This window comes from Benincasa hispida, chromosome 3, assembly GCF_027475165.1.
Source record: "Benincasa hispida cultivar pf3 chromosome 3, pf3_genome.v1.1, whole genome shotgun sequence".
NCBI lineage: Eukaryota > Viridiplantae > Streptophyta > Magnoliopsida > Cucurbitales > Cucurbitaceae > Benincasa > Benincasa hispida.
The window spans coordinates 8,111,801-8,183,889 of NC_143480.1; the positions used below are offsets into that span (position 1 = coordinate 8,111,801).

The following is a 72,089-nucleotide window of genomic DNA, read 5'->3' on the forward strand; positions in this document are numbered from 1 at the left end:
ATTATCACTTAAATATGATCCACCTGTATATTTCTACATACATGTTTAAGCTACAAGACAATCTTTGTATGTTAGGTTATTGGTTTGTGGTTAATGCAACTAATTTGGAAATAAAACATCACATATTTTATTATATAAATAAAACGTTTGTACAATACAATTAAAAACTATAGGACCCTATGAGATTTAGGACATCAATCCCAACACGATAATGATAAGTTATGTTATAATAAGATCAAAAGGGAGCTAATGATATTAACCAAGGGACCTCTTCTTATTACAGGGAAGATACAAGTGAGAGAGGCTTACAGACCCTTGGATAAGTAGCTTAAGACAATAAGCAACAAATTTTTACAATGTTTTCCAATGCAAGTTTTTATGAATGAAATTCAACACATAGGCAACTCACATGAAGTTTTATATCTTGATTTTCTCAATGAGTGCCTTAAAATGAATGTTGATTGTGTGATCCATGCTTTTAATGATGAAGATATTTATGATTCAACATGCGTTTTCTGTAAGCATATGCCCATGTTTTATAAGCATACTTGATGCTACAAGGCATTATGCGATGATATACAATTTATGAAGTATAATGAGCTCAAATGGGTATTCTTTTTTATGTTCATTAAATATTTATGAACCCTACTCCAATTTTGGTACCGAAGGTATGGTACGGTACCCAAATTTCAGTTATGTTAGAAATCTGAAAGTACGGTAAGGTGGTCAGGACCCAATCCAACTCTGCATGCACGTATGACTTACGTTATTGAAGATGATGGGATTGAGCAAATTGCTCTCTCTCAACTTAGGCTGGGAGTTGATTGAGCAAAATGGCTCTCACTCTAGTCTAGGCTAGCGTAGTAGGGATTAAGCAAATGGGCTCTCCCTCATGTTCAGACAGTGGAGTAGAGGCATATTACAGTATGATACTGATAAGCTTATGTTAGGGTTTTTACCTCATTTGATTTTATGTTTTCTAGTTATAATTTCTAAACCCTTATTATGGTCATGCAAATGTTTATGGAAGCTTGTTTATGTTATTTATGAGCGAATGTGTGTTTTCCTAAATAGTCACTCACTGAACATTTTAAGCTCCTATTTTTGAATGTTTTCCTCTCTAGGTAGCGGTCGACATCTTGAATCTGAGCAGATCTACCAGTCAGTCACTATTCAAGATTCTTCAAGAAGATAAAGCTTATGTGGTTCACCAAGTTTGTTTAACTCTGAGTTTGTCTGTATATGTCATGGGGTTCATGGTAGGATTTTGAGTTAAGGATTGTAAATATACGCATTCAATATCGTTATGGCTGTTATGTAAATGAATATTAATTTCTCTGCATGGAAGCACATAAGTTAATAATTTGGTGTGGAAGTTATACATATATTGAGTATAAGATATGAAATGTATATCAGGCTAATAGGTTATCAGAGCATAATGTTTTTGGAAAAAGAGAGTTATGCATTAGATTAGGAACATGTGAATGATGTTATGAGCCTAATAATATATATGTTATAGGAGTCAAGCCTCAGGAAGGTGACAAACTGACTTGGCAGATGGCTAAAAAGGATTGTGACCCTATCCGAGATCCCATAGCTCGAAAGGATCCATATTTAGTTAAAGAATCAGTAATACAGAAAACCACATCTGATAGAGAGTCTAGTACCCCTTAGATAAGAACATATCCTCAGATGGAGAATAGAGTCTTTGATAGGATTGCTTAAAGACTTGCAACTAGTGTAGGATCCGTACAGACCGATCCGAGAAGAAGTATGGCACTGAGAGAAAGAAGACACTAGGTTGTTGGATTTATTGGGTTGTATGTCCTAAAACTCTCAGTTTGTAGAGTTAAACATTTTCTATTATCAATAAAGATGTTATTTAACATTACTTCAATAAAGTTGTTATTGAATTTGTAAATTGTACTTGTAAAGACTAAATCAAATAAACTAAGATCTAGCCTATTACTTGAACTTTATGTGGAGACATAAAAATGGATCGGGTTCGAATAAATAGTCAAAATTATCTATAGTATACGAGTAAGGTTAGATGCCTTATTTTGATAACACTATTGGATGCGGCCCACTCTATAGTTGTTACAATTTGTTGTAAGTTGCTACAACCGAAGTGATCCTGACCGTTCATGTATTGACATGAGGAGTGGGAACGTTTTATACAATGAGTTTGCGTAAGATCAAACTAAGAAATAAGTCACTCTTACTTTATAATATTGTTTATTGTTTAAGACTGACTATTTTTTTTAGATGACCTAGGTAACTCGATCTTAATCGTGAGCTAGCTATGAACTCCTGTTTATTTGAGGTTATCCTTTGATTTTCATAGGTGAGAGTAGTCCAACATCATTGCTCAATAAACCTCCCATTTTGGAGATAAGATCGGATAGATAGCTGGGGACATAGTTCTATAAAATAGAATTCACGCTTACCCGATTTAGGAGTAGAAGGTAGGTTGTTCTTTTAAGGTATGAATCTAGGTCTTAAACGAGGGGCCCCACCCTTTCATTGATCCGAGAGGGATCTGGTTTAGTGATTGGATCATAAATCAATTGTTCATTAGAGGATCAGTTGAACTTAAGAAGCAAGACATAATTTTGGGGTAAAACAACATTTGACCCAGCTGTTATTACGAACAATCTGTGAATGGTAGACATACTGATTAGGGTTAAATCAAGTGGACACAAATATATCTACAATGAGAAGTGTGTAACTATCGAGCTATAATGGTATGGCTCGATAGTTAACGAATATTGATTAATACGATTTAAAGAATTTTAGCTAATTAATCTTAAATCGTTGGAGCTCATGATCTGTAAGTTCATAAGGTCCTTCTACTAGCTCGTAAAACATGAACACCTTTAATTAGTAAATTGAATGAATTTGGAATGATATCAGTTTGAAGTGTTCAAATTGAATTTTAATTTAAAATTTTCAAATTGAATTTTAGGGTTTGAATTTGAATAGTTCAAATTCAAATTAGGGTTTGTATAATTATATTCGATATAATTAATTAACGTTTAATTATTGAAAGTAAATAAAACTCAAGAGTTGATTGAAGGAAATTTTCTCAAAAGATCCTTTGAGCGAAAGCAAAGATCTATTCAAATTCCATTTTTGTTGTATATAAAGTTTTACAGTAAAACAACAAAAAGATATGCATTTACATGATTATAGCATGCCTTAAATCAAATACTTAGGGTTTCAGAAATCCTTATCTTTGAAGAACTCCCTCATACAAGCCACGAACAGAACTCTTTCTCCACATGGATCTTCTTCTTCAAGAATGGACACCACCACTCGAGAACCCTCTATATTCTCTTGGGATAAAGGATTCAAGCAAAAGTTGTGGGCTTTGATTGAATCCTCGAAATAGAGAAAGGAGATGGAGAGAAAGAGAGGGAAGATTCTACTAAGAACTTTTTTCTTTGAGATAACTCTTCTCTCAAAGTGAATTGAGGAAGTAGAATCATCTACAACCAACTTGAAACCCATATATATTAATTGAGAGAATGAGGGGCAGGAGTTGTAACTCCTTCCCTTTTATTAATTTCAATTAAATTAGTAATATATATATATATATATAATAATAATAATAACTACTTTATTATATATATACACTATATGTTATATCAAACATATAATCTATCATTTTATATTGCATCAAATACAACATAAACTACAGATTTTATTTTCTCTCGACAATACATGACATTTAATATAAATCACATTTATATTAAATTCACTTATATGAACCTCATAGAAATAATTGATATTTGGATCATATCAAAATATTTAATTCCTCTCAATATAAATTATATTTATATTTAATTACATGAGTCTCATTCATATAATGGGTATTTGAATCATATTGAAATTCCTCTCATATTACCTTAAATTATAATATATCAAATACATTATATTAGTTATATCACATATTTAATCAATTTAATTAATTATATTATATACATTTCAAATTAATCTTTGATTAAATCCCTGTTGAGCTACAGAGAGGACCTTATAAACCTGTCTAGATTGAAGCTCCAACGGTAGTCGAATAATTAATTAAACTCTTTAATTAAATTATCCAACATCTCCCGGTCACTTTACTAAAGATCGACAGTTGTACTCTTCGCACTACAGATAAATTATTGTGTCTATTGGATATAACCAATCAACAGTGCAATGACCCTTCACAAATTGCTCGTAAGTACAGTTGGGCCAAAATACCGTTTTGCCCCTGTAGTTACATCTAACTCCTTAAGTATCACTGATTCCTCTAATGAACAATAAGTCATAGTCCCTATGACCAAGTCCCTTTCGAGCTAGGAGAGGGTGTGGCCACTATGTTCAATACCCGGAATCAGCCCTTAAGGGAGAAATTTATCTACTTGCCTCTAAATCAGGGAAGGAGTGAATTTTATCTTGTGTAACTGTGTTCTCAACTCCCCAGTCAGATGAATCCCCAAAATAGTATGCTTGTTAAGTTGTAAATCTGGCCACTCATACAAATCAAAGGACCACCTTCATGAACAGGAGTTCACAACTCACTCAAGATTCAGGTCATGTCACCTATGGTCATCCTAGTGAAATGTAAGTCTCTATTATTAACGGTGTTATATAAGGAGAATAATCATTTCGTGGTCCGGTTTTATACAAACTCTTTGTATAGGATACCCCCGCTCATATGTCTCCACATGAATGATCAGGATCAGATCATTTGTAGCACTTTACAACACTCGTAACACCTACAAAGCGGGTTGTATCTGTAGTATCACCAAGATAAGGTGCCCAGCATTATCCATCTACTACAGACCGTTTGAGTTATTATTTAAACAAGATCCACTTGTATGTCTCTACTTACTTGTTTACATTACATGAGAACCTTTGATCTCAGTTAATTGGATTGAGTATATGCTTATAAAATAACATTTATTTTATTAACAACAATATGTTTATACAAAGTTTACAAACTATGAGACTACAAAGAGATTTAGGACATACACTATACCCCATTCTCTACAATCTCCTAGTTTTCCTAAAGCTTAAGGAGACTAATGTACAATACAAATAAAATTAAAAAAAAATACAATAAACTAGGGTATACACTATACCCCAATAACATCTCCCACTTGCCCTAGACAATGTGCCGCATGTCCTGTAGACCCAAACTTTCTAGATGACCCTCGAACACTTTAGCCTTAAGAGCCTTTGTAAATGGATCAGCAACATTGTACTCCAAAACAATGTTCGTGACAATCACATCACTTCGATTTACAATCTCCCGAATCAAATGATATTTCCATTCTATGTGCTTGCCTCTTTGGTGACTCCTAGGTTCCTTAGAATTTATCACAGCATCACCGTTATCACAATAAAGTGTGATGGGCAAAGACATATTTGGAACAACTTCCAAATCAGTAAGGAACTTTTTAAGCCAAACAGCCTTTTTAGCAGCTTCAAAAGCAACTACGTATTTGGCTTCCATAGTGGAGTCTGCGATGCATCCTTGCTTAATGCTTTGCCATACTATAGTTTTTCCATTCAGAGTAAACACTAATCCTGATGTGGATTTTCTAAAATCTCGATCAGTCTGAAAGTCAGAGTCTATGTATCTTGTAAGGATCAAATCTTTATCTCCATGCACGAGCATATAGTCCCTCGTTCTCCGAAGATACTTGAGGATCATTTTGACCATCGTCCAGTGATCTAATCGTGGATTGGACTGATATCGACTGACAATCCCTACTGCATAGCAAATGTCAGATCTAGAACATAACATTACATACATAAGGCTACCAATAGCCGATGCATAAGGAATTCGTCTCATTTTCTCAACCTCTTGAGGAGTTTTAAGACACTGTTCCTTAGACAATATAATTCTATGCCTGAAAGGTAATAAACTCTTCTTAGAATTGAGCATCGAATATCTGACAAGCATCTAGTCAATATACTATGCCTGAGACAAGGCCAACCTTTTGTTCTTACAATCCCTTATAATCTGGATCCCTAGAACAAACTGCGCCTCTCCCAAATCTTTCATTTGGAATTAGATGGATAGCCATTTCTTTACATCAGTCAGAAAACCTACGTCATTCCCAATGAGTAGCATCCACATACAGCGCGAGGAAAGCTACCGAGTTGTTGATCCTCAAGTATCTTCGAAGAACGAGGGACTACATGCTCGTGTATGGATCTAGGGATTTGATCCTTACTGAATACACGAATTCTGACTTTCAGACTAATAAGGACTCTCGCAAGTCCACGTCAGGGTCAGTCTTCACTCTTAACGGAGGAGCTATAGTGTGGCGAAGCATTAAGCAAGGGTGTATCGCTGACTTCAATATGGAGGCGGAGTACGTAGCGGCTTGCGAAGGTACTAAGGAAGTCGTCTGGCTCAGAAAGTTCTTGACAGAACTAGAAGTTGTTCCAGATATGTCTAGGCCCATTACGCTCTATTGTGATAATAGTCGGGCAGTGGCAAACTCCAAGGAGCCTAGGAGTCATAGGCTCAACAAACATATAGAGCGGAAATATCATCTGATCTGCGAGATAGTGCATCGAAGAGACGTGATCATCACGAAGATCGCTTCGGAGCACAATGTTGCTGACTCGTTTATGAAGGCTCTCATGGCTACGGTGTTTACCTTCAGAACATGGGTCTACAGGATCACCCGTGGTTGAACTAGGGCAAGTGGGAGATTTTCTTGTACTGGGCTTTTATGCCCTAGTTTATTGTTTTGTACTAGTTTTATGTACACCCCACTTCGCTTTAGGACAAGTGGGAGATTGTTGGGGTTAATGCCTAAAGTCTCGTGTCCTATAGTTTGTAAATAGTTTGTACGAACACTTGTGATGTATAATATATGATATTTACTTCACATCTTGATTTTGCTCAATTATTTGTTTTATTTACTTTACCACAAACCAATAAACATAAAATCTCTGGTTATCTGTATGTAACTTAAGCATGTATGTGGTGAAATAAAAGTGGATCATGTCTTAAGTGATAACCAAAATGGTCTATAGTATATGGATATAGGAGGGAAACCTTATCCTAGTAACGCTACGGATGCGACTCGCTTTGTGGAATGGTCACAAGTGTTGTGATTTGTCACAGATGGTCTGATCCTGATCATTCGTGTAAGGGACATACGAGCGGGGGCATCCTATACAAAGAGTTTGTATAAGACCTAACCACAAAGTGTTAACGTCTCGTTATATAACATCGTTCATGACAGAGACTTCACTTTACTAGGATGACCATAGGTAACATGACCTCAATCCTGAGTGAGTTGAGAACTCTTACCATTGAGAGCGGTTCTTTGATTTGTATGGGTGCGAGTGGCCAGATCGCCGACTCAAACCTATCATTTTGGGGATTCGTCTGATATGGGAGCTGGGAACTTAGCTACATAAGATGGAATTCACTCATTCCTCAAAGCAGGGGCAAGTAGATAGATAGCTCCCTTAAAGGCTGATTTCATGGCTTGAATGATGTGGCGCTACACACATTCTCTTGGCCCGAGAGGTGTTCACACATAGTTGGACTATGTTGTATTGTTCATTAAAGGAATCAGTGGTACTTAAGGAGTGAGATGTAACTACAGAGGTAAAATGATAAATTGGCCCAACTGTACTTATAAGCATCTGTGAAGGATCATTGTACTCATAATTGGTTATATCCAATGGACACAGAAATATATCTGTGGTAAGAAGAGTTCAGCTGTTGGTCTTTAGTGGAATGACTAGCAGTTGACGGATGGTGAATCTCGTGGCTAAAGAGTTTCGTCAGCTATTCACGTATCGTTGAAGCTTCAAGCCATAGGTCCATAAGGTCCCCTAGGTAGCTTGGATAAAGTCGAGAATCAGTTTTTGGGTTAGTTTGAAATGTTCAAATTGACAAGAGGGAGCTCGATTATATATGATATAATTGCACTAGTTAATTATATATGATATAATTGACTAAATGTATGAGATACATTATTTTGGAGGAAATTAGATATAAATATGATTTATATCAATTGGAGGAGAAATTACTATAGTAGATATATGATATCAAACTATAGGGTAAGAATATAATATGATTATATTCATTTATTAATTAATTGGTTAATTATGTGATAATTAGCCGGAATCTTCTCCTCAATCGTGCATAGTGGGAAAATCTTATTCGGCTATTGTAACTGAAGAATAAAATGAAAATTGGTTTCATTTTGCAAAAGTTTGGAAAAATCGCTCAAGGTGTGAAAACGTATCGATCGCTTAGTTGAGAGCCCCCAAATTTAAACAATGCTTGTCCTCAAGCATAAGCTAAAGATTTCCTTTAGAAAGTCAACCGCAAATCTCTTTTCCTAGATTTCTCAAGGATACTTCATTCAAATCCTATACACCAAAATTTCCTTAATTCTTATTCAAGTATCTTCTTAAAATATTTCTAATACCTAGGGACTGCAAGTTTAACCTTCAAAAGGACTTTACTAGATTTTAGAACATCGCATGATTTATTTCAAAAAAACTTTTTCACTGGGGTGTTAAATGATTTTTTTATCCTTGCATATTTTTTACATTGTTATTTTTTTTTCTGACCTTGTGCTGACCCAAGTGCCTCGCCTTCGTTTTGGCTTACCTCCACGTATGTCATTCGGACATCCAACTATAAGCAAGACGATCTTCCTCAGACTAAACTCATACCTACTTGGCAGCGGAGTTGCGACCATATATTTATACGTTGATCTTGGCGACTTACTTTCATTTTGGCTTGTCCCTACGTGTGCCATGCGGACATCCAACTACGGGTAAGTGCCTTTCACAATTTAACTCTTGTCAACATGGGTTTCCCTATTGCGTTGACAGTGGAGTTGTTATTCTAAAAAAAAAATTATAGAGCTAAAAATAGCAAGATCGAAAAATAAATACCTCACCCCCAAATTTAAAATGCGGTAATGTGCTCATTACCAAAAGAACATTGCCAAAAGATTGAAAGAAGTCATGTGATGTTCTTAGGAAACTACGTAAAGAGGGTTTGAAAGTAAGCTAGCAGACTACTAACTTCTAGATATATTTCATGAGGTGACTTTTCTAAGATTAAGTTGACTCTAGTATATATGAAAAAAATAGAAGCATGTGTTTCATCATTGAAATCATAATTGGCAAAAAGACAGCATGCGGTGACTTACTAAATTTATCAATGTCAAATGATTGCGGTGATAAGACTTTCAAAACTAAAATGCAATGCGATAGTGCAAAATTTGGAATAAAGTTAAGGAAGAATACAACCCCCAAATTTGTGATGTTGCCCGCATTGTTTGTTGATGCATCCTGCTTTGCTACAATCTATCTTCTTTAGATTGCGGTGATGGTATAAGATAAGTTGCTTCTTCGTGTACCGCCTCCGCAATCGTTCGCCTCGATCATTGCAAGAAAAACATCAAGAGGTCAAATAATTTTAAACAAAATGAAATCTTTACCACAATCATTTAGCACGATCGCTTTTTTTATATATATATAAAGAAAACTGCAGATAGATAAACAATAACAACAAATTTATTGCGATAATAGATAATAACAAGATGATGAAAGTTCATGAAGTATTGATGTAGGAAAAAGGATATTCAAAAGAGTTGCGTCCCTGATGAGGTAGAGTTATATAGTAACTCAGGGACTGCTTATTCCAAGCTGGTCTTTTCACGTCCACAGTGGCTATTCCCTTTTTTTTTTGTCCTCAGGGATCTTGACTGCCTTAATCCGGAGCTTTTCCCATAAATGTTTATTACAATCTCCCCCTTGCGCACATCAATTTGAGCGCGACCGGTCGAAAGGAATGATGGTCCCAATATGATGGGCGCATCTTCATCTGCTTTATAATCCAAAATGAGAAAGTCTGTCGGCAAGATGATTTTATCAATTGAGATTGCGGCATTTTTCAACTCTCCTTCAGGATGTATTCGGGATCTGTCAGCAAGTAGGAGAGTCTCTGTCGTGGGCGTGGGTGTCCCAATACTCAATCGTTTGAAGATTGATAACGACATTACGTTTATACTTGCCCCAAGATCGCATATTGCTTGGCCACTGTAGACCCCTCCCATGGAACATGGTATCAAGAAGATTCCTGGGTTGCACATTTTTTATGGGATCATAACATTTAGCGTTGCGACCACTGTTGCGATCTTTTCTTCATCATTTTGTTTTTCTTTCAATCCTTGCAGGGATGTTGGTGGTTGGACTTCTTCTGTCTCATGATCTAGATGCAACTTCAAGGTTTATCTTCTCGGGCTTTTTCGAGTTATAAGTCAACGGGTCCTCGGCTGTCACTGCATTCAAGTTGGTCGCGATGGGCTCCTCCCCTACTTCCGCAGTCATTTTGTCACTTAGCAAGGAGACTGCTAAGCATTGTTTCTTCCTGGTACCTCCAGCATTGTGAGGAAGCTCAGTTGAGCTCAGCAATACTCCTTGCGGTCTATTTTTCAACTCGCCCGCAATTTGTCCCAGCTGAAGTTCGAGATTTCGAATGGACGTTGCTTCATTCTGAAGCACTGATTTGTTTTTCTCAATGTACTGCTTCAACAAGCTCTCTAAGGACAAAGATTGTGGTGTTTGCAAGCTGCTAGCTTGACTATGCGTTGTACCGTTGTTTTTCGGGAAAAAATCCGAGTGGCTCTCCTTTTTGCGCCACTGGTTGAAAGCTTTGTTGTTGATTTTTCACACAAAATTTGGGTGGTTTCTCCACCCGGGGTTGTATGTATCGAAATTGGGATTATTCTTTATGAAACATACTGACTGCGGGTTTACTAGGCATTCTTCCATCGAATGAGCGTCTCCACAAATGACACAACTTGCGGTCGTTTGAGCAATTGCGTTGACCTGCCCTTTCTTCGCTCCCGTGCTGTTAATTACGATGCCTTGTATCAAACTCATCATCACAGTCATTTGATTTTGAAGGGATGTGATGGCCCCATTGTTTACGTCACTGTCTTTAATTCTTAATCTCTGATCGTTTTCCCGCCAATCCTCGTGATTTTTGGAGATTCGATCCAGTATGCTTTTTGCCTCCTCATATGTTTTGTCAAGCAGACCACCAGGGGGCTGCCGCATTTGTAGCGGTCTGCGAAGCAAGGTTCAGTCCTTGGTAAAAAATCTCCATTTGCAAGCAGTCTAGTAAGCCATAATGTGGACAGTATCTTACCAGCCTCTTGAACCTCGCCCAGGCATCGCTGAGCGATTCGTCATCTTCTTGTTCAAAATTTGTTATTAATTTCCTTCTTCTGGAATTCTCGGTTGGTGGGAAATACTTCTTCATAAACTTTTCGGTGACTTGTTCCCACGATGTTATCTCCCCCGGTTCGAAAGAATACGACCATTTTCTTGCTTGATCACATAAGGAAAATGGGAATTGAATGAATCGAACTTCCTCGGTGAAGATATTCGGGAACACAAAAGTATTGCAGATTTCTATGAAGCTTTGGAGTTGAACGTACGAGTCCTCGCCATGCCTTCCTCCAAACTGCCCAACAGCCTGGATCATTTGCAACATTACTGGCTTTATTTCAAACCTCGATCCGTCTAACGCTGGCCTCATGATTCCTGGAGAGAAATCGTAGAGATTGGGCGACGCATAGTCCCGAATGGGTTTATTGCGGTCATTCTCCAGAAGGATGGGGTTGGCCATTATATTGTTCACGTTTGCGGCCCTTTCTTCCGGTTGTTCCACCATTCTTGGGGTTCTGTCTTGTTGTTGGCGGTTGTCTCTCAGTCTTCGTCGAAATGTCCTCTCAATCTCCGAGTCGTAATTCGCCAAAGATTGAGAGCTGTAAAGAAATCAAAAAAATTACCGTTAGCACACTACTTTGCCGAAGTCCTCGACAACGGCGCTAAAAGCTTGATGACAGGGAATTAGATGTCAATTACTCGACAACTAAAATTCCATGGACGCAATATGCGATGCATGTTCTTAAAGTATGTGTTGATTGTCATGCGTTGGAATGACTATGCGTTAACAAATGTATGCGATGACCATGCATCCTGTCACAAGTTTTCTTGCGCTCACGCCAAGTATAACGCCAACGTAAGTTTCTCAGTTGATCTGAGGTCAAACTCAGGGACTTGTAGCTGGATGTATGCGGTAATGTGCATGCGACGGTTTGAATAAAAGAATGATGGGGAGGTTTCTAAGCTAACACTACTCCTACTCTTAACTAATAAACAATGCAATGAGAATATGAGTGAAAGGTAGAGACACGAAAGCTATTGACATGAAGTAAATGGATAGAAAAATAGATAAAATGTGGAGATGTCTTCATTGCAACCCTTAAGAGTGACTGCAAGGACAACCTTAGTCAACGCATGCCATGCAATCATGCCACACACACTTGAGCCTACCTCTAGGACGTATGAGGTGTATCTGCGATATTGCTGGGAAGCCTATGCCTGCCTAAACCTCCATAACCCGCTCACATGCTCTCGCTGCATACCACCGTGTTCTACTTCTTGGACGCATGCAATATCTTATTTGTAGGGTGCATATGCTGTGTGAAAGCAAACGAAGCTTATCTCTGAGTTCCCCATTCTTGCCTATGCGTTCCAATCCGCTCTCTCGAGTCTTAGATTTGGGTTTTAGACTACTCTCTCAAGTATGCCTAAATGAGGAATGATGCGCTCATAAGACAAAGTAACCGCATGAACTTTGTTGACATAAGATTATTCCTATCTCTAGTGAACAATAGCTTACATTGCTTAATGCGACCAACCACTTACCCTCTCGAGCAGTTAATTGTTGCTGACTTTACTTATAGACAAGCATTGCGTCTGCCTATAGACAGGCATTGCTACAACTTCATACTAAGCAAATAAGGTTTACTCACACACTCACATAACGCACACCTCTCGGGGGTTTGCTACATGCTTTATATCTCTAATCCACATGACTAAGTATGTGATACTCTAGCAATCTCACTAAGTGATGCAATGAAAGTTAAAGATGCTAAGTAAGAAGATGGAGATGGAGTCGAAGGAAACATAGAAATGCATTGAACACATCATGTATTAATTCCTTAATCACAAAATGTATACAATACAATATAAGAAAAGAAGAGAAAAGGAAATGACCGGTTGGGAGTAATGTTTTACTTCCAGAGGATGTGCATCAAGGTTGCCGGTGGTGTCATGGATGAGCGAAAAAGCTAACTCTCTCGAGATCTAGCTCCGATTGAAAGCTCCGGTCGTCACTTGGAATGGAGGAAGGAGGTGAAGAACTCTCAAGCTTCTTCTCACGCATTTGTCTGGATCACAGGGATAATACCCGGACAAGTTGAAATTCTGCTCATCGGCTTCTTTATATAGAGCTTGGATCGCCGACAGCATTAATGGACTGCTCTGATTCTGATATACGCGGCGCGTTTAGTCCTTTCTGAATCTCTGCTACTAGCGGCATGGTAGGTGAAATGTCAACATCAACTTTTGATTTTCCCGAGATATACGTTGATGCGCTCATTCCACCAACCTTGCATTGATCCCACTAGTATGCATTATCATGCAGTGACCGCATTCGCTTGATACCGCAACTCTACACGATGATCGCAATCGCTTGACAAGCACAACTCCCATGCGATGGACGCATGCGGCTGATTACCGCAACACCCATGCGTTGATCGAACGCATTCGCCTTTGCGATGGAGAGTTTCTCTGCATGCGGTGGTCCAACTTTCACGTTTGCGTCCACTTCTTGCGTTAGCTACAAAAAAAGAACAATGAATGCATAATAACGCATAATAATGGGTTAGCTGAGATTCATCATGGTGAACAACGCAAGCTCATTTTCTCATGAATTCCTAACATAATTGCCGCATATTCTGCTTAACAGCCCTCATAATAATAAATAAAAGGACTAAGATGACATGCATTTCCGCCTGTCATTACACCCCCAAACTTAGAATCATGCTTGTCTTCAAGCATGCGTTATACTCAAGAAATTCTAACTCACCTTCCGGCTTTCCTTTGCGATGACCAACTTCTCAGAAAATAATTTCCTTATACCTCTAACCATCGCTGCAATGTTCTCCTCCACTTTGGCTACTTCTTCAAAAAGATCTTTTCTAAGTTTAGTTCCGACAAGCCTTTGCTCAAAAACTTTTTATTCATTCACCGTAACTTTGCGTTTAGGTTTTAAGAATGTGTTCGTTCAAAATACTTCAAAAATTTTGCAATTACTTAATCAAATGCGGCGTTGAACCTAGTTATGCCCTTCGTTTTGGCTTACCCCCATGTGTGTCATGCGGGCATCCAACTTTGGTTGCGTTCCATATTCAACTCAACTCTTGTCTTGCTTGCCTTGGCTTGCGCCGGACAGAGGAGTTGCGCTTATGCGTTGATCCTGGCGACTTACCTTCGTTTTGGCTTGCCCCCACGTGTGTCATGCGGACATCCAACTACGAGTAAGTACCTTTCACAACTTAACTCTTATCAACATGGGTTTCCCCATTGCATTGACAGTGGAGTTATTATTCTCAAAATTTTCTTCACTTTTTTTTTTCAAATGATCGTAATGTAATGAACGCAATTCTTCAAGACCGCTACCACCCCCAAACTTAGAGGTTGGCAGCATTCTCACCCCAAAGCTAAAAACAAAATCAACAGGAATGTGGTAATAAATGTTTGAGCAAAGGTTTACACAAAATAAAACTTAAGACATCCAAATTTTGAAAAAGCTAATAAAAGTAAGGAGCGCCTTGCAATGATTAATTAGAAGATGCGGTGAATTATACATACCATCATAGAAACACCACAAAGCAACGCAATACGGAAAAATAGAATTTCAAAAGGATAATACATAAAAGATAACAAGAAAAGAACCTTAGACAGAACAACGTATGCGATTATGCGTTGGAATCTATGCGATCGAAGCCATGCATTGAAGGATGAAAGGAATTCTTCTGTTGTACTACGCACCGAGGAGACTTATTGTTGCACCTACAAAGAGCAAATGCACCACAACCAAGGAAGCAACCATATATCCAAAATAACAATAAAAATAAAAATAACCTGAACTAAGAAAGCAAGTTAAAGTTAGAGTAGAAGACGTCCCTAGAAAAATAGGAATGTTGTCACCGCAAGGAGTCTTCAATGCAAGAGATTACTCTTAACTACTCGGGTCAAGGACTTGCCCTGACCATTGGAACTTCCGACAATTGTTGGCCGCATGTTGGCCACCATGTGCTTAGAACTACTTTCAGCTCATGCGACTGATTGCTCTTCTACCTTGAGGTCAATACTGGCTTTCAATGAATCGCATACACTTCAATATTGTTTGCAACCTGGTCGCACAAGCTGCAATACTCCCAAGATAAAAAGGTTGCCTATAGAGACACAAACTCAACAAATAATTAGCTGCCAAGTCCCCGGCAACGGTGCCAAAAACTTGATGCATTATTTTATGCAGTGAAAATATGGAATGAAATGTGGTGATGGAATTGTGTTGAGCAACAAGTTTTCTCAATGAAATCCAAGTATAAACCCCACTGAGTTTCCTGGTAAATCCAGGGTCGAACTGAGGGACTTAGGAAAACGGTATTAAATGATAATTTTCAGGAAGACTTTGCGGTAATTGGTAACTCAAATAGTTATTTGGTTTGTTGTTTGCGGTAATAAAAATAAACAAATGCGGCGGAGTTTCGAAAAGAGTTGATAAAATAGAAGATGCAATGAGTATGTGGTGAACGGGTTGAAAAGGGTTCGACTAACACTTCCTAAGATGCGTTCATGTTATGCGACTATGCAACACACATACAATAGTAAACCATCTCTCGATGCGAATGCTATGGCTTCTAATGCTAGAACGCATGTGATATATGCGATGAGTCTATAGAACCTGCATATAAGCCTCTATTATTATCCATGTGACCACAAAATGACACAAACACAAATAAGGCGACCACATAATATCATAACCTATCTCTATGGTGCATGCAATGCAGGTTGGCAAACAGAGCTATCTCTAAGTCCCTATCTCTTGGTTATGCAGATCTAATCTTGCTCTCTTGAGTCTAGATTCTAACCTAGCTCTCTCAAGTCTTAGGTTTTTTCTTCAGACTCTCTCTCGAGTAGCTCTAAAAGGGTTGGGCATAGCATAAAACAAGATAATTGCATGTAATGAAGAACCTAGGTCATGTTAGCTTAGTTCTTCTCAACCCATTTGATAAGTTTAGCTCTCATGCGTGCTTCCCAGGCTTTTACATTGTCTTTTCTACTCTTATTCAAAAGATAATCTTGCTCTAGCGAGAGTCGGCCCGCTCTCTGCTTTCTCCACCTCCAGGTTCTCTCTTGAGTTGCCTTGAGCGATCTTCCAGCGTCTCTTCCCTTCTCTCACTCTGCCTTCTTAAGAATAAAAGAAAACTATGGACAAGGTTAAACTATGAACAAAAACTTGTTAAACTAGCTGAACTACTAAATCGGCTGAACTGAACCCCTTTTCTGAAGGATGCCTTCAGTATTTATAGAGCTTCGGGGTGAAAGGCGGCTTCTCTCTTATGATTGCACAGATGGGATGGCTTTAATTCTCTAACTGATACGCCGAATATTTGTCACCGAAAAACTGAGTGTACTTGTTATCGTTAGCGGCTTGTCAACTTAATTCGGATTCGACCGTCATCATCTTTCTGTCCCATCATGATTAATTGTGCCTTTCACCCAGATGCGCCCACTAAGTTGGGTCGACTCTATGCTACAATCCTTCTTGAGCAGATGTTTGTGAGCATAAATCACCGCAAAGCCTTGCGGTAATGCTGCACTCGTCCGTTGATTTCTTGTGATCGTGCTTTCTGCATTACATCAACGCTTATTCTGCATAAAAATACAAAAGTTAACTATTTCTATGCGATGAACACATGCGACCGCAATGTTATGAACTTAATGCTTTTTGGACGCAATCTAACATATTTTATCAACGCAAACCTTCATTGTTTAATAACTTAGCATTGTAATAACATTCATTTCTGCCTGTTATCAAGCCTATACGATAGTGTCTTATCGCCTAAACAATCACACATATTCTCTAAACGATCGCTCAGCTTTTCTAAATAATCATTTAGCATGCCAAGTTTTCTAAATGATTGCTTACTAAATACTAGACGGTCACTTAGTAAAACCTACACAATCGTGTAGCTTTCTATAAACAATAAGCATCTGCTATACGATAACCTTCTCCCACTTGCTTGTCGTTCTACACAATCATCCTTTTCCTCTTTCCTCTACCAAATCCAGCAAAGACCACTCTTGATTCTCACTCCGAAAATACCAAGGGCTCTAAATGGTGGTGTCATCCCCTATTCTGCTTGTTCTTGCACTGTCGTTGGTGTAGACGATCGTGCTACTGGTAGTCGACTATTTGCTGGGCGATAAAGAACGTAGAGGTTTGCTTCCGTTGGGTTGAGTTCAAAGTGAAAAAAGTCTTCAACTGGTGTTTATACTCAATCTCTTGTATTTTATTTATCAAAGCATGTCGTTAATTAGTGTTTAATTGCATACCTGTTAGATGGAATGTATGTGTGGTAATTTCGGTCACAATGAAATAGGAAAGATCCGAACACGTTCATGGATGCTCTTGTTTAAGAGTTCCTTCAATTGCTATCAAAGACAGGTTCTGATAATCCAATTTCATTGATGCAATGAATTGCATATACATTCTTGATGGGTGCATATCTGCTCTATTTAATTGTTAAATTGTTGTGGATGTGCAGATTAATGGAGTTTTCTGAGATGTTAGCCTCGAATTGATTTAATTATTTTTCATTTTTGGTTAATTGTAATGGCCCCTACATTTTTGGGCACATTTAATTAGTAATCGAGTATGTAATTCAAAGTCAGTTTGAGTCTTAAGTCATTTGTGAAGAAGAACAAAGCAAGGGTTTCTGTTCTTCGAGGAAGAAGACGATCAAGGGTTGATCGGGTCGTGTAGACGATAGGGTAAGCGATCACTGAGTAACAAATGCTTGGGTATTGTTTAACGCGGGTGCGCACTAGACGATCATTTAGCTCAGCAAGCTTCATCACTTAGTAACTGACTAAACAATCGTTTAGCAACGCACGGTAAATCATTTACCTTTCGTTGCGTTAAGTGATCGCTTAGGCGATCAGGCTTCGCAGCCTCGTTGTCATCTAAGCGATCGTTTAGCTTTTGCGCCTATCGTCTAATGTGCGTTGAGCAATCGTTCACCTTCGATGTTTACTAAATGATGGAGTTCTCCTGGCAGTTCAAGACTCGGTTCGCATGTGAACCGATTTTCTCGATGGAAAATGTAATAGATAGAGTTATTTCATTCTGATTTTTTGTAAAGGTTCATCCCGGTCCATTAATCCTTGGTTAATTACATGCGATGTATGGTTTTTATATGTCATGCATCATCTCTTTGTTGTAAATGTTATAATTTAGAGAAGCATGATTTAATTATGTAAGAGCATGCTCATGCATCATATAATAAAAGAGTTATATTTATGAATACATAAAAAGTATAGACATGCATCATCTTTATATTATAATTGTTATAGTATAAGGGTGTATGGAAAGTATGTTTGCTTGGTTATTACGCTTATATAAAAGTTATGTATAGTAATGACCGGACAATGCACAAAACATGACACATAGGTTACTTTATAAGCGTTATAAACACCTAGTTGTGCGTGAGATTCTTTAGTTGTTTCTTTTTAATGGTTAAAGAGAAATTGGAACTAGAAGCAATAAGAAAGACATGCATGCTCACTTAGGTTTAATTCATGGTTTTAAAATGATTAAACTTGGATAACATAGACCAAAGATCACTGTTCTAATATGATTAGCAACCCTAAGGCTTTAATCTTTTAATCAGTTTAATAGGATTAAATTGACTAATAAAAGGTTAAAATGTAGCAAATCTATCTATAAGGAACCTTTTGTCTAAGGCAGGTTCTGTCTAAGCTGGGATATTTAAGTTGACGGAAACATAACACCTATACCTGGGAACTTACCTGGAAAGGTGAATTAGATAGATTTGATGCATGCATACAAGTTAAGGACAGTCCATTAAAGTGTTTAAATGTGACTACTTGAACTTGTTCATAATTCATAGACAAAAGTTGTTTATGAGCAGACTTTTAACAAGATGACTTGGAATAAAATCAGTAGCCGGATTGTCTATGTTAATGAACCCCTAGGTAGAACATTCAGTGAGAGGTATTTAGGGCATATGATGCTTCTCTTAAACCTTTCATGTTTCTCCTAAATAGTCCACATGATGAGATCTACCCTCGGTCTCGAGGCAGCTTTGGCGTGTCCCCCTAACAGATGGTGTTTGGGTAGGTCAATATCAAGGTGGATGGAGAGAGTGTTCATAGTAATTGGGAGCGGGAAGTGCGACAGCATATCCCTCAGTCTCCCTTGTTGAATTGAATAAAGTTACTGTGCATCGCCTCGAGGCATCCTGGGAGTGTCCCCCTATAGGATGGCAGTTTTGCGCGTTTCTTTATTTGATCTCCTGTAAGAGGATAAGGTTACTTAGTCTCTTGTCCTAATCTGCTTCTTCCCTACGGTGGGCTCATTAGAGTGGGACTCTGGCCGAAAGCGAGGGGTCACACTTACGCGGAATTGTTAAAGGTTAATAGTTCTGGACCAAATAAATGGTGGCTGTTAGGTTCAGTTCCAAGAGTTGGTTCTGCCTAATGGTTGAGAAAGTCTCATCCCAGCAAAGGGGCATCTGATTACCCCACCGGAGACGTTTGTCCTACCTCACTGAGGCATCATTACAAAATAGAAGTCTTACACTTAGGGTACTTGAAACTGTTTTGCAAAACTAATTGGTTGAAATATGGTTTAGCAAAATCTAATTAAGAGTTTTGTTCGTTTTTCAGCAACAATCTTTTCAAAATGGCCACAGCCACATTAACCTTGCTTAACGTCGAAAAATTAACTGGCGATAACTTTTCGACATGGAAACACATGATCACGACGATACTTATCATTGAGGATCTCATGTTTGCCCTTACGAAGGATTGTCCTCCTATTCTAGCTCCCAATGTCGCTCAAAATATTCGGGATGCATACGAGCGATGGACACGGACGAATGAAAAGGCCCGAGCCTATATCTTGCCAAGTCTTTCTGAAGTCTTGGCCAAGAAACATGAGCCCATGGTCTCAGCGCGTGAGATCATGGAGTCCCTATGGGGGATATTTGGACAACTGTCTGAATAGCTTATGCACGAGGCTTTTAAGTATATATTCAACTCCAAAATGGAAGAAGGCACCTCTGTTCGTGAATAAAATGAAAATTGGTTTCATTTTGCAAAAGTTCGGAAAAAATCGCTCAACGTGTGAAAACGTATCGATCGCTTAGCTGAGAGCCTATACATAGTGCCTTATCGCCTAAACGATCGCACGCCTCGCGTACTAAACGAAAGCACGCATTCTCTAAACGATCGCTTAGCGTGTTGAGTTTTCTAAACGATCGCTTACTAAATACTAGATGATCGCTTAGTAAAACCTACAAGATCATGTAGCTTTCTCTAAACGTAAGCATCCGCTATACGATAGTCTTCTCCCATTTGCTTGTCGTTCTACACGACCATCCTTTTCCTCTTTCCTCTACCAAATCCATCAAAGACCAATCTTTGGATTCTCATTCCGAGAATACCAAGGGCTCTAAGTGGTGGTGTCGTCCCCACTCCTGCTTGTTCGTGCGTTGCCATTCGTGTAGACGATCTTGCTGCTGGTAGCCGAATGTTTACTAGGCGATAAAGAACGTAGAGGTTTGCTTCCGCTGGGTTGAGTTCAAAGTGAAGAGAGTCTTCAACTGGTGTGTATACTCAATCTCTTGTATTTTATTTATCAAAGTATGTCGTTAATTAGTGTTAAATTGCATACCTGTTAGATAGAATGCGTGTGTGATAATTTCGGTCACAATAAAATAGGAAAGATCCAAACGTACTCATGGATGCTCTTGTTTAAGAGTTCCTTCAATTGGTATCAAAGACAGGTTCTGATATTCCAATTTCATGGATGCAACGAATTGCATATACATTCTTGATGGGTGCATATCTGCTCTGTTTAATTGTTAAATTGCTATAGATGTGCGGATTAATGGAGTAATGATTTTTGGGCACCACCACGAGGCTTCCCCGTTATTATCAAGGATGAGAATAGATGCAGAGTTGTGGGCTCGCAATAGTTAATTTTAGGAGAAGGGAAGGGAAATCTATTTTAGAGAATTTGTAGATCAATTTTCACAAAGAAGGTTTCTATTCTAGAAAAACCTAGGAAGAAGACGATCTTCTCTCTCTCACACTTTTAAAACATGAACTTCTATCTCGTAAAATGAGAAGATGATGAGAGATAAGCAGGGGAGGAAGTTATCAACAAAAAAAAAAAAAACTTCCTCCCTTTTTTATTTAATACTTAAATTATTACATAAAAAAGAATTATATATTAATAAAACTATATGTTCTATCATATCTAATATATATTATATCACATATAATATAACTTATAGTTTATAAATCTCTCACATAACCTATATAATTAATATGAATCAAATTCACATTAATTTTAAGCTATAGTTTTTTTTATATGAATCATATTCATATAATTAATATTTAAATCATATTCAAATATTTATTTCTCTCATTAAAACTTTATAATATAATATATCATAATGTTATGTTAATTAATTCCATTTAATTAATTTGAACAATTCAAATTAATCCAAAATTAATTTGATTTTCAATAATCCTAATTAAGCTAACGAGGGGACCTTACGGACTTATAAATTGAAGCTTCAATGTTACTTGATTAATTAATTAAACTTTTTAATTAAATTAATCAACCTTCATTAACTATCGGTCACTCCACTAAAGACCAACAGTTGCACTCTTCGCACTATAGATATATTTCTGTGTCCATTGGATATAACCAATCAACAATGTGTTGACCCTTCACAAATTGTTCATAAGTACAGCTAGGCCAAAATTACCGTTTTACCTCTATAGTTATATCTAACTTCATAAGTACCATTGATCTCTCTAATGAACAATAAGTTATAGTCCAAATATAACTGAATCTCTCTTTGATCAAGAGAGGGTGAGGCGCCTCATTGTTGAAACCCTAGAATCAGCCCTTAATAAAGTAATGTCTCTACTTATCCTAACAATAATGAAAGAGTGGATTTCTTCTTGTGTAGCTGTGTTCTCAGCTCCCCAATCAAACGAAATTCCCAAAATGGTAGGTATATTGAGTCGCGAAATTGGTCACTCTCACCCATGTAAATCAAAGGATTGCCTTCATAGGCAAAAGTTCACAACTCACTCAGGATTCAGATCAAATCACCTATGATCATCCTGGTGAAATACAAGTCTCTTCTAGCAACAGTGTTAAAAAGAAAAATTATTCATTTCCTAATCGGATCTTATACAAATTCTTTGTATAGAATACCCCCACTCACATGTCTCCATATGAATGATCAGGATCAAATAATTTGTAGCACTTTACAACACTTGTAACAACTACAAAGCAGGTTGTATCCGTAGTGTCACCAAGATAAGATACTCAGCCTTATCCATCTACTACAGACCGTTCAGATTATCATTTAAAAGTGATCCACATGTATGTCTCTACATACATGTTTAAAATTCATAAAATAACCTAAGATAGTGTATGCTCATAAAATAACAATTATTTTATTGACAACAATTTGTTTATAAAGTTTACAAACTACGAGAATACAAGAGAGATTTAGGACACCAATCCCAACATATTCAACTTTTTCTCTATGTTGACTCTTTTATTGTAAAGTGCATATCTGCTTTCTGCATTTATTCATTGGCATTTTGTTATCCCAATGTCTTATTATTATTGGATCGAATGATGCGCCTGGTTCTACTCCCAAATCTTTGGTTCTCAGTTATAAGATTTTTCAGGGTTCTCGTGTCCCTGACATTGTATACATCATCCATCCTCTCAAATGTTCTAACATTCCTCTTCTTGAGGAGTTGCAGATTCCAGAAAGAGGTTTATTGATTCCAAATGAGCTAAGGTATCGCATCTTTCATCTTTTGGCCTCAGAGTCTTGAACTTTGAGCACTATTATTCGTGATTTGACTGATCGTTGTGTTGATATTGATGGCTTGGTTCATTTGTTAAGTGTGGCTCTTTCGCGGCATGATGACACATCTTCTTTTCAACCCCCACTATCCGCTTGATTTTCATTATGGAAAAAGGGGGAGAAATGTGGGTTGGTTAGTTTGGTGACAATTGGTCTGGGGTTGGTTATAGGCGTTGCTTGTTTTTTTATTCCTAGTTTGTTTTGATTTGTCAATAAAAGAAAATATTATGCCAAATGGAGAGCTTGTTACATTATTATTGGCAAATAATATTTCTTTTAATGTTGGTTATTTTGTTGTTGTCTTTGTGTGAATATTCTTTCCTTATTGGTGACGGATTTGTTGAGAATTTCTTTCCTTATGTGCGTTTTTGTCATTGGTGTTTTTCTGCCCTTTTTTGTCTTGCTCGTATTTAAGGACTGGTGCAAGGGTTTTTAGGTCTGCCAAAATCTTAATAAAAAAAGATGAGAAACAGATTAAAAAGATGAGAAACTAATTACTAAGTTGCAGTGTCTTCTGGTATATACATGGTTGTTCAAATAAAATAAGAAGCATTTTGATTCTTTGAATGTTCAAGCAGGTTCTTCAACATATTGTACTTGAATACTAGTTGAGTATTCTTTTCAAATACTAGTGGATCTCTTTTCACCTATAAAGCCTTCCAAATGTAGGTGTAATCTCACCAAACTGATTACCAAGTTTTCTTGTGCATCTCTCTTCTCTCTTCCTCTATCTCTCTAGTTTTACCGATTGTCTCTAACATTGATACTAACTTGTGGGATTATTGTGATTCACTGTTTATTTCCCCCTTCATTACTCCATACTTACTACTAAATCATCATATGTTTCGTTTAGTCCTTAATTTTCATCCATTTGGAGTTTTTGTTCCTTCACCCCTAAAATTATCCAAGTATGCCCCAAAATTAATTTAAGATCCAAATTCATGTATTTTAGGGCCAAAAACCAATAATATATCCATTTGGCCCTAAAATAACTTATGTTTCAATTGACCCAAATCAACACTTAAATGCATAAAAAATGGCAAATAGCATGAGGCTGGCATCAAGACATACTAAGGATGTTGCTGATGGTGCTTCATACACACACAAGGCAGCAGGCAGGCCCATAGACAGCAGTTCCCCCTCGACCTACAGCCCGCCAACCACCCTCTGCCTCACTCTGTTTTCTGACTGCTTTTTATCAACTAATTCAGCCCCAATTTCATCAAATTCGACCAAACTCGTCTCAATTTTCTTGTATAAAACTTTAAATTAACCTTTAAACTGACTAAACTAACTAACCTCAAGATTTGAAGCTTCAATAATTTTTTAATACTTCAAAAATCAGTACCAACAGCAGAATCCCTCTGTTTTCGATGAACTTCAGACAAGCTACTGTTTTTCTTAAATTCCTTCAACTTCCCGGACGGATTCCTCTGCAGCAGCCTTCATTCTTCTTCATCACTCGTCTCTCTTTCGATTTCTGCAGGTAATTCGGAATTTTCATCAACAATTTGTGAACGTCGATTGCCTTCTTCTGTTCTTATACTACCCGACAGCCACCTTTTCTTCAACCAATTTCCCCTTGACGGCAGCTACTTCCCCACATGAGCATGTTATAACCCACTTTTCCGTAACTTCAGAGTAAATATAAGTAATTACTTCAAAATTATTTCCATATTATTTATTTACTTATATTATTATTATTTTAATAATTTACTTGTAAATTCCCCCAAAACTATTCCCAATTCCTTTCGATACTTTTACAAATTTCCATTTCATTCAACTTAAAATTTTCATGTTTGATAAGTTTTCCCCTATTTAACACTTTACTAATTCTTTTACCAATTAATAATTTAATTTTCCCCTTAATTTGATTATTTACTTTAATTACAAGAAAATTCAAAGGTTGACTATCTTATAATTTTCTTTTATCCAAATCTTCTAATTTCCAACATTATTCCTTACTAAACTCATTTTATATCATTTTCATCTTAAATTCTCATTTATCCACCTTCTCTCTTATTAATATTATTTTAGGTCTTTTAATCCCAAATTTCCAACTTTACCTTTGGCTAAGCTTAACTTATGTCACTCATTTTCAAATGAGTCATTCACCTAAGTGTTAACTTAGGAAGATAAAAAGAGTTGGGGCCTTACACCCTTAAATTAAAGCAAATTCTATAAATTCAAATTCTCCTTATGGAATTAACCTTCAATATATAGAGAATAAACTAGAATAGAATTAGATTATAACACATAAATTTGTGTTTTAGGGTTAAAATGAATTGCTTTATTAGAGTAGTTAGAAAGAGGCCTTACATCAAATCAAACAACAGGATCACTCAATACATCAAAGAGAGGCAGGCTTATTTTGAAGAGTGTGAATTAATTGGGTGAGGGTTGAAATTAAGCAAGAAGGCCAACGTCATCAAAACCAAGCTCACGAAGAACCTCCTTGCATTCTGGAAGAGCATCCTTCTTCATAAACCCAAGTGGGTTGGGTCGACGAACAGGGTTTATAATGCCATTGTTGCCAGAGATGCTGACTCTGGCAAAATGACCATACCCATCTGTAGGAATCTCACCGCACTCCTTATCGGCACTCTCCATCAATGACACTTCACAAATCTCCTCCTCGTGGTCTCCGTCCACCTCTATTCTGTATACTCCATTCTTGTCTGTCACTGCCTCCCCTGTAAATGTCTCATTTGCAACATTGGCCTCATCACGGCATACCAATTTCACCTTAGCGCCTGATTCATCATACCACATTTACTTTAATCATTATTACATATAATATTGTAAATGAATGTTTATTTCTTTAATTAATTATGTTAATTACCTTCCAAGAACTTGCTGACGCGGGTGAAGAATTGGATGCGGCAAGTGTCACAATAAACCTTTCCCTCGATGAAGAAACGATCTTCGCTGCAGAGGGCAATGTCGAAGAAGGACAGAAAGCAAAGGGCAGAAACAAGAATGATGGCACATGATTTTGCCATTTTTTATATGTATCTTTCCCTGCTCTCTGTTTTTTCTCCCTCTTTGGGTAATTGGAAGATGGATGGAGAATATTGTACGTGAATTGCAGTGGAGGATTGAATTGAAGGATGGGAAAGGAGGTTGTTTTTATAGGAGGGATTTAAGTGCTTGTTTTTTTTGGGAGGTTTAGTTTGTTGGGTTTGTGTGGTTCAAAGTTATTTTAGGAGGTTTTGGTATTTGTTAACGGTGGAGAATACGTCTTTTGACCATCTTTTTCCTTTTGCCAATTTCCAATATTTCAACTCTAAAAATGCCTTCCTTTCTTTCTTTTTCTTTTCTATCACTTCTTAAATTTTATTTAAACGGCCATAATTACTATTTAATCCTTAATTGGCGCATTTAATTTGATATTATTTTATACACTAAAATAAGCCTAAGTATAAACTATATGGTTTAATCTCCACCCTGATAAGCATAATATACACATGGCATATGAGTTTATGAGTAGAGTCCAACTCTTCAAATTTAGTGAAGTTCCATTTTATTGGTTGTTGCATCTAATCTTATGCTCCACTTGTATTTATATAGTAAAAATATAATTGACACAAGATAGTCGTCTATTGGATGCAACTGAGACTGCACCCAAGATTTCCTTTACACAAATCACGAAGCAAGTAATTGAGTTTCGATTGCATATGCATTCTGCCACCACTCTTCATTGGGATTTATTTATTTTTTAAAAAATAATATTGTATTTTTAAAAAAATTATAAGAAATATAGGAATTTTTTTAAAATTATTGAAGATTGTAGTAATTTGTTCGTACGAGATTTCAAGAGAAATTTATTTCGTGTAACTTTGTATTTGTATTAATTTTGTGGAAAGCGAGTACAATCTCTAATACATAGTATTTTGATGCTTTCAAAATAAACTTTGGTTGATCTTCTTGAACGATCGGCCTTTGGGCTTGTTGATTTTCTTGGATGATCGACCTTTGGGCTTGTTGATCTTCTTGGAGAATTAGTGTTCGCACGAGGTTTCCGGAAAAACTTGTTTCGTGGAGTTGAACTTGAGTTTGTGTTTATGTTGAGGTTGATTTGCTTGACTTGAAGAAGAAAAACACCGAACGTTCTTAAAGTAGAAGTCTTGGAAGAGTCTTTGTATCTTCAAGTTTGTATCTTCAAGGGTCTTCTGTCTTCTAGGAGTGCAGCTTCAGGAATCTTGGGAGTCTTCTGCTTGTTGATGAATTCTTGCTTATATCTTCAAAGGACTTCAGTCTTCAGAGCTGCGGTATCTTCAAAGGACTTCAGTCTTCAGAATGCTTGCATCTAATGTTTTTATCTTCGAAGGACTTCAGTCTTCAGGCGGGGTCAGCTTCAGGAGTCAAAGAGTCTTCTGACAGAGAATTCCCTATAAGCTCTAAATTGCTGACCTCTCCAATGAGAGCTTCTATATTTATAGAGTTCACAGGTGGGCTTAGACTTGGTTGATCCAATTAGTTGGACTTGGGTTTAGTTGGTCCATGGTGGATTTAGGTCTGATTTGACATTTGGGTCAAATTCAATCTATTTTTGGGCTTCGTTGGACTTTGACCCAAATAATAATATTAAATTTAATGATTTGAAATTTCGTCAATAATTTAGTAAATGATGTGGCAACTTGTGATTGGTCCAAAATTTCCCATTCAACAAATGTCCCCTCTCAAGATTTATGCACATATATGGGTGGATAAATCTCGAAAAATATTAAGTTGGAATCAAAATCCAAATGTATTTGTTCTTGAATTTGACCTCAATTGATGTGTTAGGAATTTAGTACATAAGTTTAACTTGAATTTGAGATAAAATTTGAAATATCGCCAAATTTACGAAAAATTTTGAGCTTTGTTCCAATTTAATTTGATTTGGATATGCCCAAATTTTAATAAAAGATCAATTTAGATTTTTTTTTATCCGCAATTTATTTCAATTGAAGATAAAAACTCCATAGAATACTTGAATTTGGAATATGGCCAAATTTTAATTTGGGATGAATTTAGATCTTTCCCACCACTTGATTTGGAAATAGAAATAAGAACCTAAATTTAGATAGAATTTGGTATAAAATTTGGAAGATGCCCAAATTTTAATTTGAGATTTTATCTTTAATAATTTGGCTTGAGGATAAAAATTCTATTTAGATCTGGGATAAAATTTAGAATATGCCCAAATTTTAATTTGAGATTTTATCCTTAATAATTTGGCTCGAAGATAAAAGTCTAATAATTTAGATTTGGGATAAATTTTGAAATATGACCAAATTTTAATTTGTGATTGTATCCACAATTTAAATTTGATTTTGAATAAAATTTGAAATATGTCTAAATCTAAGTTGAAGATAAATTTGAGTACAAAATCTAATAAAATCAAATTAGATAAGGAATTTGTTTAATTTGTTTATTTTAATTTGAAATTAGGATAGAATCAAATAGGAAATCTAATAAGAATCTAATATTTTAAATCCATCTCTATTTAATTTGAATTTTCTAATTTGTTATGGAATCTAGGGAACCTCTATAAATAGGACCCTAAACCCCTCCATTATCCTCGTCCCCTCCTCTTTTTTTACACTTTTCTTTATCTCTTTGTTCTCTTCTTCTTCCAACGTTTTCTTTGTTCTTTTTTTTTTTATCTTTTTTTTATATTTTTTTTTTCAATTTTCCCTCCTTTTTTCTTTCTTTTCTTTTCCTTTTTTCTTTCTTTTGAACTTTTCTGTTTCATTTTTTTTTAACTTCCTTTTTTTTCTTCCAAGCAAAGCCGCACTTGAATTTTGGAGATGAAGCGAAGCCGCACTTGAATTTTGGAGATGAAGCGAAGCCACACTTGAATTTTGGAGATGAAACGAAGCCGCACTTGAATTTTGGAGATGAAACGAAGCCGCATTTGAATTTTGAAGACGAAGCGAAACCGCCCTTGAATTTTGGAGATGAAGCGAAGCCGCACTTGAATTTTGGAGATGAAGCGAAGCCGCACTTGAATTTTGGAGATGAAACGAAGCTGCATTTGAATTTTGAAGATGAAGCAAAACCGCATTTGATATTTGAAGATGAAGTGAAGCCGCACTTGACTTTTGGAGATAAGGGAAGTCGCACTTGACTTGTGTAGATGAAGCGAAGCCACGCCAGACTTGTGGAGATGAAGCGAAGCCACGCCAAACTTGTGGAGATGAAGCGAAGCCACGCCAGACTTGTGGAGATGAAGCGAAGCCACGCCAGACTTGTAGAGATGAAGCGAAGCCACGCCAAACTTGTGAATATGAAGCAAAGCCATGCCTTGACTTATGAATATGAAGCGAAGTCGCGCCTTGACTTGTGATGTTGAAGCGAAGTCGCACCTTGACTTGTGATGTTGAAGCGAAGTCGCGCCTTGACTTGTGATGTTGAAGCGAAGCCACGCCTTGACTTGTGAAGGTGAAGTGAAGCCGCGCTTTGACTTGTGAAGGTGTACCGAAGCCACGCCATACTATGGAGATGAAGCGAGCCACGCTAGCCTTTGGAGATGAAGCAAGCCACGCTAGCCTTTGAAGATGAAGCGAGCCACGCTAGCCTTTGAAGATGAAGCGAGCCACGCTAGCCTTTGAAGATGAAGCGAGCCACGACAGCATTTGGAGATGAAGCGAGCCACGACAGCATTTGGAGATGAAGCGAGCCACGCTAGCCTTTGGAGATGAAGCGAGCCACGCTAGCCTTTGGAGATGAAGCGAGCCACGCTAGCCTTTGGAGATGAAGCGAGCCACGCTAGCCTTTGGAGATGAAGCGAGCCACGACAGCATTTGGAGATGAAGCGAGCCACGCTAGCCTTTGGAGATGAAGCGAGCCACGACAGCATTTGGAGATGAAGCGAGCCACGCTAGCCTTTGGAGATGAAGCGAGCCACGACAGCATTTGGAGATGAAGCGAGCCATGCATACCAACCATAAACTTGAAGATGGAGCGAAGTCGTGCACCCCGACCTTGAACTTGAAGATAAAGCGGAGTCGTGCACCTCAACCTTGAACTTGAAGATAGAGCGGAGCCATGCACATCGACCTTGAACTTAAAGATGGAGCGGAGCCATGCACACCTTGAACTTGAAGATGGAAGTGGAGCCATGTACACCAATCTTAAACTTAAAGATGGAAGCAGAGCCACGCACACCGATCTTCAACCTGAAGATGGAGCAGAGCCATGCATATCGACCTTGAACTTGAAGATGGAGCAGAGTCATGCACTCCGACCTTGAACTTGAAGATGGAAGTGGAGTCATGCGCACCAATCTTAAAATTAAAGATGGAAGCAGAGCCATGCACACTGATCTTGAACTTGAAGATGGAAGTAATACACGTCGATTTTGAACTTGAAAATGGAGCAGCATTGATGGAGCCTCTGAACTTGAAGATGGGGAAGCATCAACGAGACCTCCACATTTGAGCTTAACGAAGCCTCGTTGAATCCTCTACACTTGAGTTTGATGAATCATCAATGAATCTTCGCATTGAGCTCAACTTCACGACTTTGAGCATAAAGATGGCATTGCAAAGCCTCCAGACTTGAGCATGAAGATGAAACATCGATGAAACCTCTGAACTTGAAGATGGAAGAGCATCCAAGTTTGATTTCAAAGAGGAAGCGAAGTGCATTCCAAGTGTGTGTCTTTTATTTACTGTGCTAGCTCCCTACGAGGGATGAACTTCTTCAATCTGTTGTGTTGCCTCCAATAGGGATGAACATCTTCAATCTAGAGTGTCATTCTTTTACGAGGATGATCAACATCAATCTTGTAGTATCATACTTAGGTGGTTGTGGTACCCTTTTTGATGGATTAAACTTAATTTTTTTTTAAGTTGCCTTCATACCCTTGAAGAAAGGGATCAAATTATGACGTAGTTCAAGTTTTTTTTAGTTAAACGAAACTTGAAGTTCTTTCAAGCTGTCTACGTAGTCTTCATAATGATAGGGATCAAGTCATAACGTAGTTAAAAAAGAATGTTTTTTTATGTGCGACTGAACTTAAATTACTCTAAGTTGTCTATGTAACCTTTATAATGACAGGGATCAAGTCGTAACGTAGTTCGTACAAAGTTTTTTTTTTTCGGTCATTCATATTTTAAGCTCATGCAAGCCAAGAGCATCATGCAGTTTAGGCTCTTGCGATGAGGAGCTTCTTCATTTAAACTTCAGAAGCTCTTATTTCATCATGGTTTTGATCATCCTCTTCATTTGTAGGATTCGTCAATATGATGAGTTTTGGCTTCACTATCAAGGAACCTTCTGTACTTATGTCAATAGAAATTTCCTCTTCATGCTGAAGGGACACAACTGTGAATTTTTTCGTCATTGTTTTCTTCATGGAATGACGTTGGCTTCAAGATTTTCATCCTTCCTTTACGTTGATCGCTTGTTGTCTTGAGACGATCAAAAGCAGATGCTGAAGGTTGATATTTCTTTGATGTGGATATACTTAGTCTTTTGAAGGCTGAAGTTCGAGCAGAAGTAGTCGTTGGACATTAGTCTTCTTCTCCTACCGTGGTCATACTCAATCTTTGAAAGACTGAAGATCGAGCACTTAAAGGCTTAATACGATCGAAGACAGAAGTTCTTTGCTTCATTTCTTCTGGGTCGTTGACTTCTTTAGCAGTCATATGATTATTGTCGACTTCTACTATGCCGACAGTATGACATGTAATAACTTCTGATACTTTCTCTAGATGATTATTGAGAAAGCTTATTAGGAGAAATTCTGCCGAAGTTGCCGACCGTCAGAATAGAGGTTTCCTAAGTTTCATAACAAATTAGGAAATCCAAATCAAATAAAAGATTTGATTTAAAATATTCCAAATTAGGATAAAATAAAATTTTTTTATTAGATTTCCTAATTTAATTATATCCTAATTTCAAATTAAATTAAACAAAATTCCTATTTAATTTAATCTTATTAGATTTTATTCTCAAATATATCTTCAACTAAGATTTGGATATATTCCAAATTTTATTCAAAATAAAATTTAAATTGTGGATAAAATCACAAATTAAAATCTAGCCATATTCCAAATTTTATTCAAAATCAAATGATTTAAATTGTAAATAAAATCTTAAATTAAAATTTAGGTATATTCCAAAATTTATTCCAAATCTAAATTATCATACTTTTATCCTCAAATCAAATTATTAAGGATAAAATCTCAAATTAAAATTTGGGCATATTCCAAATTTTATCCCAAATCTAAATCACCAAATCATCAGACTTTTATCCTCAAACCAAATTATTAAGGATAAAATTCCAAATTTTTTATCAAATTCATCCAAATTTGGGTTCTTATCCCTATTTTCAAATCAAGTTCTGGGAAAGATCTAAAATTCATCCCAAATTAAAGTTTGGCCATATTCCAAATTCGTTTTTATCTTCAATCAAAATAAATTGCGGATAAGAAAAAAATCCAATGGATCTTTTATTGAAATTTGGGCATATCCCAAATTTTATCTTAAATCCAAATCAAATTGGGGTAAAATCTCAAATTAAAATTTGGCCATATTCCAAATTTTATTCCAAATTCAAGTTGTGTAGTCTTATGTGTTTTTTTTTTTTTTTTTTATCTTCAATCAAAATAAATTGTGGAAAAGAAAAAAAAAATCTCAATTGATCTTTTATTAAAATCTGAACATATCCCAAATTGTATCTTAAATCCAAACTAAATTAAATTGGGACAAAGCTCAAATTTTTTTGTAAATTTGGAAATATTCCAAATTTTATCCCAAATTTAAGTTAAATTTATGTACTAAATTCATAGTTTGGCTGACACATCAATTGAGGTCAAATTCAAGAACAAATATATTTGGATTTTGATTCCAACTTTATAATTTTTGAGATTTACCCACCTATATATGTGCATAAATCTCGAAAGGGGCATTTGTTGAATGAAAAATTTTGGACCAATCACAAGCTGACACGTCATTTACTAAATTAATGACGAAATTCCAAATCATTAAATTTGGGCTCAATTAGAAGTTGACATATGTCCCGAATAGAAGTTGAAGACAAATTTTGATGCCGCCACGTGGTTTTATCATGACCGTTGAATCAGATAAAATTAATTTGACCCAATTTGATATTATTATTTGGGTCAAAGTCCAGCTAATTGGGCCCCCAAGCGCATGGATCAACCAAGCCCAAACCCACCTGTGAACTCTATAAATAGAGAAGCTCTCCTCATTTGGAGAGGTCAACAATTCTACACTCCAGAGAGCTTAAAAGGAATTCTCTACAATCAGAAGACCCGTTGACTCTTGAAGCTGACCACGCTTGAAGACTGAAGTCCTTTGAAGACACAAGCATTTTAAAGGCTGAAAAAGATACAAGCATTCTAAACACGCTTAAAGATTGAAGTCCTTTAAAGATACAAGCATTCTTCCAAGACTCGAAGCTCAAGAACATCCACACTCCCCATTTTTATACATCAAGCGCACACATTCACCCGAGAGAGAATCAGAGGATCAAGCACTAGAGATCGAACTACATCGCATCAAATTAACATCAACATCAACATCAACTTAAGTTCAACTCCACGAAACAAGTTTCTCCGGAAGCCTTGTCTGAACACTAATCCTCCAAGAAGATCAACAATCCCACAGGCCGATCATCCAAGAAGATCAACAAGCTAAAAGGCCGATTGTCCAAGAAGATCAACAAGTCCAAAGGCCGATCGTCCAAAAAGATCAACAAGCCCAAAAGTCGATCATCCAAGAAAATCAACAAGCCCAAGTTCGATTATCTAAAAAGATCATCAAACCCAAAGGCCGCTCATCCAAGAAGATTAACAAGCCCAAAGGCCGATCATCCAAGAAAATCAACAAGCCCAAATGTCGATCACCCAAAAAGATCAACAAGCCTAAAGGCCAATCGTTCAAGAAGATCAACCAACTTAAAGATTATAGTTTATTTTAAAAGCATCAAAATACTATGTATTGGAGATTGTACTCGTTTTCCACAAAATTAATACAAATAAAAAGTTCAAGTTCCACGAAATAAATTTCTCTTGAAATCTCGCGCGAAAAAATTGGCACGCCCAGTGGGACCTCTCTACCTCTCATCTCTCTCTCGTCATCCGAGTCAACAAATCTACAAATGGCACCAAAGAAAGTTTCATCCAAAGCTACCGTCGCAAGCAACACTTACATAAGCTCTGTCATCATGGAAGAAATCTGGGACCAACTGATAGAACTTCCTAAAGGTAGGATCGTCATCAGAGAAAATCCCTTGTTTGAGAACTATGCTTCTACTACTGATCTATCAGAGAAAGAATCACATTTTGATGTAGTGTCTGTTATGATGACTGACGTAACGACTGAATCATCTATGGCAGAGATGGAGGTAAAGATAAATCTCCTAATGAAGGCTGTAGAGGAGCGAGATCATGAAATCGCTGCTTTAAGAGATCAGATATAGGCTCGAGATACAGTCAAGTCAATCTCCAGCTAAAAAGTCAATGACAAAGGAAATACTGTCTTACAGGAAAGTTAGCCACCACAATTCACCTCTATTGTCTCCTTGTCAGTTCAACAGCTCCAGGATATGATCACAAACTCCATAAGAGCTCAGTACGGAGGATCATTGCAAACTTCCTTTATGTACTCCAAGCCATACACCAAGAGAATCGACAACTTGAGAATGCCAGTTGGGTATCAAACTCCAAAGTTCCAACAGTTCGATAGAAAGGGCAATCCAAAACAACATGTTGCACACTTCATTGAAACCTGCAAAAATGCAGAACCCAGAGGAGACCAGCTAGTCAACTAGTTCGTCCGTTCCTTGAAAGGAAATGCTTTATATTGGTATACTGATTTGGATCCAGAAGTGATTGACAGTTAGGAATAACTAGAAAGGGAGTTCCTGAACTACTTCTACAGTACAAGGCACACTGTTAGCATGATGGAGCTGACGAACATTAAACAGTGGAAGGGAGAGAAGCCATCGATTACATCAATCGATGGAGAGCTTTAAGTCTAGATTGCAAAGATAGACTCACTGAATTATCTACAGTGGAGATGTGCACTCAAGGCATGCACTGGGAGCTTCTCTACATCCTACAAGGGATAAAACCTCGTACGTTTGAGGAGCTGGCAACACGCACTCATGATATGGAGCTGAGCATCGCTAACAAGGGAACTAAAGATTTCCTAGTCCCTGAAGGGAGAAAATACAAGAATGAAGCTAAGGGCACTGAAAAGATCGTGGATAGTGCCATAAAAGAATATATAGTTGTTCATTTAACCCCGCTGAAATTTTCCTCCAAAGGAAAACAAGCAAAATTTGAAAGAAGGCATAATGAGGGCGAGAAGTGTCGTCCAACTCTTAAAGAAAGACAAGAGAAGGTTTATCCATTCCCTGACTCTGATGTGGTAGATATGTTGGAGCAACTACTAGAGAAGCAACTTATTCAACTGTCGGAATGCAAGCGGTCGGAACAAGAAGGAAAAATAGATGATCCTAACTACTGCAAGTATCATCAGGTCACTAGTCACCCAGTTGAAAGGTGCTTCGTGCTGAAGGAACGAATTCTGAATTTTGCTAGTGAAAAGAAGATTGAGGTAGATTTAGATGAAGTAGCTCAGACAAATCATGCTATAGTAGTGGCGACTTCAAGTGTTCCAACACTGTCTGTGTCCCATGCTCAAAGACAAAGCCTGATCCAGTTTGGAGCCTTCAAGCCTATAGTTGTTTAGTTCCAGCAAGAGATTCAAACAGCAAATTCCAAAAAGAAAGATGAGCTCGTTGAAGATGACAACGAAGGGTGAATAGTTGTGACTCGTTGAAAAAGAAGACAGCCAAACTCCACCCAAAAAGAGTTGCTATCCTATCGAAGCTATAGAAGAAGGAACAAGACTCATAAAAAGAAAGGCAAAAAGATGACATGGAAGCCTAAACCTGCTAAGAAAGAAGACAAGAACTTTCCTCAATTTCGACGGCTGGAAACTTCGGCAGAATTTCTCCCAATAAGCTTTCTCAATAATCATCTAGAGAAAGTATCAAAAGTTCATAGGCTCCATCGATGCTGCTCCATTTTCAAGTTCAAAATCAGCGTGCATGGCCCCACTTCCATCTTCAAGTTCAAGATCGGTGTGCATAGCTCTGCTTCCATCTTCAAGTTTAAGATTGGTGTGCATGGCTCCACTTCCATTTTCAAGTACAAGGTCGGTGTGCATGACTCTGCTCCATCTTCAAGTTCAAGGTCGGTGTGCATGGCTCCGCTCCATTTTCAGGTTCAAGATCGGTGTGCGTGGCTCTGCTTCCATCTTCAAGTTTAAGATTGGTATGCATGGCTCCACTTCCATTTTCAAGTACAAGGTCGGTGTGCATGACTCTACTCCATCTTCAAGTTCAAGGTCGGTGTGTATAGCTCCACTCCATCTTCAAGTTCAAGGTCGGTGTGCATGGCTCCGCTCCATTTTCAGGTTCAAGATCCGTGTGCGTGGCTCTGCTTCCATCTTCAAGTTTAAGATTGGTGTGCATGGCTCCACTTCCATCTTCAAGAAGGTGTGCATGGCTCCGCTCCATCTTCAAGTTCAAGGTCGGTGTGCATGGCTCCGCTCCAACTTCAAGTTCAAGGTCGGGGTGCACGGCTCCAGTCCATCTTCAAGTTTATGGTTGGTATGCGTGGCTCGCTTCACCTCCAAAGTCTGGCGTGGTTCGCTTCATCTCTAAATGTTGTCGTTGCTCGCTTCATCTCCAAAAGCTAGCGTGGCTCGCTTCATCTCCATAGTCTGGCGTGGCTCACTTCATCTCCATAGTCTGGCATGGCTCACTTCATCTCCATAGTCTGGTAGACTTGGCTTCGCTTCATCTCCACAAGTCAAGTGCGGCTTCACTTCATCTCCACAAGTCAAGTGCGGCTTCACTTCATCTTCAAAAGTCAAATGTGGTTTCACTTCATCTTCAAAAGTCAAATGTGGTTTCACTTCATCTTCAAAAGTCAAATGTGGTTTCACTTCATCTTCAAAAGTCAAATGTGGTTTCACTTCATCTTCAAAAGTCAAATGTGGTTTCACTTCATCTTCAAAAGTCAAATGTGGTTTCACTTCATCTCCAAAATTCAAGTGCGGCTTCGCTTCATCTTCAAAATTCAAATGTGCCTTCGCTTGAAAGAAAAAAAGGAAGTTAAAAAAAAAAAAGAAAAAAAAAAAAAGAAAAAAAAAAGGAAGGAAAATTGAAAAGAAGAAATAATAATAAAAAAAAAAGATAAAAAAAGGAAGAAGAAGAAGAAAGAAAACGTTGGAAGAAGAAGAGAAAAGAGAGAGAAAGGATAGTGTAGAAGAAGAGGAGGAGATGAGAATAATGGAGGGGTTTAGGGTCCTATTTATAGAGGTTCCCTAGATTCCATAACAAATTAGGAAATTCAAATTAAATAAAGATTTGATTTAAAATATTAGATTCTTATTAGATTTCTTAATTTGATTCTATCCTAATTTCAAATTAAAATAAAAAAATTAAACAAATTCCCTATCTAATTTGATTTTATTAGATTTTGTACTCAAATTTATCTTCAACTAAGATTTGGACATATTCCAAATTTTATTTAAAATCAAATTTAAATTGCGGATACAATCACAAATTAAAATTTTGTCATATTCTAAGTTTTATTCAAAATCAAATGGTTCAGAGATTAAATTGTAAATAAAATTTCAAATTAAAATTTAGGCATATTCCAAAATTTATCCTCAATCTAAATATTAGACTTTTATCTTCTATTAAGGGTAAAATCTCAAATTAAAATTTGGGCATATTCCAAATTTTATCCCAAATCTAAATCACCAAATCACCCAACTTTTACCCTCAAGCCAAATTATTGAGGATAAAATTTCAAATTAAAATGTGGGCATCTTCCAAATTTTATATCAAATTCATCTAAATTTAGGTTATTATCTCTATTTCCAAATCAAATTGTGGGAAAGATCTAAATTAATCTCAAATTAAAATTTGGTCATATTCCAAAATTTATTCCAAATTCAAGTTATTCAATGTTGAGTTTTTATCTTCAATCAAAATAGATTGTGGATAAGAAAAAAAAACTTCAATTGATCTTTTATTGAAGTTTAGGCATATCCCCAATTTTATTTTAAATTAAAATCAAATTAAATTGGGACAAAATTCAAAATATTTCATAAATTTGGCCGTATTCCAAATTTTATTCTAAATTTTATCCCAAATTCAAGTTAAACTTATGTACTAAATCCATAGTTTGACTGACACATCAATTGAGGTCAAATTCAATAACAAATATATTTGGATTTTGATTCAAACTTTATATTTTTCGAGATTCATCCACCCATGTTTGTGCATAAATCTCAAAAGTGGAATTTATTGAATGAGAAATCTTGGACCAATCACAAGTTGCCACGTCATTTACTAAGTTAATGACGAAATTCCAAATCATTAAATTTGGGCTCAATTAGGAGTTGACATATATCCCAAATTAAAGTTGAAGATAAATTTCGATGACGTCGTATGGTTTTATCATGACCGTTGAATAGATAAGATCAATTTGGCCTAATTTGATATTATTATTTGGGTCAAAGTCCAACTAAGCAGGTTGAATTTGACCCAAATGTCAAATCAGACCTAAATCCGACTAATTAGGCCCAAATGTCATACCCATGAACCAACCAAGCCCAAGACCAACTAATTGGATCCAAAGACAAAACTCATGGATCACCCAAGCCCACCTGTGAACTCTATAAATAGAGAAGCTCTCCTTATTTGGAGAGGTCGGCAATTCTACACTCCAGAGAGCTTAGAGAGATTTCTCTACAATCAGCAGACTCTTTGACTCTTAAAGCTTACCATGCTTGAAGACTGAAGTCCTAAGATACAAGCATTCTGAAGACCGAAGTCCTTTGAAGATATAAGCATTCTGACCACACTTGAAGACTAAATTCCTTTGAAGATACAAGCATTATGACCACGCTTGGAGACTGAAGTCCTTTGAAGATACAAGCATTCTGAAGGCTGAAAAAGATACAAGCATTCTGAACACGCTTGAAGACTGAAGTCCTTTAAAGATACAAGCATTCTTCCAAGACTCGAAACTCAAGAACATCCACACGCCCCGCTTCTATATATCAAGTGTACACATTCAACCGAGAGAGAATCAGAGGATCAAGTACTAGAGATCGAACCACATTGCATCAAATCAACCTCAACATCAACACCAACTCAAGTTCAACTCCACGAAAAAAGTTTCTCTAGAAGCCTCATGCGAACATTAATCCTCCAAGAAGATCAACAAGTCCAAAGACCGATCATCCAAGAAGTTCAACAAGCAAAGATCAACAAGCCCAAAGGTTGATTGTCCAAGAAGATCAACAAGCCCAAAGGCCGATCGTCCAAGAAGATCAATAAGCCCAAAGGTCGATCATCCAAGAAGTTCAATAAACAAAGATCAACAAGCTCAAAGGCTGATCGTCTAAGAAGATCAACAAGCCCAAAGGCCGATCGTCCAAGAAGATCAATAAGCCCAAAGGCCGATCATTCAAGGAGATCAACCAGCTTAAAGATTATAATTTATTTTGAAAGCATCAAAATACTATGTATTAGAGATTGTACTCACTTTCCACAAAATTAATACAAATACAAAGTTCAAGTTCCACGAAATAAATTTCTCTTGAAATCTCGTGCGAACAGTAATTTTATTCACTTTCGTATCTTGAAAAGATGAAATATAATTTTTCACCTATCTTTGTCTCTTCAAGAGACATGAATGATTGTCAAATTAGACATAGCTCAATTGGTATATAAATATGTTATTAACACTAGATTTTTGTCGAATTCTCATATCTTCAATTATACTCAAGAAAGGAGAATGATTGAATTTTTAAAAAAAAATAAAAATTGGAGCATCCAACAAAAGAGATGGGAGAAATCGTAATTAGATAATAATTTTCTCACTAATCTGTTTATATGATTAATTCAGACAAATTAAATTTAAGGAGAGATTTCTCACATTTTTTTAGTAAACAAAAATAATTACCTATCATTATTTTTATATATAATTTAAATTTAAATATTCAATTCAAGTAATATTAATTATATTGGTCATTCAACAATAAAACTTAAAATTCAAATATAATATTTATAGAATAATAATAATAATAAAATAAGAATAGATTACTCTAATAATTTTATTTTTTCTTTAAAAAAGAGCAAATGGAGTAAGGGTGGGAAATGCATTTTTAATTACTATAACCGTGCAGTTTATTTTTATTTTTTATTTTTCTTGAACTGTTTGTCTCTGTTAGATTCCCACCGTTTAATTTTGAATTTTTGAACTTTTTTAAGATCAATTTTATGAATATATGTTACAATAATGAATTGAATGGTTAGATTATAAATTTAGTTACAAACGTAAAATAGATAAGTTTCTTCTCTATTATCAACTGGTGACACGACATTCCAAAAAAAATATTATTTTATAATAAAACATGGTTATAAATCACTGTTTATATATTTATGATACTTTTTTATGCATGGCAAAGTTAAGGATCAATGAAGTGTTTATTGATGAGAACAAAAGGCAATTTTTTATTAAAAAAAATATTTGGATAATATCAACTTAATTGTTAGAATACCTTGAATTTGTTTGGCACTTCGAACAATCAAGTACAGAGATCTCGTTTATGTTTTGAATTTGTTTGTTGGCATTTTGAACAACTAATTACAATTATGACCCTAAAATTTAGAATAGTGTGCTACATAAACTCTCTAATCCTAGAGTCGTTGTTTGTGTATCCATAAAATATTCTCTCTAATAATATTATTCTCCCTCTAGCTTGTAGATGTAGCTAACACACACCTTAGTGAACCACGTATATCTGTGTGTCAATTCTTTTACGTTCTTTTATATTCTTTAATTGTTGTTTTTGTAACATTAATAATTGTGGGTTCAAATCCTATAACAGGCTATCCTTTGCAAAAATATCAATTTAATAAATATTAAGAGTAATTTTAATCAACTAAAATCTTGAAGTTTAATAAATATATCAATTTATACACTCTTTTATATTTTGTTAGAAAAATATTAAGAGTGATAATTATTTCAACTAAACTCTTAAATTGTCATAAGAGAATTAATTTAGATCATTTATTAAGATTATTTTTTAAAATCGTCAACGTGTCAATTCTTACACATGTGTAGATTTCTTTAGATGTCGAATTAATAAAAATGATGATTATAATTGAAATATGAAGAGTTTTCAAAGAAAATTTTAACTGAGAATCTAAATTGATTTGGTTATAAAATTTAAGGGATTAATCAATAAAACTAAGTTAGGACTTACAAATCAATCCATTATATGTAGACTATGGATTAAGGAGATAAACTTTTGATTTCCCTTTAAACTTTAAAATTATAAGAGATGATTAATTACCACAAAATTTTAAAAAGAGTAGAAAAAAGATTTGGGTTTAAAATAAAATTTTAAATTGAGAGGTTGATCAAATCATCTTAAATCAAAATAAAAAGAGATTTTATTTTACATTTAAGAGAGTATTATTATGATTTTAAAAAAGATAGTCAAATCGAATAGAACTCAATTGACATACGAATGTGTTGATAAGCAAGAGATCTATGGTTCAAATCTCCTATCTTCCGTTAAACTTAAAAAAAGGTTTAAATTAAATATAAACTTAAGAGGTAATCAAATCATCCACATAAAATTAAAGAAGAATTCTTTGCATAGATTTAAATAGTTTGAAAATAAATCCTCCTCAAATTTACTAATAGTTAAATTTCTTTAATAGTTTTGAATACTCCTAAGGATCTAATCCATTAATAGATCTTTTCGATTGAATCAATTAGCTAGAGTTTACATAAGTATAGCATTCGAAACAACACCCTATACTTTATTATCATAACTGTGATGAAATAAGAAGAATATGAACAAAATAACAATGAAAGCAACACAAAAGAGAAAAGGACAAAAGAAGAAGTAGAAAGTTAGTATTGAACACAATTGTGGTGTCATCTACAAAAGCACCTTATAACCCTATTTATAAGGCATGATAGAGTGTATGTTATAAGGTAAAAGTTAATGGGGAGGTTATGGGATTGGATAACCTATGAAAGTTATGGGTTTGTTATAACATAAATAAGTTATGGATATCTACAATATTACATTTACAATACTCCCCCTTAGATATCCATAGTATGTAAAATAAATGTCTCGTTAAAATCTTGCTAGGAAAAACTCAATAGGATAAAAACCTAGTAAAGGAAAAAGAGAACATCATTCATATACTTTAATAATTGCTTTATTAAAAATCTTTAGAAAAATCCAGTGGGATAAAACCATAGTCAAGGGAAAAAGAGTGCAACACATTTACTTCCCCTCATGAAAACAACACTTGATACTCTTGGTTGTCATGTAAAAATGTTGTGTGTTAACTTCTCAATTGTTGTTGCAGGTAACGCCAACATCAATAAGTCTCCCAAGTCACCTTTTTAAGAAATTTGTTGAATAGTGAGGTTGGCATTTTATGCTTTATCATCTTCGTGTAATAACAATATTGGCTAGCCTCGTACATCATCAAGATTTTAACATGATTAAAGTAATTGTTATGATCTGCTTCATAAACTGTCATAATGCAAAAGTTCTTCTCTATATACCAATTAACCTGTTTACGATCTAGTTCTTATGGATTAGATAAGTAACTTGCACCTTCACAACCAACTAGATCACAATTAGATTTATGAGAATAAAATAAATCCATATAAACTAATTCTCAAATAAAAACATAACATATTTTTAACTCTACTCCAATATCTTTCTTTGGAGGAATATTATATTTATGCTATGACAAGTAGTGTATAAACTAGTAAAGATATAAGTACACTTATTTTCCAAAAATTATGATTCTCTAGGACCCAAAGTTCTTTATTATCTTTCTGACATCAGATGATATAAATTTTTCATACTAAGTGAATGAACCAACTGTTGGCTTTTTTTGCCCTTAATCCTAAATCAATTAATTTTAATTAATATTTTGATGATAACAAACGTGCTTTTATTTATTAATAATCTGAGTGTTTTGAAGCGTCCATTGCGTAGAGCTCAGAACAACAGTTCCAATGCAATTTGAATTCATTAAATCGAAGTTCAAATAGAAGATATGGCCAAAACAAGCTTAACACATTCTGAGTTGATGTCATATAGAATTTTTCTCATCAAAGTGGATCGATTGGAATGTGTAGCTTGGACTAATGGAGGAGTGACATGTGGTGGGTTTTTTTATTTTTGGATTGATTTTAAAAAGAAAATGAATTTAATATAATTTTATGTTTGTGTTTAACAGGTAGTTTTGGACACATGGTGAGTATTTATTTATTTTTGTTAGTTTTTAAAAGAAATAATTTTAAAAGATATATGTTATTATATATATATATTTTTTGTATGTGTTTAACGGTTAGTGGAGTTTAAATCTTCACCATTTAATTCTCTTTTACCAACATCCAATTGCCCAAATTGAATTTGATTTTCACAACTTCCCTCTCTTTTTAAACACTTCATATTCTCCAAATTTTAAGAACAATTTTACACTTCCTCCATAACTCAAAGTCACCATTGTTATTCTCGCTCTAAGCTTCAATTTTCTTATTTTCATCTAATTCTTGAGAGAGATATCTTATGTATTGTGAAGATTAATTTGTTGTAAATTTGTAAATCTACTATTGTAGAGAGTTTGTCAAGTGTGCTCTTTATTTTTACAAACATTTTGTAAGGGTTGCTCTTAATCCCGAAAAAAGAGTCATCGTGACGGTTTGATTCTCAACCGTAGAAATGATCAGATTTGTTTTTGCACCCGAAAAAAGAACGTTGTAGCGGTTCGACTCTAAGTTGTGAAGAGAGTCAAAGACTTCTAGTGAAATACCTAAGAGGAACTTGGGAAGTGGATGTAGGCCGGTTATGTCAAACCACTATAAAATTTTCGGTGTTAATTTTTCTATCCTCCCCCTATTTAATTTTGCAATTAATTTGTACTTAAATTTTATCGTTAGAAATTATTTGCAATTTTTGTTCTTAAATTTAATTGTTCATATATGTTTATTTTGATTGATAGTTCTTAAACGTACATATCCTTTACCTAATTCTTTTATTATATCTAAAAATTGTGCTTTAAAGTGTTATAGTTAATTTATTGTTTAATTCAAAGTGAAATTATTTGTATAGATTTATTATTTAAATTACTTGTTAGCAAAAATTTTGTTAATTTGTTTAATTGTACTCACATTAGTAAAAGAATTTAATTAGTTTGATTAAACCATATTCACCCTCTCTAAGATTATCATACCGATCTTACCATTTGTATCAGAGTTGGTTGCTCTCTTGTTTGTGATAAAATTTTCATATATAATTTTAAAGTGATACCCATTGTTTCAGTTGGTCACTCCTACAATTGGTATCAGCGAAGACGGAGAGAATAAACGGACTCTTCGAGCAAGGTCGCTCTTGATTTTAATTATTTCTTTTTATCAAAAGGTATTTCATTTGATACTTATTGATTGAGTTATTTACTCCAACGATTGATATTAAAGAGGTTGCTCATTTGATAGAATTATTTTCAAATATTGTTTTGATACTAAAGTATCTTTTTAATACTTTGAAAATTTTATTTGAAAAGCTAATTAATTGTTAAAGATATGACAACTTTAAATGATGATTTTATTCATAAACTCCATATTTTGATGAAAATAGGAATTATGATGTATGAAAAAATAAAATGAAAATATTTATGCTTGCTATGGATTTCAATATTTTATATGTTTGTGAGCACGATTTGGAAAATTTGGAATAAAATAGTGAGTTGCTTATGTTTAATGTCAAAGCTATGAATATCATATTTTGTGCATTGGATAAATAAATATGTAATAAAATTTTACATTTTGAATGTGCACATGATATTTGGAATTTTCTTGATAATATGTTTAGTATTGAAAATTCTCCTTCGGGTACTAATGATTTATTTGATGTGAAGGATAATCATAATTCTAATAATCAAGAAAATTTCATGAAGTGAAAATGGAAAATGTGATAAGTCCTCCTTGTACTTGATGGCCCATTCGAAATATGACTCTAGTGATGAGACCAATGAAGATAAGGTAAGTCACAAATCTCTGTCTTATGATGAGCTATATGATGCATTTGAAAGTATGCAACATGACTTAGAAAAAGTTAGCTCTAAATATCTAAAACTTTCAAAAATGTTTAAGGCAATATCTATGGAAAATAAATCTTTAATAAATGAAAATACGTGTTTGAAAAATAGAGCAATTAATAATGTTTTACATGATAACTTTTGTGGTGATGTGAAATGTGTCTAAAATAATAGAATTAAGTTTCTTGAAACTGAAAATAGTGAGCTTAAATCTTTAGTGAAATAAATGTTGAATTAAATGATTTGAAGAATGTAAATGAGAAAATTGAATCTTGTTCTCTGGAATTGAAAGATGAAATTGCTAATTTGAAATATAAAATTCTTATTTTGAAAAATAGCAATACATCTTTAGGAAAGATAAATTCTCTTGTTGATAAAATTAATTCTTGAGCGTGATGTTTTTTTTATAAAAATGAATTTGTTAAAGCTCTAAGAGAGAAATAGTCAAATCTTGTGAATGAGCTTAATATACTAAAGAAAGTAATAAGAAATTGACTATAGGTACTCAAAAATTAGGTAAAGATAACCTTGTAGTGACAATAAGGAATTTGGTTATATTGATAAAATTTCTTCATCTAGTTCTAAACGTATTTTTGTTAAAATCACTTCTTGTATGTCTCAAAATGTTTTACCTAATTTGCCTAAGTTTGAATTTAAATATGTGTCAAAGCATGAAAAATCTAGAAGTATGCATGCAAAACCAAAATTTGTTCCTAAACAATTTCATGCTAGATCAAGATGTACTCATAATGTGAATTTAGTGAATAGGCATGAAAATGTTAGAAATGTATTTGAAAAATCAAAGTTTATGGCTAAACATTCCCATGCTAAAACTACTAGACATGAAAAGACTAGAGATATCTATGTGAATTCAAAATTTGTGCCTACATGTCATTTTTATGGATTTAAAGGTCATATTGGACTAAATTGCTTTAAGTTGAAAGATGCTCCTAGACATAATTTCTTGAATAGAAATAAGGTACAAAATCAATTAGTTAAATAGAATTTCTAGCCTAATGTTGTTTGTTATTCTTATGTCAAAATTGGTCATAAATTTTATACTTGTTATTTGCCGAAAATGAATACTAGTAATGGTGGTAATAATTTGAACTGGGTTCCAAAATCCATGGTTACTAACAATAAAAGGTCCAAGAAATGGGTACCGAAATCTTTTGGTTGAACTTTCTTTGTAGGTGTGATTTCAATAAGAAATTGGTCGCTTTGACTTCAAATTGGAGCAACTAAAAAGTTTGCTTGAATCCAACAAAGGAAAATAGCTTATTTGGTAACCTTTATTTTTTTTTCTTAAGATAATTATTCTTCTGGTTTATTTATAAAAATTATATTTTTCGAATAGTTTTGAATAGTTAAAATTTGAGGTCTTGTGAAATATTTTGATTATTGGTTCAATGTCATGTGAAATTATTGTATATCTATCTATTTGACATTTGTCTTTTTTGCTTATATTTTGGCATTTTGGTCAATTAGTTACTTGATCTATCCTTGTGTTATTCTTGGAAAGTATTTAAAAAAAAGGATATTGAGTCGTGCAAGAGATTTTCATTGTTTTGATGATTAAGATATGGTTTTTTTTTTTTTTATTGAAATTGATTAGAGTTTTATTGAATTTCTCTTAAGCATGAAGTTATGCATGTTTCATGGCTTACTTTGTTGAAATATAATCATTGTGAGCATGTTATATGTCCTATGTTGAGAATAATTGATCTTTGAGCATGTTGTTATCGAAGAGTTGTTAAATTCTTTTCCATAGGGAGAGTATTTATGGAATTGTACTGCATTATGAAAATTATTTGAAATTTTGTTTAAAATTGATTTAAATTTATTTGTTATGCCATCATGCTTATATTTGATTGATAATATCTTCTCTCTTTAGGTGGCATTGGATTTGCTAATGTGACTTTGATATTATTTGATACCATTATCTATTTTTCAACAATTGGTATTTACTTTCTAATATTTGATATTTTAGTATCTCAATTGTCTTCAATTTTTACTTGAATGATTTTATCTCCTTAGTGTTGATTGATTTTTTTCATTAGAAGGAGATTCTTGATTTTAAGGGGAGTTAAGTATTTTATATATGAATTTCATGTTTGAATGAAATTGATTCTCATGTTTATTTACTGTTGTGTATCCCTCTTATGTATATTGTTTATTCTTTTAAAGGGTGTTATTGTATTTGAAATAAATGTCTTTGAAAATATGTTCGATATTTCTCTCCTCAAGTTCAATTATGTGCTAATGTCATTTTATCCCTTATTAAGGGGAGTATTCAATTGATTTTAAAAGAGGGAGAATTTTGTAAAATTGATCTTAAATAAAATTAACTTGAGCTTCGTTGATTCTTTATGATATCTTTTGAATCTACAATATTGTTGCTTATTATTATTATTTTTTTTAAGGCATATTGATAGGAGAAGAAATATGCAAAATAGTATGTGTTCATGATTTTAGGAGAACCTTTTATGTCTTTATGTTAATTTCCTTAATTGTTCTTTTTTTATTGATTCCAAAAGAGGAAAGGTAATAAGAAAAATGAAAGCATGTTGATATTAAATGTATTCCTTGGTTCAAGTGAATTGAAATTATGTGTGTTAATTATGCATCAAAAAAATATTTTCTATCACACTTTACTTTGAATTTCATTTTTCTTAAGTTGTTTTTCATCCTAAAAAAGGAGGAGATTGTTAACTTTTTGGCCCTTAATCTCAATTTAATTAATTAATTAAGTAATATTGATGATAACAATCCTCCTTTTATTTGTAAATAATCTGAATGTTTTGAAGTGTCCATTGCATAAAACTCAGAACAATGATTCCAACACAATTTAGATCCCTCAAATCGGAGTTCAAATGAAGAAGATACGGTCGAAACAAGCTTAAAAATCTCGAGCGGATGACTTGGTAGAATTTTTCTCATCAAAGTGGACCGATTGGAATGTGCCACTTGAACCAATGGAGGAGTGACACATGGTGTATTTTTTTTATTTTTGGATTGATTTTAAAAAGAAATTGAATTTAATATTATTTTATGTTTGTGTCAGCTATTTTTGGACACATGGTGAGCATTTGCTTTTTGTTGGTTTTTAAAAGAAATGATTTTAAAAGATATATGTTATTATTATTGTTTTTTTTTTTATGTGTCTAACCGCTAGTTGAATTTAAATCTCCATCATTCAGTTTTCTTTTACCAACATTCAATTGCCCAAATTGGATTTGATTTTCATCAACTTCCCTCACTTTTTAAACACTTCATCTTCTCCAAATTTTAACAACAATTTTAGACTTCCTCCATAACTCAAAGCCACAATTGTTATTCTCTCTCTAAGCTTCAATTTTCTTATTTTCATCTAATTCTTGGAAGAGATATTTATGTATTGTGAAGATTAATTTGTTTTGAGCTAAAATTTGTAAATCCACTATTATAGAGAGTTTGTCAAGTGTGCTCTTTATTTTTACAAACATTTTGTAAAGGTTGCTCATGATCCTAGAAAAAGAGTTATTGTAACGGTTTGATCCTCAACTGTAGAAAGGATCAGGTTTGTTCTTACAACCAGAAAAAGATCGTTATAGTGGTTCGACTCTAAGTCGTGGAAAGAGTAAAGACTTCTAGTGAAGTACTCAAGAGGAGCTTGAGAAGTACATGTAAGTCGGTTGTGTCGAACCACTATGAAATTTTCGGTGTCAGTATCTCTATCCTTCACTTATTTAATTTTGCAATTAATTTGCTCTTAAATTTTATTGCTAGAAATTATTTGCAATTTTTGTTCGTAAATTTAATTGCTCATATATGTTTATTTTGATTTATAGTTCTTAAATTTATATACCCTTTATCAATCATTTTATTAGATTTAAAAATTGTGTTTTAAAGCGTGATGCTTAATTTCTTGTTTAATTTAAAGTGAAGTTATTTGTATAAATTTATTGTTTAAATTACTTGTTAGCAAAAAGTTTGTTAGTTTGTTTAATTTGGCTCACATTAGTAAAAAGATTTTAATTAGTTTGATTAAACTCCATTCACCCTTCTAGGGTGGTTATATCAATCCTACACCATCATGGGAATGTTCAATAGTGGAACTAGTCCATATAAGATCTCAGATGTATATATTGATGCAATTTCATCTGTTTTATGTGATTTGTCTTTGAAATCTCTTTAGGAGTTTATGCTTAAATTATCAACATATATATAATAAATCTTAGGTTGTGATTTCTTTATAAAAGCATATGGACAAATAGAGGTTATTTTTATACCCATATCAACAAATATTTAATAAAATGATTATATCACATTCTTCATGAATGATTTATATATAATTATGTTTGAATTATATGAATTTGATACCTCTAATCTTTCAGGGATATAGTTATTAAGAGATTTAAATGTATAATGACTATATCCATAAGATGTATGTTAAGTTTTTCATACACAACCAGATAAATTTGATATGTAATGGTATTGTATCCTCCACAGGAGAATCTGTCATATTATAATCAATACCATTGATAGGTCCTGTAAAGAGTTATCTTATTAGTACTAATTCCCTCAATTATACTTCAATTATTTGCTTAAAATGTCTATTTTGTAGGTAAATTCCAATTTTGACATTGAGTTATTTCAAAGAATTTAGAGCTAAATCGAGCCAAACAACACCAAAGAATCACTTTAGAAGAAGAACCATGACAACTTACCACATTGCCCATCAAAAGGATCAATTCAACACATTTCAACAATGTTCAGACCGTTGCAACACTACCCACAACACTAGCTCAATGCTAAAGGACATAATGCACCATTTTGCTACAAAATAGGGTAACGTCGCAATACCCTACACAGCGTTGCAATACTCCGAAAATTGACGGAAAAATAAAAATGCATGGCTAAGTAATTGGTTCATGGATTTCTTCATTTCTTCAAGGATTTCTTTCAAGAGTTCTCAATCTCATGGCTAGGTAATTCTATTTCTTGGGAAATCTTAATTCTAGGTTTAAATTCTTGAGTTTTTTTTTTTTTTTTTGTATATTTTCTTGAATTTTCTGCATTCTTGAATGTTCTTGGGCTGAATTTGAATATAAATTAATGGAGGATAATCCATTGAATTCTTGTATGTAAATCTTGCTTGACACTACTGCATAATGGTGAGATAGGTTACAAAATTAAGTTTTCTTGTGTTAAATAGGACTTTTTCCGAATTTAACTCTTGAATTTCTTAATTTAAAACATTCATTCAACCATTCTTGAAATTTATTCTAATATGTTTCTTGAATATCATAATTGTGATAACCCATGTCTTTAAAGTAATCTAAGAAAAGAACATGATAAATGTTATATGGAAGTGTTTTTAACTTAGATTAGGGCTAATGGATATGATTCGTGTTAATTAGCTACACGAGTCTTTAAGGGTCTTCCCTTATTGGATCATGGGATGTTGAGTTTTTAAGTAATTATTCAAGAACAATGATAGGATTAACCCTAGTAACAAGATTTTCCAAGAATCTTTTTCTATCAATTCTCTTATATATATATAAGTTTGAGTTACAAATTGTTTTCATCTTCATACCCCCACCAACTCCCCCCCCCCCCCCCCCCCCCCCAAAAAAAAAAAAAAAAAAAAAAATTGCTATCTTTTTTAATTCAAAAGTTCTCTTTGGCCACTTAACAGAGGTTTTCTTAGGATCGACCTCCTACTTTCACTTTAACTACATATTAGTTTTAGCAGTTGCTTGAGCACTATAAATTTCATTTTCTTAGGTAAGATAGAATTAACGACACCTATTTTGCACCGATCAACCATTTCTTTTCGAGAATTATTGTTAAACTTGTCTCATGTTAAATAATGTAACCTCATTCTATTTGTTTTTCTTATAAATATTCGCTTGTATCCGACATGTTTTCCATTCTCTAATGTTTGAGCTACTAGTTCTCACGATTTGAAAAATAAGTTTATTTCTATTAGACTGGTTTTTTTCCACGTAAGTCAATCATTTCTATGTCACGACATTTTTTTTTCAATATATCTGAGTATATAATACTCCTTTTCATAAATAATATCGTGAGCAACGTTGTATGAAAAAAATGTTGTTCACTTATTTAAGTATAGTTCCATCTTTTTCTTGTCATGACATAGAATCTATCAATATCTCTTTATTATCCTTTTTACTTCAAGATTATTATGAATACTCATATTTAGGATTTCTTTGGAATATCTATATTTTTAGCTGAGTCATTTTGATTATTGACTACTTTTTTTCGAGGATATTTATCTTTGGAACCCATTTGTCTGTCACGCTTCAGCCGTGTTGCAGACTCATTAATATTGGTAACTTGTTACATTGGGATATAGCTTGGTCACTTTCTTGCAATTGTAAATGTTTTGTAAATGCATCTAGCATCGATTTGCAATATTTTACAAATGAATTATCTTTTTAACTTCTGGTTCAAAGTAGTCTGTATGATATCAAAGTGAGACAACACTTATGTATTTTATTCAATTTATTTTTCCAACTTTTCCTTAATTCCTTCCCCTAACGTTGAAAATTTTGTCTCATTAATAAAAATTAAATTGTGTAGTAAATAATTCACCCATCAAGGGTTCAAAGTAATTAATTAATGTAAAATCAATTTTAACATAGATTTTAATTGCTCAATCATCTTAATTATTGTTGTGGAACAATTCAAACATTTACTACATATCTTGATGAAATATATCTGGCTTCTAGCCGTGAGCTCATTAGTTATTAGCCCAGCATACACAATAACATGATCTTATACAGATCTAGAAATTTTGCTTGAACATAAGCTACAGGATGTTCGACACTTATCCCAATCAATTATCAAATGTTTGGGATGCAAACTCACTAGCAGTATAAAAACAAAATAATAAGTATGTATGTGATCATCAACTGGATGCGCCAACAAAAATCATAAAATATTGAAATAGTTCACTTGGTGGATTCATAAATCCAGATATACAACCATGAAATAGTTCCTCTGTTCCCTATGTCCTCAATGTGCACATAGCTCTCTGCTCATGGGCTCAGAAGTTAGGCCCGCCAACCCTCTGACCATTTCGTACGAGGATCCTCCTATAGGCTCAGGAACTAGACCTCTCGGTCCCCTGACCATCCCGTGAGGTTTTGCTTACGGGCTTAGGAACTAGGTCTATTAACCCCCTGACCATCCCGATCACATAATCTCATTCTCATGCTAGATATTCATTCATAACATAAGCATATACAATTTACTCTAAAAGATATGCTGAAGACTTAAAGGAAATTACCACTGACCTCGGTGAGGATAGGAATCTTTTCTTAGAAGTTCCTTGATCTTCTCAGCTCCTCTTTCGAATCCTAAATTCCATATTCAAATTAAAGCTCAGATTACTCATATTTCTAAGCTTTATCTCAAGATACTTCCTTCTACAAAAATTCTCTAACATATCTCAGGAATCTTACCTTAAAATCTTAGCTTATAACGTCTTGTGGTTTGGCCGGAATCCTCAAAACATCAAGACTAGACCAGCTTACTAACAGCTCGACCCTTCTGTCTTTTCCTCATTTTCCAGCCCGATTCCTTGAAGTTTCTTCTCTGGAAGCCCTACCTTGAAAACTAGACTCTCAGAGCTTTCAGGTGGATTTAAAATCACTCTAAATACACGAGTATTCTAGGAGATATCCTCGTCTTAATTTGATACTACTTCCAGACTTCACTATCTGACAGCATCTCCTCCTCTTGGAACTTCATGACCGACGCATAGCTATCTCCGAAACTACTCTTAAACACTCTTCCTACTGTATTTCAAGGGGATTTCAGATTATGTACTCAAAAGAAGGCTTGCGGTGGTATTTATAGGCATAAGGAAATGATCCTTCTCATCTTTACCAAACCTCCAATGCAAGATACCTCCTACTCTTGAAGTATTTGCATCATGTTCTGCCACCACCTACCCTTGACATTCACCTACTTCCATGCCACATCTATTTGAGTTGTCCTCCTTATGTATGAGACTTCCTTTGAATGAAACTTAATTCGTCCAACTCCTACTAACTCAAGTCTACCCATCTTCCGGTATAGATATTTGTTCGGATGAGTTCATCAATCTTGCATAACGCAAGCCTCAGCACCGCTCCATTGTTTAGTTCCTACATCTATCGTTTAGCTCCAGTGGCCCACGTGTAGCTCAATCGTTTAGTAAATGATCTCGCTCTCAACGATCATGCTCTTAACGATCTCGCGCATAGTCTATCGTTTAGCTACCGCATCTATCATTTTCCTCCATCGTTTAGCGCTGACGCCTTATTGTCCAACACATATACTCATCGATTAGAGTCATCATCCAGCGCCTGCATCTATCACACAATGCCATCACTTAGTATTCCGCCTATCGTGTAGCACTGACGCCCATCTTTAACGTAGCACAGCTATCGTCTAGCACCCATACCTATCGGGTAGCGCCATCGTGTAGTCCATCGCTTAGCACTCGTGCATCGCTTAACGCTTAATGCTATCATATAATGCTATCGTCTAGTGCTATCGTCCAGCTTCTATGCTTTATCATCTAGCACTTATACTGATCGTGTAGTACTTTGCCTATCGTATAGGTCAATCGTCTAGCGCGTCACTTCTCATCATTTAATATCGCACATATCTACAGATCGTCTAGTGCATCGCTTAGCTCCGTGCATCTGCTATACGATTGCCTTAGCTCCCCGTATTTCTACACAATCGTCTAAAGCCCACCTACACGATCGCCTACCTCATCGTGTAGTGTTGTTCACTTATTATACGATCGTCTACCTCATCGTGTAGCACTGCTCATTTGCTACACAATCGTCTGCCCAGTACCTTGCGCTCAACATTTCGCTCTCTCCGCTCTTGTTCATGCATTCTCAATGCATGAGCAACTTTTGGCAACGCCTCTTGCCAACACTTCGGCCAACATGCGTCCAACCTTACAAATGCATGGTTCCTTTTTAACTTACACTTAGCCAAATTTTACCAATTAATGCTTAACTCAAAACTACTCAAGGAAAATCTATTCAACACTTAGAAATTTCTTTCTCTTCAACATAGGACTTAACTTTCACTTAGTTAATTCCCTTAATCACCTGTTTAAGTAGGGAAAATGGAAATCTAGATTTCAAACACTGTAACTTAAACATGTATGCGGAGACATACAGATAAATCATTTTTAAATGATGACCTAAATGGTATGTTGTATATGGATAAGGTTAGGTACCTTATCCTAGTGACACTACGAGTATGACCCACTTTGTAGGTGTTACAAATGTTGTAAAGTGCTACAAATGATCTGATCCTAATCATTCATGTATTAGACATGCGAGTAGGGATATTCCATATAAAGAAGTTTGTATAAGACCGAACCACGAAATGTTTAGTCTCGTTATATAACATCGTTCATAATAGAGACTTTCATTTCACTAGGATGACTATAGATAACATGACCTTAATCCTGAGTGAGTTGTGAACTCCTGCCTATGAGCGCGGTCCTTTGATTTGTATGGGTGAGAGTGGTCAGATCGTCGACTCAACAAGCCTACTATTTTGGGGATTTGTCTGATTAAGGAGTTGGGAACTCAGCTACACAAAATAGAATTCACTCTTTTCTCGAAGCAGGAGTAAGTAGATAAATTGCTCCCTTAAAGGCTGATTCTGGGTCTTGAACAATGTAGTCTCACACCCTCTCTTGGCCCGAGAGGGGTTTAGTCATAGTGGGACTATGATCTATTGTTCATTAGAGGGATCAGTGGTATTTAAGGAGTTAGATGTAACTATAGGGGCAATGGTAATTTGGCCCAACTGTACTTACGAGCAATTTGTAAAGGGTCATCATACTATTGATTAGTTATATCCAATGGACACAGAAATACATCTGTAGTGCGAAGAGTGCAAATGTCGATCTTTAGTGGAGTGCCCGACAGTTAACGGATGGTGGATAATGTGACTAAAGAGTTTAATCAGTTATTCACGTACCGTTGGAGTAGCTATAGGTTCATAAGGTCCCCTTGGTAACTCAAAGGATTTAAGTTAAGAATCAGTTTTTGGGTTAATTTGAAATATTCAAATTAATAAGAGAGAATTTAATTATATATGATGTAATTAAATTAATTAAATTATATATGATATAATTGACATACATTATTGTTTAATTGGAGGAATAAATATTTGAATATGATTCAAATATATTTTCTATGAATAAGATTCATAGTTGTTAAATTTAATATAAATATGATTTATATTAAATGCCATAAAATAGAGAAAAAGAACTATGGTTTATATATTGTATATGATGCAATAATAAAACTATAGATTATAAATATAATATGATAAGTTGGTTATCATATTTATTTATATTATTAATTATTTGATAATTAAACTCTTTCTCTCTAACCACCCTTAGTGGGAAGTTATTTAGTTTTATGGAAAAAATTGGGATGAATGAAATTTGATTTTATAATACCAAAACAACTCAGTGATAGACGATTAAGCCTTCCACACAAATAGTGAAGAGCCTATTCGATAGACTCAATTTTACTACACGATTAAGAGACACATCTATGCGATAGAGTTTGTGTTCTAAACTATTGTCTTCCTCCTCAAACTCCAAACTTCCCTCTAACCAAAATTAGCCAGAGCCCAGCACTCCTGGATTCTCATACCGAGAATACCAAGGTCACCAAGTGGTAGTGTCTTTGGTTCGAGTTGTGTTGTTTTTTGTTGTTGTTCGTTTGAAGTGTTCATGCTTGTTCGACGTGTTCGTGAACAAGTTAGATCGAGGGATTAACGCAAAGAAGGGTTCTTCGAAGGTATAGTCTCTTGAACCTTTGTTTATTATGAGAAAACATGCTGTAATTTATGTTTTATACATAATTTGTCTGTTTTACTATAAATTTGTGTGATCAATCGAAATGAGATTTGGACGATTCGTTTTCGCCCAAAGGTTCTCTATAAAATGTGTTCCTTCAATTTCAACTATACAAATATGTGTGAATACAATTTAGAAGGAAAAACATAACTTTTCTATATGCATTTCCCATAGAAGATAATAGATATAGTATATAAATACCGTATATTATTATTATTATCTATATTTCTATATGATATCTATTACAACATATACCTTCCAAATTTACTAAACTTCTCTTTGATTAATAAGAGAATAAAGTATATCAATTTTTAATTTTGCTCCTGTGGCAAAATATTATTTTCTTCTCCAAAATCTTTAACCAAGTATATAGGACTTAATATCATATTTGATTTTTCACTTCAAGCATTTTAATTTTTGAAAACATATTGTCTACTTTTAATAATAATATGCATCGATGTACTATATGAAAAACATAAATATAATTTGTTTTTATTCTCTTCAAGAGATTTAAAAGAAATCCAAATATCTCATATACAAGTTTTCAAAAACAATAATAATAATCTCTTTAGGAGATTCTAAGAAATTTGTAACATAATATTATATTTAGGGTTTAAAAAGATAAGTCATGATCTCTTCAAGAGATTCAAATAAATTCTCAAAGTTTGCTTCCACACATCGTTTTTTTTTTTCCATTAATAAGGATTTTAATTTTTCAAATAGACCCTTACAATAGGTACAAGATTGTTGTTTCTTTTGCATCTCATTTGGAAAGTAAAATTTTCCTTCAAAACATTATATATGTGTTGGTTTTAATACAATAATTACTTCTTCTTTTATTAACACGATTCTGACCTTAATGATTAAATATTCGAACATTCACTTCAGGGATGATATTATATTATTTGGTCAAAATTCATTATTTTTCATAAAAACATTTGCTTGTATATTTTATTCAACCTCAAAAGATATTAGATAAATATTCATCACAATGTTTCAAACTTTCTTTCTCAAACCGCTAATACAAGAGCATAGCATGTTTGATATATGCTTATGATTTTATGAGTATTTATTAATTTAAAATATATGCAACTACAGGTGGAAGATAAAAACAATGAGCACTAATTGATTTAAGCAACTTTAGGTATATTACATCAAAATTAGCTTTAGAAAGAGTAATTAGCTATTATGCATAACTTTCAAACATTGCCATAAAAGAATTCAATCATATATATATCAAAAGCACATGATTGATTCATATGAGAATACCTTAGATATTCAATAATCAAATAAATTTTCATTCTAGCATAGCAAACAAAAATTGATCAATTCAACACCCAAGTTAGTTCTCATGTAAAGATGTTCTCTTACGATCAGCTTAAATACGTCAGTCTAGCCAAAACAATCCTTAGACAGAGTTCCCTTAATCAATTTTTATTTCTAATTCATTTATCTTTTAGTTAGGAGTTAATTTCTAAATGAATTATTAATCTTATTAAAACAAATTCACTTTAAGAAATAATCTTTAATATCTTAAACCTTAAAACTTTTTAAATTAAAATTAAAGATAATCATGCCTATTTATTCTCATATTTGACAAATAAAAGACAATATTATCATAAAATAATTTTAACATATAAAAGTTAATATTAATATGAGAGAGTCTTATCTTTATTTAAAAGAAACTCAATTTTATTAAAAAAAATATATATACAATTCAATTAATGAAAAAAATATCCTAATTTAATTTTTCATAAATACAAATTATATTCCAAGATATAAAAAATATAAATTAATTAAAAAAATATCTCAAACAAATCTTTCAAATATAAGAAAATTAAGATGCATGATTTGAAATCTATGATAGATTTTACATACATTACACAAAAAAATTGTTGCATGCATGATTTATAACATTAGTTACGACATCTATGATAACATAAACATGATAAGAATAAATAAAAGAATCTACCTTCTAGCAAAAGAATAAAGCTATAACAAATTACTCGTCATCGTCAAAACTATGATATCAAATGCCTAACAAAAGCACTGCAAATGCCTCTTGGAATATTTATTAAAAATCAACTTGAATTTGAAAAGACGGAGATTGAAAATGCGATGAGAATATCTACAATTATATGTAACAAACAGATGACAAAGTAACAAATTGAATTGAGGATAGAATTCAATGTACTTCGAAATGCATTGTGTGCATGTGATATAAATTAAAGAGAGGTTTGCACGACAACTCATAAGTTTTGTTTAAATCTCTTACCTACAAAATCACATCTCCTTTAATTTTCTAACTCAAATTCATAACAAGCAACTAAAGATTAATTATAATCTCAAAGTGGGAAAAGAGGCTGAAAATCTCACAAGTACTTTAAGACACAAGTTTGGACTCATGCCTAAGGATTTTAATTTCAATGCTCACGTGATACTTATATCAAGTTTAGAATTTGATCTAATCAAATGTAAAATCTAATATCAAATATATTTTAACAATCAATTCACAGACACATAAATCACATATATGGTTTAAATAAAGTACTCATCTTTTTTTAACTTTAGTTTTAAATACCTGAACAATATGTAGAGCCTTTATCGTTCTTGGTATTCTAATGAATCAACTCTAGTCTCAACAAAATCTCCCAAATAGTAGAGGCTCGTGCTGATAAAGTGTGATGAAATAAGAAGAATATAGACAACAAAATAAAAATAAAAGCAAGACAAGAGAGAAAAGTAGAAGAGAAGAGTAGAGAGCTAATATTGAACTCAATTATGGTGTCATCTATAAAGGCACCTTACAACCTATTTATAGGGCATTTGGACTATGCAATAAGCATGAAAGTCCACGCGATCGTGCAGCGCGCTTCGAGTAACGCATACGTGATCGTGTAGCTAACGACTATGTAATGAGCATGATAGTCTACACGATCGAGTAGCGTGCGCTGAGTATAGTATACTATGCGATCGTGTAGCTACTGACTATACGATGAGCATGATAGTCTACACGATCGTTTAGAAGGCATGCCTTGTGTTGAGTATCAAATATCGCACGATCTTTTACTTCTCGAGCGCCTATGCGATCACACAGCTAACGCAACACGATTGAGTAGACAACTCTACACGATTGTGTAGCATTAGCTATGCGATCGTTTAACAGATGCTACACGATCGTGCAAAAACTTCTACACTAGTGCATAGCCAAATTTAAACGATCGTCTAGCTCAAGCTACACAATGCGACCACCATTTCGTCTTCTCCATCGAAACGAATTGTAACCTTTTCGTCTGAAGCTTCATAAACTACTCAAAAAACAAAACGAATAAAGACTCGATTGCAAGAAATTATGCCCAAAAACGTAGGGGCCCTTACAAATTAACTTTTGTAAATGTAAACAAAAAGCCATAACAGAGACAACTATCCCAAAGCATCCATCAACAAACTATCCATATACATTTAACTATTTAACGAAATGTAGAAACTTAAAACCCATCAAACTATAAACAAATTCAATATAGAAAATAGAATTTGGAAATCAGAACACAACCTGACTCTGATACCAATTGAAGGATCTCGTTTTACAGAGAACCTATGAACGGAAGTGGATCATCTAAATCCCATTTCAATTGAAATAAACATTTACAATCAACAATACAGATTATGCATCAAAATAGAAATTACAGCATTCTTTTTAATAAGAAACAAGGGTTTAGAGATTATACTTTTGAAGAACTCTTCTTCAAGTTAATCCCTCTTACTAATTCAAATGCCTCGAACAACAACGAACTCTCCTCGAACAGTAGCAAGTCTCAAACCAAAAGAGAGGACATTACCACTTGGTAACCTTGGTATTCTCGGTGTGAAAATCTAAGAGTTGTGGGCTCTGGCTATTTTGGTTAAGAGGAAGTTTGTAGTTTGGAGGAGGAAGACGATTGAATGAAGAACAAGCTATCGCATAGAGTTTTCTTCAATCATATAGTGAAAGGAGTCTATCACATAGGCTCTCAACAAAATCGTGTATCTCTCAATCGTGTGTCACACCATCACGGAAAAAATAAAATCATATTTTATTTATCCCAATTTGTCACAAAAAATTGATTAACTTCCCACTAAGGTGGTTAGAGAGAAAAAGGAAATTAATTAATAATTATAAATAAATATGATAACTAACTTATCATATTTTATTTATAACCTATAGTTTTAATATTGCATCATATACAACATAAACTATAGTTCTTTTCCTCTATTTTATGGCATTTAATATAAATCTAACAACAATGAATCTTATTCATAGAAAATATATTTTAATCATATTCAAATATTGGTTCCTTCAATTGAACAATAATGTATCAAATACATTATGTCAATTATATCATATATAATTAAATTAATTTAATTATATCATATATAATTAAATTACTTCTTATTAATTTGAACATTTCAAATTAACCCAAAAATTGATTCTCAACTAAATTCTTTTGAGCTACCAAAGGGACCTTATAGACCTGTAGCTTGAAGCTCGAACGGTAGGTGAATAATTAATTAAACTCTTTAATTACATTATCCACTATCCGTTAATTGTTGGGCACTCTACTAAAGACCGACAACTGCACTCTTCGCACTACAGATATATTTCTTTATCCATTGGATATATCCAATCAACAGTACGATGACCCTCCACAAATTGCTCGTAAGTACAACTGGGCCAAATTATCGCTTTGCTCCTGTAGTTACATCTAACTCCTTAATTACCACTGATCCCTCTAATGAACAATAAATCATAGTCCCAATATGACTAAACACCTCTCTATCCAAGAGAGGATGTGGCGCCACATTGTTCAAGACTCAGAATCAGCCCTTAAGGGAGCAATTTATCTATTTACCCCTGTTTCGGAGAATGAGTGAATTCCATCTTGTATAGCTGAATTCCCAACTCCTCAATCAAACAAATCCTTAAAATGGTAAGCTTATTGAGTCGGCAATCTGGCCACTCTCACCCATAAGAATCAAAGGACTGCCCTCATAGGCAAGAGTTCACAACTCACTCAAAATTAAGGTCATATTACCTATGGTCATCCTAGTAAAATGAAAGCCTCTATTATGAACGGCGTTATATAACGAGACAGACCGCTGGGACACATCAAGTAGCAAACTTCTAATTCATGAGGAGTTTGGAGCTATAGGCCTGTGCATAAATCGTGTGGGAAGCGGCATTGGGGCCGTTGTTTGATCGATACAAGGACTTGCTTCAGGTGTAAGCAGGCAGGACATACGACCGACCACTCTAGTAGTAGTTTTGGAGGTGGTAGGGGTCAGTCCCCAAATTCTCAACAGGGGAATTCAAATCAACAGCAATAATAGGGTCGAGTTTATGCTACAACTTGGCATGAGACAGAAAAGTCAGACTTAGTGGTGACAGTGCACTCCCTATTCTGAGGCATTATGCTCTTGTACTTTTTTACTCTAGTTCAATGCATTCATTCATATCGCCTATGTTTGTGAAGAATGCTAGTACAGATTTAGAGTCGTTGCGATATGTGTTGTCAGTTTCTACCCCATCTAGAGATGTGTTGGTTTTAGGAAAGATTGTTTATTATTAATGACGGATGGGGCTGTACATGAATTCATACGTTAGACATGGCTTATGCGTTTGCACCCATGCGTCTGAGGTCATGTGTTGGAATGAAGATGTGTTAATCTAGTATGCAATGACCACACGTTTCTATCACAAGTTTTCTTACGCTTGTGCCAAGTATAACGCAAACACAAGTTTCTCAGGTAATCCGAGGTCGAACACAGGGACTTGTCACTCAATAATTCTTGTGAAGCAATGCGTTTGAGGCGATGAAAAGAAAAATAAAAAGAAATTTAATAGATGTACACACTATTCCTACTCCTAACTAAACAAATTGAGCAATAGAAGACTTGCAATGATAATAGGTAGAGACACAACAACCATTAACGCATAGTAATGTTTATTATCTTAAATCGTCTGAGTAATCCCAGCTCATTGCACTAACACATCGCACTCTTCTCGATGGTCAACTGCATGACTATATCTCTATAGTTCAGAGTTGTGTCGAGCATAAAATTGTGCCTATCTCTAGGAACAATGCGAACTTTGCTTTAGTACGTTCCATCTCTTACCTTCTCAGGTAGGTAGACGTGGCTATTTAACTTATAGACAAGTAATGCAACATCCCATAGACAAGTGTTGCTACAGCCTTTCACCAAGCGAAGAGGATTAACTCGCTATACTCGCACAACGCGCACCTCTCAGTGGGTTGCTTCATGCGTCCTATCTCTAGGCTACACAATTAAGCATGCGATTGCCTTTGATAAATAAACGTTGAAGATAAACTATGATAAAGATGAAGATGAAGAAGAAGACGGCAATGAAGGAGTCAAGATTTGCATTGATCACAAAATGTCTTAATATCTTAAGCTAAAATGTAATACAATACAAAGATTAGAAGAGAAAGGAAGGACTCTGCATCAAGGTTGCCAGTGGTGCCATAGATGAATGGTGGAGATGTCTCTCTCGAGCTCTATCTCCAGCGAAAGCTTCGGTCGTCACTCGGTCTGGTATGTGGAGATGAAGAATTCTCACTGAAAATCTAGTTTAAGCTTTTTTTTGTGATCACAAACCTCTGCCTTGAGGCAGAAATTCGGATGTCTTGAAATGAAGGTCCAAAAGGCTATATATAGAGTTTAAATGCCGACAGTTATCATGATTGCGTTATGGCTCACTGATGCTTTTGTCGCGGTATGGGCAATGTCACATCGTCTTATTTTGTTGATACTCTTAAGGTATACGTCCGAGCTTGATTCAGCTGAAGCATCAACGCGTTCTACCCATCTTGTTATCATCCTTCTATTATGGTTGTCACTTCATGGCCGCAATTTCCAATTGATCACCGCAACTTCCATGCAATGGACGCATTCGATTACCGCAACTCCATGAATGGATGCATGCGATCACCAAAACTTCCATGTGATGGACACATACGATCATCGCAACTTCCATGCGATGGACGCATACGATCCAACTTTCAGCGCATGCGTTTATCTTCGTGATCGCCTAGCTTCAGCGCATGCATTTGTCTTTGCTTGCTTATTTCAAACGCATGTGTTTGATTCCTGCGATAGCTACAAAAATACACTTTGGCATGGAGTAATGCATAATATTGGGGTCAGTGAGGATTTAGGTGCTAATTGACGCAAAACTCGATTTTTCACAAATTCTAAGTATTATTACCGCATTTTCTACTTATTAGCCCTCATGATTCTATTTAAAAGACTTATAATAACTAGCATTTCTGCCAGTTATCAAGATGTTAGTTGTGTGACACAGAGGGTAAAAGCGTGTCAGCTTGTAGTAGTAAAGCATATGTCAGATGTGACTTTGTTAGTCTTGGATATGACAGATTTTGATATTGTTTTAAGCATGGATTGGTTGGCTTCCAACCATGCCATAATAGACTATTTTTGGAAAGAGGTTGTCTTTAGCCCGCTTGCAGAAGCTAGCTTCAAGTTTAGAGGAGCTAATACTGAGCTTCACCTAGGGTAGTCCCAGCTTTAAAAGCTAGGAGGATGGTTAGCCAGGGTGTTTGGGACTTGTTGGTAGTGTAGTTGATACTAGAGACCCTGAAGTCACCTTTTCGTCCGAGCCAGTTGTGAGGGAGTATCCAGACATTTCTCTAGAGGATCTGCTGGGATTTCCACCATATAGAGAGATAGATTTAATTGTTGAGTTGGAACCAATCATTACCTCGGTCTCTAAAGCCCCTTATAGACTAGCTCCAGCAGAACTGAAAGAGCTTAAGACCCAGTTGCAAGAGTTGCATGACAAGGGTTTACCATTTAAGTGTGTTACCCTAGGGTGCGCTAGTGTCGTTCCTGAAGAAAAATGATGTTGTTCATGAAGAAAAATGATGGTTCATTACGCCTATACGTAGACTACAGGGAGTTGAATAAGGTAACCATAAAAAACAAGTATCCATTCCCCATAATTTATGACTTGTTTGATCAGCTACAAGGACCTATGGTATTCTTTAAAATTGTATTAAGACTTGAAACGGTACTATTTATGGTTCGATATGAAAAGGGAAATAGTTGATTATGTCAGTAAATGTTTGGTCTGTTAACAGGTGAAGGCCCCAAGACAGAAGCCAGCAGGTTTTTTTACAGCTTTTGAGTGTACTATAATGGAAGTGGGAAAGTGTTTCCATGGATTTCATTGTGGGTTTACCAAGAACAGCGAAGGATTATACAGTAATATGGGTGTTAGTAGACAAACTCACTAAGGTGGCGTATTTTATTTCGGGGATGCAACTATATATAAAAGAGGCGATGATATTGCATGGGGTGCCAATATCGATTGTGTTCGATAAAAACCCTCAATTTACTCATTTATATTTGGTGGAGTATGCATATACAACAGCTATCAAGCTACTATTGGCATGTCGCCATTTGAAGCTCTGTATAGTTAAGGTTGCAGGTCTCCCATTTGTTGGGGTGAGGTTGGTGAACAAAAGTTAATGGGAACTGAGCTGGTGCAGATGACAAATGAAGCCATGCATAATATTAGGACCTGAATGCTAACAACACAGAGTAGATAGAAAAGTCACATCGATGTTAGGCGTAAAGTTCTTGAGTTCGAGCTGGAGGATAAAGTATTTCTGAAGGCATCACTTATAAAAGGTGTCTTGAGGTTTGGAAGGAATGGAAAGCTCAGTCCGTGTTTTATGGAGCCATTCGAGGTTTTGGAGCGAATTGGCCCTCTGGCTTATCGGTTAGCACTACTGAAGGATCTCATACCGAGAGTTCCATGAGTGTGTTCAGATCGCTCCGATTTTACAGTGACCGAAACACAAAAGATATTTATTCAACATATACAGTTATGCACATTAATCTAATTATCGGCATGCTCAGAACACAATAAATAATAGGGAAAATGCTTCATACCAGTTGAAGACTCTCTTCGAACTTCTGAACCCAATGTAGTGGAAACCCTCCAACAGATCTACCAACACCTAACGAAAATGTTGACTGCAACAGCACGATTAGTACGAACACGACACTACAGCGGGGACGACACCACCACTAATGAACCTCGAGTATCCTCAGAGTGAAAACCCAAAGAGTGGGCTTTGGTGAGTTTGGTAGAGGATTGAGGACAACGATTCGTGCAGACGATAAGCAAGTGAGAGATACTACTGTGCTATCGTATAGCAGAAGTGATTATCGTATAGAAGAGCTACACGATCGTGTATGAAAAGCTGAACGATCGTTTAGAGAAATCATGAGATAAACGATCGTTTAGACGGAAGAGCTACTATCGGATAGGCTCTTGGGCGATCGTTTTCACGAATTCTTTTGGGCAGTCGAAAATACTGAATGCATGATCGAAAAATGAAAACTCTTTTCATTTTTAACCCGTCGGTTACCATAACTAACGCTACCCACTACCCACATCCGAATGTGGAAGAATTGGTTAATTATCATATTATTAATCAATTAATTGATAAATAAATATAATCATATTATATTTATATCCTATAGTTTGATATGACATATCTACTATAGTATTTTCTCATCTACTTGATATAAACCATATTTGTATCTAATTTCCTACAAATTAATGTATCTCATACATTTAGCCAATTATATCATATATAATTAACCAGACCAATTATATCATATATAATTGAACTTTCTCTTGTCAATTTGAACATTTCAAATTAACCTAAACATTGGTTCTCGGCTTTATCCAAGCTATCCAGGGAACCTAATGGACCTATGGCTCAAAGCTCCAACGGTACGTGAATAGCTGACTAAACTCTTTAGCCACGAGATCCACCATCCGTTAACTGTCAGTGATTCCACTAAAGACCAATAGCTGAACTCTTCTTACCATAGATATATTTATGTGTCCATCGGATATAACCAATCATGAGTACAATAACCCTTTATAGATGCTCGTAAGTACAGTTGGGCCAATTTACCGTTTTGCCCCTATAGTTACATCTCACTTTTTAAGTACAACTACTCTAATGAATAATACAACATAGTCCAACTATGTGTGACCATCTATTGGGCTAAGAGAAGGTGTGTGGCGCCACATCGTTCAAGCCTCGAAATCAGTCCTTAAGGGAGCCATCTATCTACTTACCCCTGCCTCGGGGAAGGAGTGAATTTCATCCTGTGTAGCTGAGTTCCCAGCTCCCAAATCAAACGAATCCCCAAAATGGTAGGTTTGAATCAACGACCTGGCCACTCGCACACATACAAATCAAAGGACCGCCCTCAATGGTAGGAGTTCCCAACTTACTCAGAATTGAGGTCATGTTACCTATGGTCATCCTAGTGAAGTGAAGTCTCTGTCATGAACGGTGTTATATAACGAGACATTAACACTTCGTGGTTAGGTATTATACAAACTCTTTGTATAGGATGCCCCCGCTCGCATGTCCCCAACACAAATGATCAGGATCAGACCATCTGTGACAAATCACAACACTTGTGACCATTCCACAAAGCGGGCCGCATCCGTAGCATTACCAGGATAAAGTTTCCCTCCATTATCCATTTACTACAGACCATTTTGGTTATCACACAAGACATGATCCACTTGTATATCACCATATACATGCTTAAGTCACATACAGATAACCATGGATTTTATGTTTATTGGTTTGTGATAAAGCAAATAAAACAATTAACCGAGCAAAATACAAAATGTGAAGTAAATATCATATATTAAAAACACAAGTGTTCATACATACTATTTACAAACTATAGGACACAAGACTTTAGGGCATCAACCCCAACAACTACCATCATCTCTCTCTATAGTACACAATCTTTTCCATGTCTCCATGTTAAGGAAGTACATAATGGATCCATCTTATGTGGTGGACTTTGAGCCCTTATAGTTGAACGAGAACCTAAGTTATGAGGAGAAGCCTATAAAAATTATTGTAAGGGAAGTGAAGGTTTTTTGCAACAAGGAGGTAGCATTGGTGAAGGTTCTATGGCATAATCATCAATTCGAGGAGGCAACATGGGAAAGAGAGAAGGAAATGAGTGTAAGGATGAAAGGCCTAATGCAGTAAAAAGAACATAACCAAAACTCATTATTAATTTGAGATTTCTGAAATTCTCATACACTGGACAATTCAGAAATAATATTTAGACCAAAGAAAAACAAAAAATAGCCTACTGTAAAATTAGAACCTAGGTTAAGCATGCCTAAAAATCATAGAAAATGGATAGAAAACCTTTATCTTTGTAGAATCAAGTGAGAATCCAATTCTCCAATTGAGATTTTAGAACACCACCAAAAGAGCAACCTTCCTATCCTTTGAGAAATCTTTGGTAATTTTTTGGTTTGTGAAAATCAATTGAATTGGAAAAAAAGAAAGGGAGAATGAGGAATTTTCTTTGAGAGAAATAAACAAGCCAGAACTATTATGTGCATGATTTTTCTTTTTCTTTTTTTTCTTTGTGATCAAAACTAATTTTTTTGATCAATCGAGATAGAAAGGGAGAGAAATGTGGAACCACCCACATTTTTAGATAACTCCCCTACTTGTAGAGATGTCTACGGGATAGGGTGGAACCGAGGATGGCTTCCCCATCCCCGTCCCCATTATCCATTTCATTCTCCATCCTTGCAAAACTTCCCACGGGGATCGGGGCGAGAATTCCCCACGGGGATCAGGGCAAGAATTCCCCACGAGGAATTCATGGGGAATTTTTCCCCATTTTGGATATTTTTACAAAAAATAATAATAATTAATTTAAATTACTATATATATATATATATTACTTAAATAGTTAAATATCTCGCTCATATATGACAAATATATGATTAAAATGTTTAATTTTCATAATTTCTAAAAATTAAAATTTAAATATTACAAAAAATATAATGTAAACTTTACTTACCAAGAAATAAAAATATCAAAGAGAAAGTTATATACAATTAATTAACTTTATATATAATTACATATATATATTATTATAAACATAGTTTATATTTATATAGAGAGAGAGAGAGCTTATATTGAGTTTATATATATATATATACATACATGTATATGTGTTCAAACGAAGCCACGCCACGACTTGGAGATGAAGTGAAGTTGCATCATTAGTTTGGAGATGAAGCGAAGCTGCGTTATGATTTTGTAAACCGAGTCATTAAAGATGAAGCCGAACCATGCACGCCGACCTTGAACTTGAAGATGGAGCGAAGTCATGCACACCGACCTTTAACTTGAAGATGGAAGTGGGGCCATGCATGCCAATCTTGAACTTAAAGATGGAGAGGCATCAACGAAGCCTTTGAACTTAAAGATGGAAAAGCATCGATGAAGCCTTTGAACTTAAATATGGAGAAGCATCGACGAGACCTTCACACTTGAGTTTGACAAAGCATCGACAAATTCTTCGCATTTAAGTTTGATGAAGCATGAAGCTTTGGCAGTAGGCTTGACTTTGTGACTTTGAGCATGAAGATGAAGCATCGATGGAGCCTCTAAACTTAAAGATGGAGGAGCGTATAAGTTTAGTTTTAAAAAGGAAGCGAAGTGCATTCCACGTGTGTGCCTTTCATTTACTGTGTTGGCTCCTTATGAGGGATGAACATCTTCAACCTATTGAGTTGCGCCAAATAGGGATGAACATCTTCAATCTGAAGTGTCATTCTTTGACGGGGATGATCAACATCAATCTTGTAGTATTATACTTAGGTGGTTGTGGTACCTCTTCTGATGGACTAAACTTAAATTTCTTTAAGTTTCCTTCGTATCTTTAAAGAAATGGATCGAATCATGACGTAGTTCAAGTTTTTTTTTTTTTAACTGGACTGAACTTGAAGTTTTTTTCAAGTTGCCTACATATCCTTCTTAATGATAGGGATCAAGTTATAACGTAGTTCGAAGATAATTTTTTTTCTTTTTATGCGCGATTGAATTTAAATTTCTTTAAGTTGTCTATGTACCCTTTATAATGAAAGGGATCAAGTCGTAACGTAGTTCATACAATTTTTTTTTTGGGTCGTTCACATTTTAAGCTCATATGGGCTAGGAGCATCATGCAGTTTAGGCTCGTGCGATGAGGAGCTCCAAGCGTATCATGCCTATCGCCCTTTGGCTGCCTTGATTGAAACCTTGAATTACTAATTTGCTGTTTGATAGTTCTTCCATAAGTATGCCCAACTGTTTCATAGTCGTCTTAGGCATTATATTGATAGCGGATCCGTTGTCGATGAGGATTCGATCCATTCTCTGTTCTCAAATGTATCCAGAGACGTACAGAGGTCTATTATTCAATCCCAACAGCAGATCTTCGTCTGAAAAGCCTATGGATGTGCAACACGAGGCATAAGCATGTGTTATGGGGGTCAGTGCGCCAGAGGCGATGGATTCTAACAGTGCTTCAATCAAGGTCGTTTTAGCCTCTCACAGGAGTGAAAGCATGTCGTCTATGTTGGATAGTGACGAACCCTTTTGTTCTCCCGTCGACCTTAATGGGCCTAGAATAGTATCTTCCTCCTCCCTGATACTGACAGCATAACATGCGACAATCTCTAGTATATCCTCTGAACCTCAATTGCAGAAGTTCTTCAAGAAGAAATCTGCTAAGGTTATCTATCATCTGGGACAAGAAACATCCTCGTCTTCCCCGTTGACAACCTTGAGCCTTTGAGCCTTTTTTCTACCCTTCCTTTTTTGTGTCTTACTCTTTCTCTTGTAGCTTCTATGAGAGCATAGCTCTTTGGGTAGAGTTCAATCTTCCCTTCTTACAGCGTGCCACAAGAATCCAGCCTTTGTTATCGTCATCGTCAGTGCGCTCTCCTCCGTTTTGAGGATCTGTAGCTTGGACCTCCTACTGAAACCGCATTACCATAGGTTCGAAGGTCCCAAACTGGACCGAGCTCTCCCTTTCTTCATAAGATATGGTTGGTGGCACCACGCTCGGAGTTACTGTCACTGCAGCGTGATTTTTTTGGACCACCTCGTCTAAATTCAGTTCTATTTTCCTTTCACGGGCCAATTTGAGGATCAATTCTTTCAGTACAAAACATTTTTCGATCGGGTGACTGATGACCCTATGACACTTGCAGTAATTGGGGTCATCCACCTTGTCGACCTATTCCGGTTGCTTACATTTTGGCAGTTAGATAAGGTGGTTCTCCAGTAATTATTCAAGCATGTTCGCTACGTCAAAGTCAGGGAATGGATAAACCTTCACCTATCTTTCTTTCAGGGTTGGGCAACGTCTCTCGCCTTCTTGGTCTTTCTTCTATATCTTCTTTTCTTTCCCTTTTGAGGAGAATTTCAATGGGGTTGTGTTAATGACCATTGATTCTTTCGTGACACCTTTCACAGTTTTCTCGGTGCCCTTCACAATTTTCTCGGCGCCCTTCACCTCCTTCTTGTCTTTCCTCAGTTCGTGGTTCAAAAAGTCCCTCGTTCCTCTGTTGGTGATACTTAGCTCCATGTCGTGAGTGTGGGTTACTAATTCTTCAAAGGTACGGGGCTTAATCTCTTGTAGAATATAAAGAAGTTCCCAGTGCATACCCTGCGTGCACATTTCCACAGCAGACAACTCGGTGAGTCGATCTTTGCAATCCAGACTCAGAGCTCTCCATCGATTTATGTAGTCGACGACTGGTTCCCCTTTCCGTTGTTTGGAGTTTGTCAGCTCCATCATGTTGATGGTGCGTCTGATGTTGTAGAAGCGATTCAAGAATTCTCTTTCAAGTTGCTCCCAGCTGTCAATCACCTCAGGCTCTAAGTCTATGTACCAGTCAAAAGTGTTCCCTTTGAGGGTTCTAACGAACTATTTGACCAGTAGATCTCCTTTTGTTCCCGCATTTTTGCATGTTTCTACGAAGTGGGCGATGTATTACTTTGGGTTGCCCTTTCCATCAAATTGTTGGAACTTTGGGGGCTGATATCTAGTAGGCATTCTCAGATTGTCGATCCTCTGAGTGTATGGCTTGGAATACATGAAGGAGGTTTGGGCCGACCCTCCATATTGAGCTCTTATGGCATTCATGATCATGTCTTGTAGTTGTTGGACCAACAAAGAGGCCACCGAAGCTGACTGTTGCAATTGGCTTTCTTGTAGCACGACCTTCCCCTTGTCGATTGCTTTCATTGTAGTTGCTAAGCTTGATTGAGAAGCCTCTTGAGACTGCATTTGTTCCTTCAGGGCAGCGATCTCGTGGTCTCACTCCTCGACGGCTTTCCTCAGGAAGTTAATCTTCCTTTCCATTTCAGCCATGCCCACTTCCGCCGTAACATCCACCATCATGACAAAAATCACATCTGGCGATGAATCTTTTTCCAATCCGTCGGGTGCGAAAGTAGAGTTGTCTAACAAGGGGTTTTCCTTGATGATAACCCCACTTTGTGGGGATTCCATCATTTGTTTCAAGATGTCGTGGGCAATGGGGGAGCTCTGCTCTTGCTCTTACGTGATTTCTTTTGAGCAGTCGCGGGTGACCGGTCCTTTGTATGAGCCGTTTGCGGAGGAAGCTTTGGATGTCATCTTCTTAAGAGATTTGGATGCCACCTTCTTAGGCGGCATTTGACTTGTTTGAATACTAAGAAAGAGATGAGAGGTAGGGAGGTCCCATCGGGCGTGCCAATTTGTTCACACGAGGTTTCTGGAGAAACGTGTTTCGTGGGGTTGAACTTAAGTTGGTGTTGATGTTGGAGTTGATTTGATGCGATGTGGTTCGATCTCTAATACTTAATCCTCTAATTCTCTCTCAATTGGGTGAATATGCTTAACTTGGAGAAGGAAAGCACCGAACGTTCTTGAAGTAGAAGTC

At 35.4% G+C, this 72,089-nt stretch overlaps 1 protein-coding gene and 1 non-coding gene across 2 annotated transcripts; one reads left to right on the forward strand and one right to left on the reverse strand.

Annotated features, from left to right (window-relative positions):
• Window positions 1–11,174: 11,174 nt before the first annotated feature.
• On the forward strand, window positions 11,175–11,281 carry LOC120074782 (small nucleolar RNA R71). The gene has a single exon (XR_005481065.1). It is a non-coding gene; the product is annotated as a small nucleolar RNA R71 (small nucleolar RNA).
• Window positions 11,282–25,396: 14,115 nt separating this feature from the next.
• On the reverse strand, window positions 25,397–26,220 carry LOC120074512 (olee1-like protein). The gene is made up of 2 exons (XM_039027663.2): window positions 25,972–26,220; window positions 25,397–25,882 (listed from the first exon to the last, which is right to left on the reverse strand). The coding sequence occupies exons 1-2, from the start codon at window positions 26,129–26,131 to the stop codon at window positions 25,536–25,538; spliced, it is 507 nt and encodes a 168-aa protein (XP_038883591.1). The 5' UTR covers window positions 26,132–26,220; the 3' UTR covers window positions 25,397–25,535.
• Between the last annotated feature and the right edge of the window lie 45,869 nt (window positions 26,221–72,089).

Excerpts from the sequence above, each read along its gene's own strand:
- LOC120074512 (XM_039027663.2), bottom strand. The coding sequence starts at position 26,131 with ATGGCAAAATCATGTGCCATCATTCTTGTTTCTGCCCTTTGCTTTCTG. Across the intron at positions 25,883-25,971 it reads CGTCAGCAAGTTCTTGGAAG|GCGCTAAGGTGAAATTGGTA; the intron begins GTAATTAACATA and ends ATGATGAATCAG.